The 72,089-nt window shown below is 39.0% G+C and overlaps 1 protein-coding gene across 1 annotated transcript; it reads left to right on the top strand.

Annotated features, from left to right (window-relative positions):
• Window positions 1-17,209: 17,209 nt before the first annotated feature.
• HAAO (3-hydroxyanthranilate 3,4-dioxygenase) lies at window positions 17,210-46,199 on the top strand (the record flags this gene model as incomplete). Its single annotated transcript, XM_081314263.1, has 10 exons — window positions 17,210-17,292; window positions 19,533-19,611; window positions 27,194-27,277; window positions 32,031-32,137; window positions 34,462-34,551; window positions 35,467-35,510; window positions 37,993-38,138; window positions 40,979-41,047; window positions 44,264-44,346; window positions 46,121-46,199. The coding sequence occupies 10 exons, from the start codon at window positions 17,210-17,212 to the stop codon at window positions 46,197-46,199; spliced, it is 864 nt and encodes a 287-aa protein (XP_081170389.1).
• Window positions 46,200-72,089: the final 25,890 nt, after the last annotated feature.

The following is a 72,089-nucleotide window of genomic DNA, read 5'->3' as shown; positions in this document are numbered from 1 at the left end:
AGGTAATATTTTAATCTATGTGTTACATCAGTTTGTTTGAACTTACAACTTTTTCATTTTGATTTTTCCGTGAAACAGCTTAAGGTTCCTAGTGGGAATCATCATGTAAATGTTCTAAGTAAATGAAAGGAATTGGTAGTTGGAGTGCAGGGAGGAAGAAGATGATAGTAGCAGCCATCTTGAATTTTTAAACACCCCCCCCTTCCCCAAAATCCCCAATGCCCTTGATGGTGTAGTGTCCATTTGAGATGTGCTAATGGTAAGCCACTGATAGCAAAGTTGATTTTCTTCTTTGCCCCCTCTAATGTCATAATTTTATCCTTCCAGTAGATACTAATTTCCATCTGTTTGTTCTCTTTCCTGTGCTGCTTGCTGAGACTGAGAGGAACTTTTTAAGAGCCACAGCAACTCTCTGAATTTAGCAGTAGGTCTCTCCATTAGATTTACCACAATAATGCCTTGGCTCTCTGCCAGCAGAGCTTTGAGCAGCTGTGCCCTGCCCTTAATCACCATGCTTTCTTTTCTTTCCTTATATCTTCAACATCTGCATCTGTAGCTTGCTTTATTTAGCTGTTTATTTAGATACAGAACCTGCTTTATCCTAAAAAGATGGGTTAGGCCAGGGGTAGGCAACCTTGGCTCTTTTATGACTCATGGACTTCAACTCCCAGTCAGCATAGCTGACTCAGGAATTCTGGGAGTTGAAGTCCATGAGTCATAAAAGAGCTGAGGTTGCCTACCCCTGGGGTAGGCAATCAAAAGGGGGGGGGTGTGCGCGCGCGTGTGTGCGCACATGCGCATGTGTAGGAGGTATAAATCCAAATAAATAAAAAACAAAGCAAAGTTTTGTCTAATGCTAAAAAGCTGCCTGCTCTAATGGCAGAAAGTGAAGAGGAACTAAAGAGCCTCTTGTTGCGAGTGAAGAAGGAGAGTGCAAAACTTGGGTTGAAACTAAACATTAAGAAAACCAAGATCATGGCATCCGGCCCTCTCAATTCCTGGCAAATAGATGGGGAAGAAATGGAGGTAGTGACAGATTTTATTTTCCTGGGCTCCAAGATCACTGCAGATGGGGACTGTAGCCAAGAAATTAAAAGACGCTTGCTCCTCGGGAGGAAAGCCATGGCAAATCAAGACAGCACACTAAAAAGCAGAGACATCACCCTGTCAACAAAAGTGCGTATAGTCAAGGCTATGGTCTTCCCAGTTGCAATGTATGGCAGTGAAAGCTGGACCATAAGAAAGGCTGAGCGCCAAAGAATTGAAGCCTTTGAACTATGGTGCTGGAGAAGACTCCTGCGAGTTCCTTGGACTGCAAGGTGATCAAACCGGTCAGTCCTAGAGGAGATCAACCCTGACTGCTCTTTAGAAGGCCAGATCCTGAAGCTAAAACTCAAATACTTTGGCCACCTAATGAGAAGGAAGGACTCACTGGAGAAGAGCCTAATGCTGGGAAAGATTGAGGGCAATAGAAGAAGGGGACGACAGAGAATGAGGTGGCTGGATGGAGTCACTGAAGCAGTAGGCGTGAGCTTAAATGGACTCCAGAAGATGGTAGAGGACAGGAAGGCCTGGAGGAACACTGTCCATAGGGTCGCGATGGGTCGGACATGACTTCGCAACTAACAACAACATAAAGCTGCCTGATTGTTTTATACAACTGATGGCCATACCAAATGTGTATAAAGATACTTAGAACAGACCAGGGCATTTTATGGTTCCCAGGCCACATTTGGCCCTTTGGCTGTCCCCGTCTAACCCGCATGAGGTCAATTGGAAGTTAGAAAATAAAATGTAAATAAGTGTGCCGCAGAGGGCGGGAGAAGAAGACAAGTATGCTTCTTTAGTTGGCTAAAGAGAAAGAGCTCCTCCCTCAACACGTGGGCACTGGTAGCAGATTATGTTCAGCCTATTGGTTCAGCTCTCCACAATAGTCTGTTTTTCATATGGCCCTTTAAGAAAATTAATTGCCCATCCCTGGTGTACAACATGAGTTGTTAATGATTATTATATCCAGGGCTTTTTTTTCTCATAGAACACTCAGAACGGAGTTCCGGCACTTTTTTTGGATGGAACCTTATAGGGTAGGCAAGGCAGGTTGTATGACATGTGTGAGTTCCGGCACCTTTTTCTTTTACAAAAAAAGCACTGATTATATCTGCAGCAGATATAATATGGTCCTAAGGGGAATCCTTCTTCAGGAACGACCCAGGGTCATCCCTTAATGTGGGAAGGGAATACTTAAGGTGGGAGTGCTAGTCCCCTGGCTTCCCCCCCCTCCCCCATTCTTTTCTGTTGAAAGGCAGATTAATAAAAGTCATGGAACCTGATCTGGATCCCCTCAAAAGCCTCAGTAGTAAGTAGTGTAACTCAGCCAACTTCCACATGCAACACTATCTTGCCTCAGGCCAAAGTCTTGGACTGGCCATGTCAGACCATGGCTGGAGATGTCTGCATGGAATTCTCCCTCTATATTTACAATCATAGAATTGTGGCATTGGAAGGGGACATTTAGGTTTTCAACCCCATTCCCGCCAAGCAGCACCCCACTTTGCCAGTTCCTTTTCTCCACTGTCCACCCTCATACCCAGTTGAAAATATTTACATTGCTTTGAATATTTATACTTCACCTATAGTTGTGTCGCCTGGTCCTTCAGCAATAGCTACATTTATCTGATAGGAATGCAAAATATCACTATCAAACAAAATAGGAGACAGAATATTTTTTCCTATACTTCATTTTTCTGCACACCAAGAGCTACTTTTAAGTGGGGGGAGCTGTTTCAAATATTTAGCTTTTGCCTCCCATACCTATATTTAATTACTGATTTTGCTGAAACTATAAACAAGCGCTTTTTGTGAAACATGTGATGATGCTACTTCTAGGCACACAGTGGCTTGCAATTCTTGTTCCTTCTTTTCCCAAACATTCTCCATAGTATACTGGAGAACTTATGGCACACGTCAAAGGTGACATCCCACAATGTTTTGGTTCATATGCCATTGTTTGCCAATACCCAACACCTATTCTTGAATGCGCACCCTGTTCTCACATGATGCAAGAATAAGGTGTGCTCTCACATTGCTTCCAGGTTCTGTGGAAATTGCATGGTCTCTGTAGCCTCCAAAAATTGTGCAAGAACAAGGCATAGTTTTGCACTGTTTTTGGAGGTTGCAGTTGTCACGGAAGAGCATTACGTGAAGCCACTTCAAGAATGAAGGCTCATGCAACCGAGAGCAGCCTTAGGTAGGCCACAGAGATCTGTCAACAGAAAGAGAACATCACCTGAAGATATGTGGTATGTGGCAGATCCCAGGGAACAGCACACGGCACCTTTTATAAGTGGCAGCAGTGGCGCTAAGGCTGACGTCAAGGCTCAGGCCCAGTGTAGGATCTGCTGTCGAGTGTTATTGTTCAGGATGGCCTAAATTGGGGGGGGGTCTTTTTAGTTTGTACATGTGTGTGTGTGTGGAGAGAGAGAGGGGGGGGAGGGTTAGAGTTAGACATTTTCAAAATTTTTGACACTCTAAGCCTAAAAGATTTGCCATAAGGGGTCTAAACAGTCTAGGGCAGTGGACTTGTCAACTGGAGAATTCTGGGAGTTGAAGTCCACACATCATAAAGTTGCTAAGGTTGAGAAACACTGTTGTAGACAGTTGTAGACTAAGATGGTTGGTGATGAAGCTGCTTACTTCCATAATATTCAGCAGAGGAAGTGACTTGCACTCTTTCACATATGATCTTAATTTAGAATATGCACATCTATGAGGAAGCTGAAGAAGGGGAGTGGCACCAGGAGGAACATTAACACTTTACAGATGAGAGTACTCTATCTAAATCTGCTATCTGCCATAGTTTCCTGTGCTCCGAGCAATTTTTCAGACATTTCATGTGCAAACGTTGTTTTCAATTAAACTGTATGACCAATTCCAGTTTTTCTTTTTAAGACTCAAATGATGAATTTCCAAAATGACAACTGGGGAGTTTTCCCCAAGCTCCAAAAGTTACAATTAGCATAATCTGAAAATCTGCTTTGCAAAACATTTTTCAATAAAGTTTGGATTATTTTGGTATGGAGGATTGCTGCTATTTTAGACAGTAATGGAAGAGTTAAACAAGGGGCCTGATTTAGCCACAGGAGATAGTGCAGAGTGCAATATTGCCATCTACTGCCTCTTTCTAGATGAAACTAGATTTCCAACCCTCTTTTTTAAACAGTTAACCTCCTATTAATGTACCTGTGGTACATTGGCACCTGGCAGGTGGTACGTGACCATCCTAGAAAAGTGGTAGTGGGGGAGGGGAATGAGCTGAACCGGTGGCAGCGCCGCGCAAGCCTGAGCGAGAGATGGCTGGAGCTGCAGGGCTGTCAGGGTTCAGCGGAAGCGCCAGGATCAGTGTCGCTTTCCAGCTGATCGGCGCTTCTTCGGGGCTGTCAGGGCTCAGTGGAAGCACCAGGATTAGCCCCAGACTCCAGCTGGAGCTCCGGACTGATCCTGTTGCTTCTGTTGAGCCCTGAAGAAGCACCAATCAGCTGGAAAGCAGCATTGCTCCTGGCACTTCTGCTGAGCCCAGAAACGCCGATCAGCTGGAATGTTGCAGCATCTCCAGGGTCTTGTGATTTACATTCAGATGCTTGGCAACTGATTCATATTGATGACGGTCACATTGTCCCAGGACTATGTGAAGTGACCAAAACCCACTGCAACCACCCAGCAGACGGGGGGGGGGAATAAAAACCAAACATCCCCACCCCACTCCTGCTACCAATTCTCAACTGAAATGCTCCTAACAATGAAAACCTCGGACAGGGGGAAGAGCGCCGCAGGGTGGGCAGGCAGGTGTCTTACTCGGCTGTGGCTTGGGGGGCACTTTTTCAGTGCCATTGTAACCTCGAACAGTCACTAAGCAAACTGTTGTAAGTTGAGGACTATCTGTACTTTATCACATTTTTCCTTTTTTTTGTCATCAAGTTTTTGACACCTTGCTAGGCGACTGGTAGTAATCGGATGTTGCCATATCCTAAAAGTGGCACAATGGGTGAAAAGGTTGAAAAGCCCTGACCTATACTAAATTAAACTTTAAATTTGGTCTATGTAAATTCCAGGCCAGCTTTGGCTCTGGATTTGCTTTTTTAAGCAAATGTTCCAAGCAAGAAAGAATCCAGATTAGGATTTGATGTTATAAAGCTGGAAGTGCTTTGTGATTTTTTTTTAAAGTGCTGAAGTGTATTGAGGTTGGAGATATGCTGTGCTTTTTCTCTGAAAACTATGTGGGAGTTAGGGCAAATGTAATTTGCTTTCTGCTAAACTGATTGTATATCTACATTTACTTTGTGAGTAACCCTTACTAAGACAAGACAGTTTTTCATGTCTTCATGGATATTATCTAGTTGTTCATGTAATCATACTTAGTTGCATGTGAGACCAGATTGCATGTAAAATTAAATCTATGGATTTATATCACTGTAATAGGGTTTCACTTTTTTTCACAGCTTCAGAAAGTAGTAATCAGGATTAAAGCAAGGTGTATAGGGAGGGTTTTCACTGGTATTTGATTTGGGAGGGGTAGTTTCATTGATAGACAGCTTCTTCCCATAGAACATGATAAAGAGAAAGTATTTTCATGAGAACCAGAACACATAAGGAAAAGGTTCAATTCCCCGTTTCTAGACCTCAATGAAAACAAATTACAATTGTAATGCTAGTACTGTACAATATATGCATGAAACACTTTCCCCCTTGAAAATATGCCCTTGAAAAGGAGTAGTGTTTTTTATAGTAGCTTTGGTGAACTGATAGTCTTATTGCGGGGTGCTCTTTTTGAGGATTCCTCTGAAGACTTAATCAGTGGTCTCTTAGCATACTATCTCTTCACTGTGATGTTTGGGGTCCTATATCACAAGTTCAGCAAACCCAAGGTTGTTCTAAAGCTGCTAGGATTTCTTCTGAGTAGATAGTAATAAGACTGGAAACACTATTAATATATGCATTACTCTCAAGACAGAATAGAGTTTGTGGAATGTTTCCCATCCCACCAGCTTAGCTTCAACAAGTTGCTGTATTGCCTCCAAACTGTGACCTCTAATCTGGGTCTTACTCAAGAGAATTTCTCCACCAAGCACTAGCTTACACTAAACCCCATGAGGGTTTGGCTCTGCATGGAAAACAAAGGGCGTAGCTTTCTTCAAAGGAAAAAATTAATCCAAGCCACTTCACCCAAGAGCTTATTGTTCTTCATTTTCTCATTTTAATATTGTTGCTGATTTTTTTGGAGCTTACTTGCTTTTTATCTTCCATGAAAATCAGTAAAGTAATATAATCTAAGATGACCCTCTAAGTTCTTCTTGCCTAACCCCAGCTCAACTTGGTGACTTTGGGAAAACATCTTTACACATAAAGCTCCAACCATGTATTAATTACTCTGCATAATTTTTAGCTTATCCCTTTATATTTTATTGCTTTTAGGTTTGGTATAGTTAACTGTGGTTTGGGAAACTTGTTTTGTGCACTGCCCTAATACTTTTGAAGGAGTAGCAGTAAAAAAAAACATTTGATATTGTTCATGTTTGAAAATTAACTATAGTAGAATCTTTTGCAAGATAACTGGCATTTTACCCAATGCTGCCCTTACGTTAAAATCTAATTGAGTATAGAGCTGCTTTAAGCCATGCATGAAAACAGGCATTTGGAAAACTATTATTTTAGTTATAGTTCTATACTTTTTTTAAAAAAAAGGAGGGGGAGAAATGAATTGGTTTCCATAGCATATGGGTGACAGGATATGTTTGTGAAAGATATGAAGGGTCTTGGTTCCAGAAAGACTGTGAATTTAAGAGCTTAAAAGATAGCCCATCCTATCCTTTTCTATAACTTGGAAGAAATTTTCAGTATATTTTGTTTTCCACAAAGGATATCATTATGCTGAAGAGAAGAAACTATCTCATAGGGTTTGTGGTGGTGAATATATCTTATTTATCTCCACCACATCCAGGGTGCAAAACGAATAATAGGAAAGTAGGTATATTCAACAAGTTGTATGCGTATAGTTGCACATATGTTCAGCACATAATTGGAAGCAGTTTTTTCTGCCTCTCCATCAGCATTTTGCAATCCAGTACATTTCATCCATGTGAAGATCTGTTTGTATTCACTCTAGCAAGACAAAAAAGTGCAATGTAAGCAAATAATAATAATCCACAATCATTTTGAGCCAAATCTGATTTGAAATATTTTTAAAAGCTAGAGATTGTTCTTTTCTTTGTCTTTTGATCGTTACTAAAAACATAGAATCATAGGGCTGGAAACTTCAGATGTCTTCTAGTCTAACCCCCTGCTCAAGACAGGAGAACTTATACCATCATGGTCAAATGGTTGTCCAGTCTATTTCTGAAAACCCCCCAGTGATGGAACACTCACAACCCTGGGAGGCAAGCTATTCCATTGATTAATTGTTCTATCAGGAAATTTCTACTTTTAGGTTGGACCTCTCTTTAACCTATTATTTATTGTCCTGCCCGCAGATGTTTTGGAGAATAAGTCAATCTTCTCCTCTCTGTGACAGCTCCTCAAGTACTGGAAGACAGTTATCATGTCTCTCCTAATTCTTCTCTTCAATAGCCTAGACATACCTACCGGTAGCTCCCTTAACTGTACATCATATGATTTAGCCTCCCATTGCTTACCATCATTGTTGCTCTTCTCTGCACTTGCTAGGGTGTCAGTATATTTTTGTATCGTGCTGACCAGCACTGCATGTAGTATTCCAAATGTGGCCTCACTGGTACAGTATAAAGTGGTATTGCCACTTCTCATGATCTTGATGTTATCCGTCTGGATATCAGAATTTGCACTGGCTTTTTTGGCAGCTGCAGCACTTTTTTTGGCTCATATTAAAGTGGTGGGTCCACTAGGATCTCTCTTAGTTACTACCTGCAAGGCAGGTACCACCTATTCTGTACCTGTGCATTTCGTTTTTCCTATCTAAGTGCAGGACCTTACTTTTCTCATCACTGAACAGCATCTTGTTGAATAGGGGTCAATGCTCAAATCTGTCAAGATCTTTCTGAATCTTAAGTCTATTTTAGCTGTTGCCACAGCTTGATATCAACTGCAAATTTGGTGAGTTCCCCTTCTATTCTCTCATCTAGATTATTTATGAAGTTATTGAAGAGCACTGGGCCCAAGATAGAAACCTTGAAGTACCCCACTGTGTGCTTTCCTCCATGTAAAATAGCATTGTTTTGTTTAAATCTCTTTTTCAAGGTACTGGCAGAAAATATGATCAATAAAAGCATATCTTTTACATTATAATGCGCAGAAAAGTTTCGTTATCTTACTGTTTAAACATTTAACTGCAGACAAAAAGATTTTCATCTCACTTCATTTTCAAGCTGGATTCATTATTCATTTGAATAATGCTAAATACAAGCAGAAATAAAACAAATACAATTCAAAATTATAAAGTTTTCAATCTTGTTTAGTTCTAACGGTTCATTTTTAAAACATTGGTTCTGGAAGATTTTTTTCCTCTTTTTCACACACAAGCATGCAGGCATATACAATCCCTGTGGTCCATCCAATTATTACTTTGGGATATTTTTTTCTCTAACCACTGGAACGCAGGCCTATTGTGTTTTTTTTTTGCTCTGAGGAACAAACATTGTAAATGCTTGGCAAGCAGCCTGTATTATTTTTAGAAACTTTGGAACAGTTTTCTCCTTGTTTTGGAGGTGGGTGGTGGTGGTGAATTTCGTATCCATCCATGTGATCACACTGCCATCTATTGTGCAGATTGTAGAAAGCAGACAATACAAATACAAATAATTGCCATGCTGAAACAGTTCCAACATTTATGGCAAAAGCCATACTTGCTTTGATGAATTATTAATATGTATATGGATAATAATGTAAGGAAAATTGATAAATCAATTTTGGTATCAGTGATTAATAAAGAATACAGACCAATTAATCCTGTGAATTCACTCTTGTGCATTTTCACTCTGCACATTCAATAGAACAAAGGAGAATGTTCCTCTCACCCTATTTGTGAGGTAAACATTAAACACCACTCTGTAAGTGCCCTGTAGTTCTTTTCTGTTCAAGTATCAAAACTGATACCCCTTTCCCCTGGGGTATTATTTAGGAGGAAAGAAAACACAGAACAATACCACTCTAACTTCTTCTGCAGTTGTTTTTACTGTTTTATTTCATCTATTCTTTTTTAAGAAAAATTGAGGTTGTGTTGCGGATGTCTTATAATATTGAAAAATTAGCAAAATGCCAAGGACAAAAGAAGCAAAACTTATACTTCTACTCCCATTTTGGAGCAATGTCATGAGTGCTATCCAATAACAATGGAACAAAATAGCACAAGACAAGAATAAACATATAAACATTCCAAATATTAAAATTTTATCATTAAGCTTTTCAAGAATTTCTATTGGGAAAACGAGGGGATTTGTGAACCCCCTTCAAATATCAGGAAGCTCACAACTTCCACACATGGTTTTCTAGAGCAGTGTTTCTCAACCTCAGCAACTTTAAAATGTGTGGACTCCCAGAATTCCCCAGCCAGAGTTGAAATTCACACTTCTTAAATACGTTGAGATTGAAAAACATTGTACTAGTGAATACTAGAAAATCTGAATTCAATCAAGAAATGGTGCACAAACTTTTATTTCATTTATTTTCCAATCGAGAAACATAATGGATAAGTGAAAGCAGAGAGCAGCACAATCTGCCTCTCCTTTTTAATCTTACGAATGTCAATATATATATTTCTAAGACCTCCTGAAGAATAGGCAAGCCTGACCTACCTAACACAGGTAGTTCTCAACTTACAACCACAACTGAGGACAAAATGTTTGTTGTTAAGGAGACATTTGTTAAGTGAGTTTTGCTCTGTTTAACGACCTTTCTGAGCTCAGCTGTTAAGTGAATCACTGCAGTTAATAAGTTAGTACCCCGGTTGTTAAGTGAATCCGCTTCCCCATTTATGGAACCATCTTCCGGTTGAGCTCCGGATGGCACCTGACCTTCGCTCCTTCCGGCGCAATCTAAAGACCTACCTGTTTGAACAAGCCGGCCTGGCCTGATGGGTGATGGGTTTGGGTTTTATTGCTTTTTATGTATTTTAACTTATTGTTATAGTTTTTGGGCATCTTGTTTAATCTCTTTTAATTTTTGTATTCTTGTCTTTTAACATGTATTGCCCTGTTCACCGCCCTGAGTCCTTCGGGAGAAGGGCGGTATACAAATAAAATTATTATTATTATTATTATTATTATTATTATTATTATTATTATTATTATTATTATTATTATTATTATTATTATTATTATTATTATTATTATTATTATTATTATTGGCTTTGCTTTCAGAAGTCACAAAAGGGGATCACATGACCTTGGGACACAGCAACAGTCATAAATATGAACCAGTTGCATAGCAAATGAATTTTGATCACATTACCATGGTGATAGTGCAAAGGTCGTGACTGTGAAAAAACGGTCACAAAAATGGCCGGTGGGCGCAGGGCAGTGCGGGCAAGGAGCCTTCCCACCGCGAGTCCCTCGCTCATGACTTCTTTCTTTCGCCGCGCCTGGGCAACGCCACAAGCCTCCGACGTGCCGAAACCTGTCCAAGAAAAAATGTCTGGAAATTCCCTCCAACCCCCTGCCCCCGAAGTTGGGCGGAGACGAATCGGAAGCACTTCCTGCCTCGTCGCTGTTTTCAGCCGGCCGAGCCCGGCCTGAGGATGCGAGCGGGGCGGAGGCGCAGCCCAAGAGATGGAGGGAAGGGCGGACCGGGAGATCGGTGGCAGAAAATGTGTTACCGTAGGAAGGAGGCATACAAAGAAGGGGGAAATTGGGAGGCAGGCAAAAAGAGTCGGCGGCACAGTTGACATTTCTCCCGTTTACTGCTTTTCCCACTCATTTCCCCGCGCGCTTCTGAGCTTCCTGGTATTGGAAGGAAGAGCGAGGCGCGTGAGAAGGAGTCGTTTGTGCAATTCTTCATTTTAAACCAGCGGTTTTTGACAGGAGTTGCATATGGGAAGGAGGTTGTGGCTTTTCTACTCGTGTGGAGCAATTCCGATAATGTAAACGTTATTGTTTCCCTGGTATCTGCAATTGTTGCATTTAATTTTGCCACTAACTTCTGTCTGAGAAAAATCAGAATTGTTTACGGTGACCAAAGGTCCTTTATTATAATGGGCAGCCCTTTATTTCGGAAAACCGCCCTTTAGATTTATTTATTTTTCAAACGCTCACTTTTGTCCTTAAGTTTGGTCATTTAACTTTTATCTTAAAAATAGTGCCACTTAATGCAGTCTTTTACATTCATGTGAAAAAAAATATAGGAAGTGAATTGCATTTTAAAAAATAAATTGATATGTAGTAAATCTGTGCACATTGTCTATTTACTAGAGGTAGTCCTCAATTTACAACAGTTCATTTAGTGACCATTTGAACTTACAACAGCACTGAAAATAGTGGCATGACTGTTTTTCACAGTTATGACAGTTGCAACATCCCCATAGTCACATGATCAAAATTCATATGCTTGGCAACTGACTCATATTTATGACAGTTGCCGTGTCCCAGGATCCTATCATCTCCTTTTTGACCTTCTGATGAGCAAAGTCAATGGGGAAGCCAGATTCACTTAACAACTGTGTTACTAATTTAACAACTGTAGTAATTCACAACTGTGGTAAGAAAGGTCATAAAATGGGGCAAAACCAGGGCTTTTTTTCTCCGGCACCTTTTTTGGATGGAACCTTGTAGGATAGGCAAGGCGGGTTGTATGACATGTGTGAGTTCCGGCACCTTTTTCTTTTACAAAAAAAGCACTGGGCAAAACTCAACTGTCTCACTTAGCAACAGAAACTTTGACCTCAATTGTGGTTGTAAGTCAAGGAATACCTGAAATCACTTTTTTAAAAAAGATTACACTATCTTCAGCTTTGTGTATAACAAAACATTCCTAGGGATGATTTCTGTTTTTAACGGATGGGACTTTTCTATCTTTGGATCCTTTAAATAAGCATTGTACATCTTATCATGTTTCTTTGTGGGTCCTCCAAGCTTTAAAGACTAAGAAATGAGGGCATCTAGGCCAGGCCTGTAAAGGGGAAAGAGCCATGTTAATAAATTTAAAATAATCAGGCCACAAAAGAAGAGCTGGTGCACTAATTAGCTATTACATGGTACAGGTAGTCCTCCACTTACAACTGGTTGTAAAAAGTTGCATCCCATGATCTTATTCTGGGAGCTTGGGAACTTTTTCATACTTATGACTGCACGTTCCCTGTGATCATGTGATGACTATTTGCAATCTCTGCCAATTTCTTGAGAAAGTCATTAGAGAAGGTGATTGCAAACTGCTGTCACTTGCCAAAATATTTGAGGAAGCAGTAGGTTTGGCAGTGATAGATTTATTGATTTTCCAAAAACACCAACAGTTTCACAAGACTGCTTGGTAGGTCACATGTTATTCAGGCTTGCTCTAATTTAATTTCTGACTGCATCCATGCAATTATTTTAATACACGTAATGTATCATTTAGATATCTTAATGTGAGACATGTACAGCTGGTAGTCCTTGATTTACAACTAAATTGACCCTGGAATTATGGTGTTCAGGCGTGGTGGTCAATAAGTGGGTGACTGACTGAGTTTGTAACCTTTTTTGTAATGGTTGTTAAGTGAGTGCTATGGTCATTAAGCAAATGAGGTGGTTATTAGTAAATGAGGTGGTTGGTAAGTACACCCATTTTCCCCAATGGGCATTTTTGGTCAGAAACCAGTAAAAACACTAAAAATCACAGTCACAGGTCTGTGGGAGGCTGCAAACAGCCCTAAATGCAAACTGGTTGCCAAGCACCCAAAATGCACTTACATGACCATGGGGAGGGGAGAAGTTGTAGTTGTTGAAACTTTGGAATCAAGTCATAAGTAGCTCTGGAGAGGTCCACTGTAACTTTGAATGATTGCTAAGCAACTGGTCATTAATCAAGGAAAACCTGTACTTGTATCAATATTTGGAGTGAATTGGTTAATCCTGAAAAAAAATCCACTTATATTAATACTTGTTGCTGAAAATGCCCTTTCATGGTGATAGTTGAAGGAAATGGTGTTAAGACCGTCAAGGCTCAGATGCTCTATGGATGAATATCCAAATATTTATTTTTTATTATTTTGTAAATATTTTTCCTATTGTTAAATGTGTTGTTTGAAGAGACACTTACCATATAAACATTTCTTCTTCATGGATAGACTACTTGTTTGGCTACTAAAATTGAATGGATCCAAAATCTACCTAAAGAGTAACAATTAAGTATTCTTTCTCAAATGTTGATCATAGACTTCTTCAGATTGTGTGAGAAACACTGGTGTTCTGTAGTATATAGCTTAACCATTACCTAACCTATGTTATTATTTTAAGCATACCTGTAACAATTGTAAAATGAACACACAAAGTCAATTCCAGAATTTTATTGGGGAAAATTTCAATATTCAATATTGGCTTAATTTCCCCATTGACACGTTCAACCTAAAATTGGAATCTAGCTATGAGATCCTATGTAATATCTTTTTAAAAAACAATTAGATGTACTATGAAATCAAACCACATGAATATTTTTGCTCCAGAATTATAAATATGAAATATGAATACTTACTGATTCTTAAATGCAGCTATTGTATTTATACTAATCAAGATTCACTAACAATAACTTGCAGTTTCATAAGCAGTTTTAAAGTTAGTGTTTCTGTATCCGTGAATTACTACAATTCTCATTACTTAAATTCGCCTCCACGTAGAATGAATCCGTGACAGTACGTAGCAAGCGAGATGCAGATAAATGCGCGGAAATATCCCAAAAGCGAATGGTCCCAAAAGACTTGTGCTCCAGGTGAGGCTCGAACTCACAACCTCGGCATTGCTCTGCTGTGTACTGCTGTATAAGTACCGCGCGCTAACCGATTGCGCCACTGGAGCCCTGACATCAACTCTTCCCGAACGCTTTATCAAGGGCTTAACTGCAGCAGACGCCATTTCAATACATTCTTTTACTTTTTCGTTTCTGTCAGTTTTTCTTTTTGCTCTGAATTTCCGAGCACGACTAAAGGGGCAGAAGCAACGAGTTCTATTTCTTGCCGACCGACCGGCCTTCTCCCTCTCCCCTTCCTCAGCCGTCGCGTTGTTTCAACGGCAACGGCTGTTACTAGGCCCTGGCGCGGCCGTGACGCTACGAGACTCCATTGCAGCGCGGGAGGGTTTTGAGCGTCAAGGTGGGATGGGGCCTGTAGTTCATCGCCATGCCCCCGTTAGAGAAGAAGAGCGGGAGGCGAAAGAGGCCATAAACAAAGGCACGCGGCCGGTGGGACGGGCGCTGAAGGAAAACCTGAGTAGAGGGTCGAGGAGACTCGCGTCTTTGGGGGAAACGGGCCGTGGCCGAGAAAGGCAAGGAAAAGAAAACTCCGCTGAGGAATGAGAGGAGTTGGTCTTCTCCCGATCTGGCCGGCACGTAATCCCTAGAGGCGCGCTGCCTTTTGCCCTGTCGGGCATCGACTGCCCTAGGTCCAGCGTCTTTGGATAGGTGCTTTAGGATCGTCCCCGGTCTGAGGACATTGTCGCAGACGTTTAAAGAAGTGGGAGCAAAGGAAAGGAGATTGAGCTTCCTCTCAGAGGAGAAATTTCTTTCAGTTGGAAAGTAACAATGAAAATTTTTGTCCCTCGAGATGCCCAAGAAATTAAAAAGCACATCTTTGCACCTCCCCAGGTGTGGCCCCTTATTTCTTTTAACAATATAAAACATAATACCAGCTGCTTTGTCAGATAAACAAGTATTGATAATTCAAACTGTTAGCAGATTATTCATTTTTTTTCAGATCCATAATTCAGCTTTTACAAAAGCACACAGCAAAAGGGGGACTCTTCCTTTGCTCACAGACAAAATTGCAGACATTCAAGCTCAAACAGCAGCCAGAAAAAGTTTACCAAGACCCTCCACCCTTTGGTTTTGAAGGGGGTTACTGAAGCACTAATGCTGATAATTTCTAGGGCAATCAGCCTAATTACTGTGCAATTATACCATTTACTGTCAACTCAAATAGCAAACTGCTCTGTGAATAGCAGTTTTACACTCAAAATTTACTGTATAAACAAAAATACTAAATTGTTAAAGCTTGATCTAAAAAGAATCTCCAGCTGAACAGTCATTGCTGCTGTAAGATCCATGGAGCAAATAATTGAAATCAGATATTGTCAATAATCAGTGGGGAAATAAAATCGGTTCTAAATTCTATTTTAGAATCATTTTGGTCTTATTAGATGTAAGTGGAACCACATGGAAATATCAGATTAAAATGGTAAATTTAAAAAATCCCAGACAGTAAAGGGAGTATGCTTCCATAATATTGCCAAGAAAATTGCACTGATTTAGTCATGGTTTGAGAATATATTTTATTACATATGTATTTATTGCTGCAGCACTAACATGTTTTATGTCTATGGAGATTGTCAGTTATTCAGGTCATAGTTGTCCCAAAGGTGCTTTTTCAGGAGGCAACTGGACTTGCTTGTTTTTCTTTGAATATGTTTCACTTCTCATACAAGAAGCTTCTTCAGCTCTGACTAGATGGTGGGGAATAGAAATATGAACGGATTTCCAGAAAATATTGCAGACTACAGGAACTGGGGAAAATATCCTGCAGCCAGAAGGTTCCACACACATTTGCACTACTCAGGTGACCCTGAGGACACATGAAATCCTCTAGATGACCCCAACGACTTGTAAAAGAATGCAAATGACCAGCTGTCTACAAGGAATATAAATCCTTCCATTCCCCACCATCTAGTCAGAGCTGAAGAACCTTCTTGAATGAGAAACGAAATGTCTTCAAAGAAAAACAAGAAAGTCCAATTGCCTCCTGAAAAAGCACCTTTGGGATACTAACATGTTTGCAGCTATCCAGATTTTCCCAAGAGATATTGGCCAAAGATAGTGTATGGGATAATCAGTAACTGTTCAATATGCACAATATGCCTATCTTTTCATTGTGAAATGCCATCTTGATCCCTTGTCTGTTCCTTCATAGAAAAACAATGGACAATTTTCTATGGATGGTACTTGATATTTGTTCTATAAACTTGCTTTACCTATCATATTTGAGTAACCTTACAACAAAAATGTGTAATAGCAGCATGTTCTGCAACTCAAACCTATCTATTTAACAATAACATAAATTGAAACAATAACAAAGTGAAACTCACTTTTTGATCTTTCTGCTATTTGGATTCATTAAATTAATTATAGAGGAGAAGGAATAAGGGAAGGAATAACCAGGAGTGTCAGGAAAAGACCAGTAGATGCTATAGGGATTCACTTGTCTATACAGTTATTGTGCATTTACAATCAAATGTGGCTGCAGTGTCAACAAAAGCAACCTTGAAACCTCAAAGCAAGCGGCTTGCTCAGTTGTAATAAAAACCTTTGTGCACACTCCAGGATGCTAGAGGATCCATCATGAGAAATCAAACTATTAATGATAATCATAATTAGTAGCTACCAATAATTTTATCCTCTGTTACTTGTTTAATTTCCTTTTAACTATCCAAGTTGGTGGCAATTACTGTAAATGTTCCCATAATCATGTTCCATAAAGTCAGTTGTAACAACTGACTTTAGGAAGCCTTCTTTACTTACACAGAACCTAAATCTGAAATGGTATGTATGACTTTTTTATCAGCAAAGATATATTATACACACAAATTCTAGAAAGCTAAATTTGATAAAAATAAAAACTGATTTTAGAAACTTTATATTGAAATGTTATGTTACACATTGGCCAGATATTAATAATGTAATTATGTGTGAGGGTGAATAGAGGACACAAAAATAATTCACTCTACCAATGCATTCTCTTTATTAAAATTGAACAAATTTCTGTGAGGAAGATATCTTAGACATACGGTACTTTTTCATGTGTGAGTTGATCATTGGCTAAACTCTGGAGATTGCCCTTCAGCTAAGTCATCAACTAAATAACCTTTTGGATCTTAAACACAGCTGAGGAAACTGCACTGTCATTCAGCCATCATTCCAATTATACAGAGACACTCACATACAATAGCATATAAAACGGTTGCTAGACCTCGTAAATTCGTGTACCAATTCCTTTGGTGTATATTGCTATAGAGTCATGGAGGACACACTTGTGAATGTGAAGAAATGGGTAGAAGAAAACAAAGATGCTTTTCTGCCTCCAGTATGCAATAAGCTTATGTAAGTGAGTGCCATTATTATTATTACTACTAATTTTTTTTCAAATATTTGTACAAGTCAAGGATAAAGTTGTTTCTAACAAAGCAATTGATGCTTGATTATAGTCTACTTTTGCTAAGCTAGCCTAAAGGTTGCTTTATATTTGGAAACTTATCAATAAATAAATGACAACTCTGGATTCTAAATTAAACAAAAATCCATAGAAGTACTGTTTTAGTCCAGAAGCTGTTGATATTTCTCATATCAAAATAGTCTATATATTGTACAGATAGTTTTAATTTATAAGTAAAGTATGCATGTATCTAGACTTACACATTCATTTATGATGATGCAAAAATTATTCTTAATTGAGGTTCTGGAGCAAAACTGCCCTTACATACTTGTGTCCTGAAATTGCACATACTTAGGTTTCATGTATTGTATATACAATATGTTAGTGTCTTTCTCACTTCCCATTTGCCAGTTCCTAGGTCTGTCGATATACGTGTATGTTTACAGTAATTCTTTAGCTCCAAATCTAAGTTTTCTGTAACTGTTTTTCAACTATTTGCTAGAAAGGTTATAATCTAGAGTGGAGTATGGAGAAGATGATAAGCTGGTGTTTGAAAGATACAAAAACAAATAGGAAATATCTGAAAGCAAAAGCCTTGAGTTACAAGCTTCTCCTGCCTAAAACTCATATGCTATCTTCTTTTTTTCTACTCATGGACAGCTTATATATTTTACTTATTTTAAACAATAAAAACGAGAACATCCTGTATAAAAATACAATTCATGTACTCATCAACCTGTGTTACATTTATTGTCATATGAAGTTATCAGTTAAATCAGTTTATTTAATGGGAAAAAGAAGTAAGAAATGTATAAATTAATATAAGGTAAAGGTTCCCCCGCACATGCGTGCTAGTCGTTTCCGACTCTAGGGGCCGGTGCTCATCTCCATTTCAAAGCCGAAGAGCCAGCGCTTGTCCAAGGACGTCTCCGTGGTCATGTGGCCGGCATGACTAGACGCCAAAGGTGCACGGAACGCTGTTACCTTCCCACCGTAGTGGTTCCTATTTTTCTACTTGCATTTTTATGTGCTTTCGAACTGCTAGATGGGCAGAAGCTGGGACGAGTAACAGGTGCTCACTCTGCTACGCGGCACTCGGGATTCGACCAGCCAAACTGCCGACCATCTGATCGACAAGCTCAGCGTCCTAACCCACTGAGCTACTGTGTCCCTATAAATATATATTGTCTAAAGATCTAATCAATCAAACAATGATTTTTTTCAGAACAAATGCAAAACAACTTCTATTTTTAAGGGAATCACTAAAGCAAACACATGTTCACATCTTATGTTGCAATGTTATATTCTGATAATAAGCATGTATCATTTCCTTAAAAAGATATACAGTATAAGTTCCAACAAACACAAAATAATACTTTTTGTTGAATTAATGGAATTTTCAAGAAATAAAAGTTGCCATAATAACATTTACTACAGTTCCTCAGTCTTGGGCTGACAGTAACTGCTGTTTGGTTTGGACAACATAGTTAACTGTAGTTAATCAAAAACAGACACATAAGCTTCCAAGTCCCTACATTTATGCCAAAAAAGTTAGTGGCAAAAAAATGCATAAACTAGAGGAAGCATAGGAATGTTACAGCAAAAACCTATATATTTTGCATTGTATCTGAATGAGCCTCCAATGGGAATTCAGTTTAGGTTGAATTTTACTTGTAGATTATATGATTACTTCATTATCTTCACTTACCTGCCTCTGTTCTTTCAATAAGGGTAATACCCCATTAATGCTCAATAAACTAATACAAAAGAAAGAAAACATGGTAGGGTAGATCTGAAGATGGCTTTCTCCCCAAGGAACTTAAAAGCAAAAATTAAATATGGCAAGTATCACATATTGCAATCATTGTTTTCTTCCTTCAAGTTGTCCATGAAAATAAACTTCAGGGTGGAAGTTACTTCTGATTTGAATGGAGCAATGCACCATTAGCAAAACAAAACAAAACCCCCCCACATCCTTCAATTTTCTGAACAGTTTTTAAATACTTTTATCCTTTTATGCCTTAATTTTTCAGTGTTTTATACGGTCACTGCTGTCTATGGTTATTAACATTAAAACAAAATACTTTTACTGTTATATGTCACTTTTTTCTATGCTATGAGAAAGGGACAGCAATGAAACTGAATAAAGTATTTAAAAAGTTGACGCTTAAAAAATACTGTTCTGCAGGCATCACCGACAGCTCAATATAATGTTTGTTGGTGGACCAAACCAACGGAAAGATTACCATATTGAAGAAGGAGAAGAGGTAATGGTTTGGATTTATCTCTTAGTTGTGCGTAATTTTTAAAGCTTAATGTTCTTCCTTGTAAGATTAGAAAAAAGTTTGCTTTTTCATTGGAAAAATATAAATTAAAAAGTTCTGCAATATGACGTACACAACTTGACTAAAATAATTACAAACATTTCACATTAAAGAAACAGAATAAGCAAATTATTTACTTTCCACAATGGAGATTTTATCTAGAGTGGTCTGAAAGATTGGAGAGACAAAGGCAATGAGAGCAGTAGACAACTATTGCTAATGAGGGTTTAAAACAAAAAACTTCCAAGATACCATATAGCAGTGCCCCCCCCCAACCTTTTGGGCATGAGGGACTCGTTTCATGAAGAGGATTTTTGGTAGCCTGGAGGAGCTATGGTTTCGTAGGCTGCCTGCATCCCACGCATGGGGGCTTTGCTTGTCTGCGCAGCCCAGTTTCTGGCATGCCACAACCCAATGCCAGCCCATGGACCGGGAGTTGGGGACCCCTGCCATATAGCTTTCCTATCTTATCAAAACCATTGTGAGATAGGTAGAATAAAATACTGCTTAATACTAAGTAACGGGACTTTTAAAGATGTATCTTTTATGTCCCTGATTTTAAGCATATTTTTTTCCATTACAGAAGCAGTAGCATATGTGTTGTTTTATTTAAATTTGTCACAGTAGGCACGCTAGTAGATCTGGGTAGTTTACAAAGTCAAACAACAAAAAACATAGTTAAAAACACAATGAGATAAGGAATATACATACATACATACATACATAACCAGTACATACATACTTACATAACAGGGATTCTGGGCTAAAGAATAGCAAACAATTGCAATTAGGGCCACACAAATTAACCCCAGGCCCGAATCCAAAGCCAAGTCTTGAGGGCTTTTTGGAATCCCAGGAAAGTGAGTTGCCATCCATATATCTGGGAGGGGGAGGATGATATTCTAAAGGGTGGGGGACATGACAGAGCAGACACGGTTCCTTAGTCCTGTCAAATGACAAAATTTAATAGAGCGGACCAGGAATACAACCACTTTGCTAAAAGATATCTGTTCATTTTGCAGCTTGCTTTTTTTTTCTGTACAAGGTGCCATGGGGCAAATCTCATGAAATGGTGATCCTGTGGCATATTGATGCCTTCTTTAAAGACTGATTTTTTCCTGTTGTTTTTTTTTCCTCTTCACGCAAGAGAGAAAATTCTGGAGAAATTTCACTGGGAAATATAGCATTCTTTCTTTAGTCTCTTCAATTCACTTGGGCACCATGTTCAAAATGTTCAGTTCAGCAGAGCCATTCTTCAAATGACTCAGAATTTTTTAAAAAAAAATCACTTGCAGTTTTGCATGCTTGCTCTTTTGCATGTTATTCTTTTCATTGCTCTTGTAAGCTTATTTCACCATAATCCCACATGCTGCCAGCAGCTTCACTTTATTTATTATCTCTTGCAGCAGCTCAATCAGGCAGTTTATAGCGCAACAATCTTTGGGAATAAAGAAAAGAATGTAGTGGTACCAGCATGCTCTCTCGCTCTAAATCTAGTAAATAACTTCCTATCATCTCATGTACATGTACTTTCTAAATATGTACTTTAAATGTTTATTTTATCATCAGTCATACAGTGCTTGTCCAGAAAGTATATGAAATATAAAATAGGGTTAAAATTTAGTTAAAAAATTAGTTAGAATGCATATAATATAAATATCCCAAGATTAAGCACATAAAATAACATAATGGCAGACATAATTTCTGTTGTATTCATCAAGAGCTCTCAGATGCTAAGATGTATTAAAAGGCTTAGGCCTTCAGAAAATGTTTGGCTTCAGGGACAAAACCCACAAAGGTTTCCCATCTTGATTGATCAGGTTTCTTTGATATTGTGATAAAAAATTCTATGTGCTATCTCCCCTTGTCAAATCATCATAATTGTTACCTCAATTTGAATAAGGTAATCAGACCATCTTTCTCTTATGACTAATTCTAAATATACTGGAATTTGGTGTGTGTATAAGGTTCAGTCATATCACCCGTTCAGTATGCTGTAATAACAGTCCACATTATGTTTGAAGTGTGGAAATGAGGTCCATGTTTATCACTTCTAAATGAAGATGATGTAGATTGCAAGTCTTGTTTGTGGATCTTTGGTCATTCGGGTTTTTCCCCGCGTAGAATTGAAGGTGTAGGAGCATAGAATTGAAGATGTAGAATTGAAGATGTAGAATAGCGTAGAATTGAAGGTGTAGGAGCAACATACAAACACCCGCGAAACCCTCAGAAAACAAGTCTTGTTTATATATATACTGATAGTACCATAATGATTGGTTCCAATTCCTGCCAGTTTTAAAAAGCTATTCTGATTAAACATGCAGATTTGTCAAGAAACATCATTTAAAAAGTAACTTTTTCTTTACAGAATGCTGATATATGAGCTAGATGACAGAAACTTGACCAAAATAATCTATAGATCTGCCCTTGAAATTATATTCTATTTCTGTCAAAAGAAAGAAATTCAGCTGTCTGGGTTTAATTATTTAATTATTAATTATTTAATAATAATGTCCGTTTAATTATTCCACTGTAATAATATAGATTTCCATGGCAGTTTAAAATGTGAATGTCTTCTGGAAAAAACTTGGGGGATCTAGATTCCATTATCTGATGACTCTGGAAATGGTTGACACAGATGGAATTCTTTAATCTGAAACAAGATATTGAAGATGCTAAAGTCAAAAAGGGCACTTGAGCTATTCTCACAAATAAGAAATAATACTTTTGGAATTATTACTTTTGCTGGTATTGCTTCAGCAATTAAAACAATAAAAGCATGAAGTTAGATGCTTGGAGGTAATGCATAGGATCAAATTCATGACTATTGACATGAGAGGCAACCCATTGCAGAAGCAAATTGCTGCTTTTGGCCAGAAGAACTGTCTTGCCTGCATTTGTCCCTTCCTTCACCACTATTCTCCCTCTTCAGTGGTTGGGCAGCAATAGATAACAGTATTCGCTTGCAAACTGCCTCACCTAATTTGCTGGCAAAAGTGATTCCTTAAATCAAGTTGTCATTAGGCAAGGCATAGAATAAAAGGAAGCAGCTCATCATACACTGCATACAAAGACTTCTGGCTGCTGTTCATTAGCCCATTGACAGCAATAAGTATCTTCTTCATTTTTAAAGAAATAATAAAACAAATGGATAATAGCCACCAGTAATATTTAGATTTGCTTGTTTTAGAATACAGAATTCAGAGTCAAGCAGAAATGAGAACTATTGCTTGCATATCTTGCTTATATGCTTATCACAAAAATCTGAATGGTTATTAAAGAATAAGTAGTGATAGATTAGGTCATCTTTCCCCAATTTGGTATGACTCAGCTACATTATATGCCATCTTGCCAATTAGTGAGATGGGAATTACGAAATACTATATATAAACCAATACATCTGCAGGAGTCCAAATATATAGATAGTCCTCGATTTATAACTGTTCATTTAGCAATGTTTCAAAGTTATGATGGCCTCAGAAAAGTGACTTATGACCCATCCTTGATGTTTTGATTATTGCACTACCCCCGTAGTAACATGTTTGCAACTTAGGCATTTGGCAACCAGCTCACATTTACTACAATTGCAGAGTCTTGCAGTCACAATTTTCTACTTTCCCAGTTGACTTCCATCAAATAAAAGTCAATTGGAGAAGGATTCACTTAATCGCAATAGTAAAAATGGTCTTACAGTTGGGTCCAGGCACATGATTACTCACTTAGCAACTGCATGTCTTAGCAACCAATATTTCAGTCCCAATTGTGCTCATAAGTCAAGAACTACCTGTATAGAAGATCCACTGTAGCCAGATCCAGCAGGTGACTGCTATGTTCATCATGTCTGTGCATTAAGTACATCTTTATCCAGAAATCTCCAATCATTAAAGATTAAACAATGTTATTTTTATTTGTGTCAGACAGATTATTATAATGGATGGGTTGCCAAAAGTCTGTGGTAGCATTTGTTATTCATTCTTCTGTTATTCATTCATTCATTCTTAATAATTGAAGCTACTTACTTGAATAGCTGAAGCTCAGCAAAACACTTGCCAAATCAGATTTAGTAATTCAATATGTTATCCTGACTAGCCAGATGGTTAGTTATTTTTTAAGCCATAAATAAATAAACAGAAAAAAGCACTTAGTATTTCTAAAACATGATTTGCCTGCAATTTTTTGTGTATCCCTTAGATGTCAGTATATTTCTTTCCATTCCTTGAACTCTTAAAAACATAATTCAGTGCAATAATGAAATATAAGACTGAAATTGAATGTTAAATTAAACATTTACAACAAAGACAGAACGTTATACAGGGATTAAATTAGTATAAAGGACATAAACATCTAGGCTAATTAAATTTCATCACAAATAGGTCAATCCTCATGAAATCTTCATAAGCAGAAAAAAATAGATTCGTTAAGTTCAAAGTATGTTTACTTTCTCCAAAGCAGATATGAGAAGCCAACTCTTACAGCACTTCTATATAACAAAATGACCAGAATCCTGTTCATGTACAAAGCCATTTTATTTATTTATTCACTATTTTTTTATTTCTTAGATTTTTATCTCACCTTTATTGTTCTTTATAAATAACTCAAGATAGCAAATTTACCTAATATTCCTTCCTCCTCCTATTTTGATCACAACAACCCAGTAAACTGAAAGACAGTAAATGGATCAAAGGCATCCAGTGGCTTTCATGCCTAAAGCAGAACTAGAATTCACAGTCTCCTGGTTTCTAAGCCAACACCCTAGAAACTAAACCGTATACTTTCCCCCCCCCCAACAGATTACATACTACCTTATTAAAAGCCTTTGTACATTTTCATCCAATTCCCCTTTTTAATGACCTACCAATCTATACAATTCATCTACATGTCTAATCTTTCACCGTTTATTTACAAGTTGCTCACTCACTGTGTTTTCCCTATCAAACTATCATACAATCTATGTAACATTTGATATAGTTTAGTTTTTTGGTCAACAACACAGCATCATCTGCATCCAAAAGTACATGTGTATTCATTTCTCTAGCTAATACACCCCTAATGCCATAAGCATCTCTGATACATTTATCCATAAATGCATTCAACATCCAAGGGACATCATCCCACTTACTTATACAAGAAGAGATATACATGCCCACTTGGTTCCTCCTACTTTTATTTAGGAACCGATAGTCTAGATTTTAGCTTCCTTCAGTTTTTTTGGTTTAAAATGAGAGTCTGGAATAGTACATTGACATAACTATAAAGTCCTCTACCTTATGATATAAAGCTAGTATTCAATGATCGTTAAAATTAAAGTGCAATGCAATAAAGTATAAAACTATAGAAAACCATTAACTACAGTAATAAAAAGCACCAAATAACAAATAGCTCACCTCAACAAATTTAGAGGAACCATTTTAAAATATTCGTGCAAACAGGTTTATACTAGACAGTAACATTTTAAAACACTGCTGCCAGACATACCCATTTTAGGTTGTTGTACAATTGGGTCACCATAAGAAAAAAAGTTCCTCTTTCCTTGTAATCCGTATTAATAAATCCTTCCTTTATAGACCATTTTTCCTCCAGTTATCTCTATGTTAATGTTAAGTTTTCCTCTAAATTGGTTATCTAATTTGCCATTTTGATTAAATGAGTTGTTTTACTATACTTAATTGTACCCATTTTAGTTTTAAACAAGCATTCAGAAAAATGGTGGATGAATTGACAGTGATTTAAAACTTTGCATTCTCTTGAATTTATGAATAGCATAATTGGATTTGAATTATGATTATTAATTCCTCTGGTCTTGTTGCAACAGAAATATAAACATGATTAAAATACAGTAATAAGTTAAGGTAAAGGTAAAGGTTCCCCCGCACATGCGTGCTAGTCGTTTCCAACTCTAGGGGCCGGTGCTCATCTCCGTTTCAAAGCCGAAGAGCTAGCGCTTGTCTGAGGACGTCTCCGTGGTCATGTGGCCGGCATGACTAGATGCCAAAGGTGCACGGTATGCTGTTACCTTCCCACCGTAGTGGTCCCTATTTTTCTACTTGCATTTTTACGTGCTTTCGAATTGCTAGGTTGGCAGAAGCTGGGACGACTAACAGGCGCTCACTCTGTTACGCAGCACTCGGGATTCGACCCGCCAAACTGCCGACCATCTGATCGATAAGCTCAGCGTCCTAACCCACTGAGCCACCGCGTCCCTAAGTTACACTGCTATAATTCTATGACTTGAAAGTTAATCACCTTGAATACAAAATATATGGACTTATAATGTGTACAGTATTATTATCTACAATATGTAATAAAATAAGACAAAACATTCACTACCAAACATAAAGGAAGCTTGAGCATTGTCCAAGGGTTGCTTCCTTAAATGAAATGAATTTGCACCAAAAATTCACCTAGAGTTTGACATTTTGACATAAAAATGGAAGATATGGCAGGCCAGTTTTCGTTTGGAAACATATTGAACCTCCTCATTTATTTATTTATTTATTGTTGGAAAGGACAAATGTATTTACATTGCAAATTTAAAACTGAGCCCAAAAACCTTACCCTGAATAGTAAACAAGAATTTTAGTCTGACCCTCTTCTGATTCCAAATTAAACTGATTATTTTAGAAACAGTGATTCAACTATGCATAAAACATTAAAACATAAAAAAGCATTAGCATAGATATATTCTAGTTTGTTATTTATACTCAGCTTTTCATTCATCATGGCATCTCCCACCTGAAGATACAGAAGAACTATGAAACATATTCTTAAAAGGAGTTATTTGAGTAGAATAATTTGGTTACTGCTCCTGCCACTCTTTCTATGCATCAGTGAAGTTGTGTTCCTTCAGCTGGTTATAAATAAATACAGTCTCAATAATTTATTCAGTGAAAAAGCAAACATGTATGCAAAATTTATATCAAACTATTAAAAATGACTTCATATATATAGTACAAATCCTATATATTGCATTTTGCATGAAGACAAAAGCTAAAAGAACAAGTTTCTTCTGATTCCATATATTTATAGAATAATATGTACATTATATGGTACTTTACTTATCTAATCCCATAGTCCCCACTTTCCCTTTGGATCATCTTCATGTTGGAAAAAAAATAGAATTGAACCCTGCATGGGTTTTTTGAGGGAAGACCCATCTTGCAGTTGCTTCCGGAAAGAGCACAATCTACTTGGACTATATAAACTGCAGGGCTGCACATTTTGCTAAAGAAGCTTGATAAAGCATCCACTGTTAAAAATGATTCCTGAGGCATTAGATTATGTCACACCAACACTATGTCACACCAACAAATTGAGAAAAGCTCAGAATGGGCTTATTGTGATATTATACAGAATGCTATATAGAACATTAAGGTGAACCAGGTTCATAGTATGAATAATATTTCCAGGAGCCATAAAGTTTGTTTTAGCCATAAGAGCTCCAGATATGACTGTGCATGAATTTAGGCTACAATATATTAAAACACTGCCATGTTTTTAATCTAACTTTTTCTTCCTTCCCTCACAGTTGTTTTACCAGGTTCAGGGAGACATGTGCCTGAAGATAATAGAAAATGGAAAACACAAGGATATCTACATTAAAGAAGGAGAGGTAAAGATAAATTTGTGTATAAACTAGCAAGCAAATCTCAGAGTGTAATTCTAGTATTTCTCTGTTTTGGTATATATTATTTTCATGTAGTAATGTATTTAATAATTACATGAGACAGTTCAGTATATTTTCCATTTTCCACTTTGGTAGCGCATCATGCAAAAAAATTTTTTGAAAAACTCTGAAGTGTTAAAGTCTATATTATTATTGTTATCATCATTATTGTGAAACTACATCACAATATAATTTTAATTAGCTATTCTAAGAACTTTTTGACAAGTGCCATTAAAAAGATAGCAGAAGGGCTGAAGATAGTAAAGCTAGAATCAGTACTTGGACCATTCAGAATCATTACATGAGCCCTGAGGAGACATTTTCAAGAAAAAAAATGTTTCCAAGATTTTCAAAAAAGGATTGGAAAACTATTTGTTCAGGATACTATAAGGTCTCCTGCCTTGGATAGGGGTTCTACTAGAAGACTGTCACCTTCTAGCCCTATGATTCTATGATTCTGACTCTGAAGGTCGGCCAAAGCCTCTCACCTCAACAATCAGGGAAGAAAAGAACTAAAATTTAAACCCCTGGTGAAAACATATATATATATTTCTAATGCATGTTCTTCAGTAGGCAGATGTGCATGTATGTGTGAAATTTATCTAGCCATGTCATGTCTGTGAAACTTCTCCTGTAAGAAACTTCAGAACACAGATTGAATGTCTGGAGATTTGGGAGAGGCTGGGAGAAGAATGTAATGGAGAACAAACCTAAATAATCAAGAAATAGTAGGCAAGCCCATTGGCAGCATAACTCATAAAAAGCAATTTAGCATTTCAAATTATTCAGAGAGACTCAGTCCCAATGAATTCACTATAAAAGAGAGTGGGGAATTTTACAGTTTCCAAGTTTCTGTATTTGACTGTTTCCAGGTTTCTGTTTCTGTATTTACTCCAGGCTATCTTTAAAGAGTACAGGGACGTGGTGGCTCAGTGGGTTAGGACGCTGAGCTTGTCGATCAGAAGGTCGGCAGTTTGGCAGGTTGAATCCCGAGTGCCGCGTAGCAGAGTGAGTGCCTGTTACTCATCCCAGCTTCTGCCAACCTAGCAGTTCAAAAGCACATAAAAATGCAAGTAGAAAAATAGGGACCACTACGGTGGGAAGGTAACAGCGTTCCGTGCGCCTTTGGTGTCTAGTTATGCGGGCCACATGACCACGGAGACGTCCTCGGACAAGCGCTGGCTCTTCGGCTTTGAAACGGAGATGAGCATTGGCCCCTAGAGTCAGAAACGACTAGCACGCATGTGCAGGGGAACCTTTACCTTTACCTTTACCTTTAAAGAAATCTGTATAATTTTTCTTCTTTGATATGGTTCAACTGCTTGTGGCTTTATGGGAGAGTTGAGATTTATTGCCATGTCTGGTATGTAAATTCTCACATCAGGTATCCTTCAGTCTGTATCTGTGGATTAATTTCTTTTTCCTATGTAAATAATTTGGACATGGTGTTTTCTGTCCATTATCACACAGTTTTCCAGGTGCTTATACGTTGATCTCATTATGATTTGCTCTACGGCTTCCTAATTATTGATGTCAGTCTAATATGACTCTAGGTCCTCAGATTCCCATCCCACTCTTCTTTGATTATATTTTATGTCCTCCAATCATCTGGGCTTTACTTCATCAATTGCAAAGATAATGTATAAGGTTCACCCATAATTCCCATAATACCCTAAGATGCAAATCTTTTGAATATATCCAAAGAAACCTTTTTTTCTATTCTTAGTTTATTCTGACCCTTTGTTTTCCATAGACCCTGTCTACAATGCTGGGCTATCCTTTATGTATACTTTCAGGAGGAGCTAACTCTTTCGATCTTTTACATTTTCCTTTTTTATTTCACATCTTCACGAAACATTTTTAGTTTATTTGTTGGCTTAAAGTTTCTTCCATTTTCTTTTCTTATTGGAATTTTTACAATATTTCAACAAGCATTTTCATTTGATTTAATGCTGGATGTTGGATAGTTTATTAGGCTACTTTACAGGAGCATTTCCACTTACTTCTAAAGGTACAAGTTTTATTTGAGGTGGTTACTTCAGAGATTTAGTCCTCTGAAGGACTAAAATACTGAGTCTCCTCAGTATTAATGTTAAAGCCTTCCCAAGCAGTGGCATTTTACTAGTATTTATGAACTACAACTAATTTCATGACAATAGCCTGTCAACTACATAATTCAATATGATTCTAGAAACCCACTAATATAATTTTCAAGGCCTGTTATTCCCCTGCAGTGTTATCTTCTTGCCCTTCTTCTTCCATGGCGAACAGGATGAATGGGAATAACTGTTGAGCAACCATGGGGTTAATTTTTTATTCTTTGGCAATATCATTTGCCCCACTTGGATTAGTAGTAAGAAATAAGTCTTAAAATTGTTCTGTCGTGATTGTAAACTATAGATCTGCCAGATACCTTTTATAAAAGCTTAGGGGTGAGGTCAATAGACTCTTTCTCCTGTTCCTCGTGAGTTGTAAATTGCCACCATCTTACTTTATCTTCTTCCAAAGGACAGGTATTCAAAGATCTAACCTCCTTTCTGCTGTTCAGCAGTATCTCTATTTGTGCTCTCTGAGATTGGTGGTTTTCTTGCAGATGTTTCATTACCAAACTAGGTAACATCATCAGTGCTAGAAGGGAGTGGGATTTGCTCTCTGTTTACATACAAGTGGCTTGCCTTCTTAGTGTGCTCCTTGATCACACTGTTGTTTACTATTAGCTTGTTAGTCTGTTTTGGTAGTTCCTTGATTGGGGTATTGTTTACTTCTTGATTGTTCTGCTCATATGGGGGTTGATTGTGTGAGGAGGTGTTTTGGGCTTTTTGATTATCTCTTTTGAATGGTATGCAGATGTTGTTTATTCTATGTGCCTGTTGATAGCCAGTTTGTCTGAGTGCCAGGGCTCCAGGAATTCTTTGGAATTTTTGGACTTGGCTTGATCTACATCTCACAGTTGAAAATATGGCTGAGTCTGTCCATGTGTTGTGAATTTGAGGAGTTTTCATCATGTCTTCTGACTGCGAGTTGGTATTCATGGATGCTCTCTGCTAGTCTTCTACCTGTTTGTCCTATATAGTGACTGTTACATTCCTTACACTCTATGTTGTATCTAACTCCTGGTTTTTTCTTCTGGGGCTGCTGGGCCTTTTGGTTTACTTAGGATGTTTTGGAGGGCTTTAGTGATGCCACTATGGTGATGCCGCATGGTTGTAATAGTCTGTTGTTGGTTTCTGAGATGTTTTTGATGTATGGCAATGTTATCCTTTTCACAGCTTGTGTCAGTTGAGTGGTCAGGCACTTTTTGATAAAGTTGTGTGGATATCCATTTTGTTGGAACACTTTGTATACATGCTTTGTTTCCATTTGTTCAGGGCTGCTGCAGAGTATTTATGGTTGTCTAAATAGTGTTCTTACACAGCTTCTCTTGTGGGAGGTTGGGTTGTTACTTTTGTAATGGAGCACTTGGTGGTGTGGGGAGGTTTTTTGATACCCTTGTGTTTCTAATTTGCTATCACTGCCTCCACTGATGAGGTTATCTAGTTAGGAGAGTGTGTTATTGTTTTCTTCTTCCCTTGGGAGAAAATAGTTTCTCTACTTCTCTAACCAGAAGCTCAAAGCCAATATTCTCTGCAATATAATTTCCTGAGTTCCTGCTTGGCAGAATATATTTTATATCTTTTGTTCTTAATTATTACTCTTTGGCAACTCTTTGTTACTTTGATTATTTTTCTTACATAGAGTTTCTTCTACTGTTAGCTTTTGCTGCAGTGTCTCTTTTGCTTGCCCTAATAAATCTTTTATTTTCTCATAAACTGCGCTCTTCCAATTCTCAGTTTTTTCTTGGAGCATTGCTACAAGTTTGGAGTTTTTGTAATATATGTCAGGTTATTTTCATGAACGAACAGAAACATGTCAAAAGCACTGCAAGTCACAATTATAGAGCCATGTTTTGTTTATCTTCACTTCTATGTCTTAAGGCACTATCATTAGGAAAAAAAAACATTTGTTTATTCTTGTTCCTTTCTTAGGCCTTCAGATTAAGCTAATATCCATTTTCCTTTGGAAGGAAAATTTGATAGAGATTCGACTTTTTTCACTAAAAACTTTAAAATGTAGCTCACTTGCTAAGTTTTCTTTCTCATAACTAACTTATATTCTTCCTAAATTCTCTGTACAAGGTCTGCTTGCTCAGCAGGAAGCAGCGATTCGGTCCTACACAGTGGGCAATCAACAGCATCAACACATACTTCTTTGAGCCGGCAATTATTCAAGAGGTGAACTTTTCATTTTGCACAGCTGAGCATATCTCACAGAAAGCGTGGTGCCTCCTTCTCATCCTCATTAGCCTTTCAGGCTAGACCATACTAGGAAATGAATGCTAATACTGTTTTTTATTATAATTTTACAACAGGTTTGAATATATCCTCCCCTTCCCCTTTATCTTCATGAGAATTAGAGAGGAGGGTCTTGTCTGCTCCAGACTTTGATTTCTTTTATCTGACGGTTATCTTGGTAGGGGGTCTTCCTGCAGTTCCTCAAGGTTGTTCTTTCTTCCCATTACATTTCCTCCCATTGCTAAACTCCTATTCAATCACTCAAGACATTCAAGGAAAAGTCAGAATGAGAGAACAAAGACCCAACTGAAATATCAGAGAAGATGTCCTGCTGTTGCTATATGTTTCAACTTTAATTTTGTTCTTAGGTCTTTCTTTTACCAGCCAGGATTCCACATTCTCCACAAAGATATGCAAACTCTGTGGGACTGGTTGTTGAAAGGAGAAGATTAGAAACAGAAACTGATGGACTGAGGTGATATGTCGTTTTGTTATAAATCTGATTGTGTCATTATACGTCATTCTTACAGGTGCTAGAGTTGAAAAATAATCTAAAACCTTTATCTCCACTAATAAATTGTATGAGCATGTGGTCAGTTCTATCGATGGGAGATGCTGTCACTTCTCTATAGAGTGTTGGGTGACTAGAACCAAACTTTATGTATTATGTGTTTAATTCAACTGAAGAATTAAGCATACAAGCTCTGCTTGGTTACTCATGCCCTGGTTTGAATGTGGATTATTGCAACATGAGGTGTATGGGGCTACCTTTGAAAAATATTTGGAAGCTTGCAGTTGCATGAGCGATCTTGGACGAAGAATGGTGTATGTGACACCTTTGCTGTGTGAGCTGCATTGGGTGCCAGTTGGCTTCTGGATCCAATTCAAGGTGTTGGTTATGATTTTTAAAACCTTACCCAGCATGAAGCCAGGCTACCTGTGGTACTGTCTACCCCCCCATCACCTCAGCCTGTCCCCCCAGGTCAGACACAGAAGGTATGTTGTAGACCCTGTCAGTTAAAGAATTCTGACTGGTGGGGTCCAAAAAGTCATTGTTGTCTGCTGTTGCCCCTGCCCTTTGGATATTCTCCCCCCAAGGACAAAGCAGGCCCCCAATATCATGACATTTCAAAAATATCTAAAGAACTGGCTCTGCCATCTTGCTTGGTGTTTGCAGAAGAGCACAGCTGTGAGGTTGGTTAGCACTTTGAAATCCCACCCCCCTTTTAATTAACTTTTAACATCACATTTTCTTACCCCACTGTAAATTTTCAGTTTAAATTTATATTCAGTTATGTTTTTAACATTTTACAAGTTTTTTACATTTTATTTATCCATCCCAGAGTCCAGGAAGATAGGCGATTTCTAAATATGACAAATAAATGTAAATAAATAAAGATGTTCTGTATGCAGTCAGACCTCTGAAAACCATGATGTATTAGTGGATCAGGGTCCAGTGTTGTGTGCAATTGAATGGAACATATTTGGATGTTGGGAGTTTATTCTCTTTCTCAAACTACAAGCATTCAGGCTTTGATGGGCCTTACAGGGCTTAAAATATTCAGAAACCCAATACTGGAAAAAATGGCATATTTCTCTCTCTATGTAGTTTTTAATCAAAGCTGAGTTAAAGGAAGTTATATGTGGTGGAAGAAAACTTAATCTAATCAAGTCCTTTTGATTTTAATGCAACTGGAGGGAGAAGGATTCATAATCTTCTTCCATCTGCCACTTCCTTGGGGGAAATTATAGCACTTCCTATCATGAGAAGAAAAATATATATTCATTCTTGAGATTATAGATTTGCTACCATATAATTGTGGTTATCTAATGAGTTAAATAGGGATGCGGTGGCTCAGTGGGTTAGGATGCTGAGCTTGTCGATCAGAAGGTCAGCAGTTTGGCGGGTTGAATCCTGAGTGCTGCGTAACAGAGTGAGTGCCTGTTACTCGTCCCAGCTTCTGCCAACCTAGCAGTTCGAAAGCACATAAAAATGCAAGTAGAAAAATAGGGACCACTACGGTGGGAAGGTAACAGCATTCCGTGCGCTTTTGTCGTCTAGTCCTGCTAGCCAAATGACCACGGAGACGTCCTCGGGCAAACGCTGGCTCTTCGGCTTTGAAACGGAGATGAGCATCGGCCCCTAGACTTGGAAACAACTAGCACGCATGTGCGGGGGAACCTTTACCTTTACCTAATGAGTTAAATATACTCTTTCTAATTTAAGGGGCTGGAGATTAAAACATATGAAGAACAGTTACAGGAATTTGGTACGGCTAGTATATAGAAGGACTAGAGGGTGACATGATAACAGTCTTGCAATATTTGAGGTGAAGAAGCAATGGATGGAAACTAACTAAGTAGAGGAGCAACGTAGAACTAAGGAGAAATTTCCTGACAGTAAGAATAATCAACCAGTGGAATGGCTTGTCTTCAGAAGTTGTAGAAGCTCCATCACTAGAGGTTTTCAAGAAAAGACTGGATAGCCATTTGTCTAAAATGACATAGGGTCTCTTGCTTGAGTAGAGGATTGGACTAGAAGACTTCCAGGTCCCTTCCAACTCTGTTATTCTATTAGTTTGTTACAAACTTCTGTTCTGTTAATCTCATTTGATAACACATAGCCAGTTTTCCATCCTTTCAGGCTTGTCTGAATAAATTAAAAGCATTATACACTCATTTTTTCAGGTTCATGACATATCACATTATTTAAAAAAACAAATTGTCTTCTCTTTCTATATGAAAAATATCACATATTTATTAAGAAATCTACATGATATATTTTCTTTCTTTTCCCAGATATTATGTTGGAGAATCAACAGATGTTCTTTTTGAAAGATGGTTTTACTGTGAGGATCTTGGTATACAACTTATTCCAATAATTCAAGAGTAAGTCTAATTCAGATTGAGCTTGATTCCTGGGACTGTCTGGGAAGATCTAGGTGGGTTTCTTGGCCACTACAGAAAGGGTTGGCCATTATTTTCACCCTCCTGGGATGTTTTTCTTGAAATTTCTCTGAAAACTTTGGTGTTCAAGTTCTAATCAGGTTTCTCCTTGTATAAACTTTTTGAGATCATCTGTCGCATAGCTGGGACAGTTTCATTATACAGAATTAACAGTTGGGCTTGATTTACAGCATTACTATATACTGGAACTATCCTTATAATAATATCGACAGTTTTTCGGTAGTTTGCTGTTTCAGGATTATTAGAAGGAGGTGGATGAAATTTTATTTCTCAATGATCTTGTCTAATTGTGCTCTGTATGACCACAGGTAGTGTGTATGAACCATTTATTTTGTTCCTAATTGTTTATTCAGTGCTACCCCCTTTTTCCATATGCCTCATTTTAATTCTAAAGCCACACTAGTAAAATACCTGGACTATATCATCATATAATACCAGTATTGAGAGCTGTTCCTTAGATGATCTACATGACACTAGAAATGGTCTAGAAGATGATATCCATAACCTTGAAAGAATCCTGAGTTTTGCCAAATTACAATAAACTTAATGGGCAAAAGACCAGGAGGAGCAATACCAAAGTACCCTGCAGAGGACTGAGCTTGCCCATTGGATACAAAAATTGACTTACTGGGGAAATTGGAAAGAATGCAGAGAAATATTAATATGAAGCATCTTGGAAATGAGTATGACAAACTTTCTTCAACCTTGAATATAAATATCCTGTAATAATTTCATCCATCAAAGGGATTTATTTCACTGTTAGTTCAATGGTTTCCCTCTATACAATCTGAAGTGAGAGAAGATGGATTTTAGAATTCTTAACCTTTTTTATTTCAGATTTTTCAGTTCAATACAGCATCAAACCGGAAAGCCTAATCCAGGTGATGTAAAATGACTTTGGAACTAAAATAATTTTTCATCCAGCAAACGATAATCATTTTAAAGCTTAACTAATTTTATTTTTCTTGCATTCCTATCCTTTACTTTCTTTTAATATTCCTCTAAATGAAATTAATATTGCATGCGAAAAGTTGCCTTTTTTTCTCTATTCAAATATGTGCCAGAGAAAGGGAGAATAATTATTTTCCAAGCTAAACTCAGCAGGCAGATTGAGATCTCCAGTTGTCCCAAGCCACAGTCACCATTATGTCCGAGTCCCAGACAGCAGGGGAATCCTCCACATTTGCAAAAACAGTGATTATACCATTCCTGCAAAAATCTACTTTGATTCCTCTATCCATTACCAGAGCATATTTAGCAATCTAAATTATTTTAGATTGTGAATGTGTTGTAAGTGATTTTTCCCAAATTAATCATTTTATTACAAAATACAAATAATACATTGTAGAATACAAATAAAACTAAGTACATAAAATGAATTTTGTAGGGCATAAGGCTTTTGCAGAATCCCCACCCCATCCCACCCCTGGAATAAATAAAAACTTGAAATAGTAAAATAGTAAAAATGAGAGGTGTACCTAGCAGCAGATTGTTGATCTTTATGAGATTTACATTGTGATGCGACTTACATGTGTAAACTGGCTTTTGCTTTACTTCCATAAGTTTTCAGTCACTAACCTTCATTTAAAATACTATATAAGAGGTTATCATAGGAAAAACAAGTTGCAGCAATTAGGCAGTGTTATTACACCATAATAGCAGAAACTTCACAATAGGCTGAAAACAAATGTTTTCAGTCCCCTACCCCGCAGCCCCGCCCCACCCAGCCAATTATGCTGCTGAAGTTAGAAGGGGATTTTGTTAATGAACATTTGGGATGCTACTGAAATGCTCAATATTTTTCTGCATCACGTTTGAGCTGTTACTGGAAAAAAAACCCTCCAAGGACATATTATGAAAGCACTCCCTTGGCTTTTGAGGAGTAAAAAGTGGATGGGAACTGGGATTTTATCTTTGCTCTTAACAGAATGTTGCAGTTAATTTCACAAGGCATAGACCTGAAAAATTCAGAAGAGAATGTAAAATGCCCGCTGATCTTTCAGACAGTTTGAATACAAACAGAAGATATAGTACGTTGCATTTAGAAGCGTGAATAATTCTGTTCCACAAAGAGAAATGAGCCTCCAAAATGTTGCTGAGTGGTATGACAGAATATGGAAACGGTCTGTGCTAGGAAGCATGATAACTTAAAATGTTTGAAAGGGGGAGTTCCTCCAACAAACTGAATAATGGATAAATGGATAGGACATCTTTTATAAATATACAAGTCACAAGAGTGTGGACAGTTTTCTTTATTCTCATCAAGTTGGTGAAACCAGTTAAAAGCAAAAACTTATTTATATTGGTTGGGGCTCAGCTCTGTTATAAATTGGTTCATAAAATTCCTGAAAATTTAAGATTGGCTCTTCCAGGCTGGTATGAATCGGCTCCAACACACAATTGATAACAGTCCTCTCCAAGTAGCATATAAACGGTCTAAATAACAGAAATAAGACTCGCTATGTTTAACATTAAGCATAAATAACAAATTACATTGAATTATCTATTGTTGTTTTTTATTTGCACTTAAAAAAATAATTTGTGTGAAGCAGTATTTAGAGCAACAAGTCTTGGAAAATAATATTTAATTTTTTCAACCCATTCAGATTCCAAGAGCTGCGCTATGTAATAAAAGAATCACATACCTAGAAAAATCATGGAATGTAAGAGCTGGAAAATTTGGAGATTGTCTATAGAGTCCAACTCCCTGTCCTGTGCTGGAACCCACTATTACACCATTTCACACACACACACACACACACACACACGATTACTCAGTCTCTGTTTAAATACTAGGGAGAGGAAGGGCTCACCAAAGGCAATTTGCTTCATTGCTGAACAGCTCCTATTGTTAGGAAATTATTTCTGTTGTCAAGTTGAAGTTGAAATCAGCTTCTCCATAATGTATAGATGTTTCTTACATTCTGGAAAGACACTTAATAATTCTACTCTGTTGTGTATTCAATCCCCTGCTTTGTCAGATATTCAGAATTAAGCATTTGTGACTGATAGTTGTTCATCGGAATATATATGCAGTGAAGGGGAACCTACCACCTCTCATACTAGATACTATCAAACTACTTTCAATGAAGGATCCTTGGTGCTCTCTGAGCTGGGTTCAAGTCTTGCACAGATGATATTACCTATTTTGGGTAATAAAACATCTGCAAGAAAACAACCCAGCTCAGAGAGCACCAAGGACCCCTCATTTCAACTCTGAGCTACAAATATTCTCTTTTATTGGTACTACTTTCAATGTTACAATTTTCTCTTAATAGGTTTGAATCATGTAAAATAAAAACTACAATATAGAACACTTTTTTTCAATAACTTTGTTCTCTTCTGTCTTTGATTTGTTTGTAGATGAAATCTTAAGACCAATTCCTTTCCCACTAAATGATGTCACAGTCATGAATCCTTTTTCTTTGCAAGATTGGCTGAATGATTTCCAAGAAAATATAGCTCTGAAGCAATCCTTGAGTCTTTTTGGAGACAACTTTGAAACAGAGGTTAAAAAATCATTTTTTTAAAATTCTGAATAAGAAGGATCAAATACGATACTCTTATAACTGAAGAAATTATATCTAGTTGGGAGATTTATTTTGACCGAGACATTTTGCTTTGCTTTGCTTCTCCTTCTCTCTCTCTCTCTCTCTCTCTCTCTCTCTCTCTCTCTCTCTCTCTCTCTCTCTCTCTCTCTCTCTCTCTCTCTCTCACACACACACACACACACACACAATCTTATGCCTAGGTGCATAATATCTACAATTTTGCAGGTAGATATTACCTGTAGATTTTGATACTCATGGTAAAAAATTATTTCCCAGAAGAAAATTTTATCTTCCCATGACACTTGACATTATGTCTTCTTATGCCTAATTAAACTATAAATACTAACCCTTATGTGCAATCTAATCTCCAGACTCACCTACTGACCCTCCTCTTCCATTACCCTATTATTAAGTAAACCAGACAGGAAACATGGCTCTATTTGACTTTATTGTAAAGCTACATTAACAGAATCTTGCAAGTCACCATCACCTTTACAGCCTGATAATTTAGGGAATGTCCCACCTGAACCTTTTGCTTTATCAACTTTGCAGTTGTGAGCTATGCTGACTCTTATCTGCTGTTCCCCAGGCAGCATCTCTTTGCCTGGTTTTCCAAAGGCATTGTCACATACCATTACATCTATATAAAGATAGAAACGGGTAAATCCATTTACTGTTGATTGCTAATTCCCTAATCCCAATAACAAAAACAGTCTCAAAGAAAAAAATATATTCTACTGCACTGAAAACAGTCAGAAATCACTGGGGTTTCCCCCCCCCCAGGAATTAGTGCCAGTTAGTACACTGGCTACTGCATTTGAACTCAGTTCTGCTTCTGAGTGTTCTTTAAAGGTAGCCCAAGGGAAAGCAGATTGTAGTATCTAAATAGGTAGTAATGTGTTGCTGTAATGAGATGCTCTTGTATCTGGTAAAGTTGCAAACTATGTACTGTATTAACCAAAGCTGGGCAAAAGTGTCTCTAACCACAGCTTTTACCTTCTGTGCCAACAGGAGCTATGTAGTAAGAAAGATGCCCAGACTGTAAACTTGCTCCTTCAGAGTATTTGCCAATCCAGAAACAACACTATTTCAATAGAAAGCCTTGATAGGGTTCAGCCTTAGTCTGTTCTGCCTCATCCAGACCCTGAGAGCCTCAAGGCACTGGATAAAACATCACTTGCATCTCCCTAAAGCCCAAGGTGGCAACATAAAGTCGAGTATCATCAGTATTATGGATGATTTTTTCCCCCTTCCATTAAATCATGTCCAATTCTCAGGGGCTGCCTGGACAAGTCCCTTTAGTTTTATTGGCAAGACTTTTCAGAACTGGATTTTCATTGCCTATTTTCTAGGGCTGAGAGAAAGTGACTGGCCCAAGGTCATCCAACCAGCTTTGAGCCTAACATGGGATTAGAACTCATGGTCTCCTAGTATCTAGCCTAATGCCTTAACCCTTACACAAAACTGCCTTTCTAGTCTGGATGATACCACACCCCAAATATTTTTGTAGTATTGTACTTTCCTATATAATTTTTGTAAATACATTTCATGAACATTCATTCAATAGTTTTTATAGCCTCTTCAGATGAAAAGACTGTGAGCAAAATAGTCACATTTTAAAAGCAACAATAGTAATAAATCAAATTACAGAAACATCAGTAGTAACAAATCAAATAGTAAATCAACTCTTTCCCATGTGGGATGCTAATAAAACTTAGCTAGGGGTTGAAAGGTCAGTAAAATAAAATTTTATTTCAAGATTTTCTAAAAACTAGGAGGAAGGAGTTTTACAACCATTGAAGTCAAGTCAAAATAAAATCCATAGATCTATTATCTGGCCACAGTTTTGGTTTGGAAAAAAAATCTACATGTAAAATAATTTTAGTTTCAAAGAATTGAAACATAATCTCTCTTAAGGAAAGGTACAATTACAATGGAGTTGTTGCGTGTTTTAGATCTCCAACTCCTAATGCTGTGTTTGGTATGTTTTCATCTTATTACTGTTTGTACTAAAACAGTATCAGGTGTGACTTCAGATCCACCAAAGAGGCAAGTTACGGTATGTTCTTTGTTAGTCTTACAGTGATGGTCCTGGAAATTTTCCATTGTGCCAGGCACACCTGTGCTGAAAACCTCCTTGTTGCAGCAAAAGAATTAAAGAAATGAAACAATGGAAAATAACCAATGATTACATCAACCTCTTCAAGGGGAAGTGGTGTCCATTCACCTTTAAACAAATATGAAGCCATATTTGGGAATTCCCAAACTTAAAACTGTCTAAATCAGGATCTTCTATTCTGAACAAACTCTCTTAGCTAATAAAGCTGTGAAGGTCACTTGGAAATATTTTGCAGGAAACCAAGTCTTTTGCCATGAACTGGGTGCTATTTTCAGCCTACATGCACACTGGGAGTGATAAAACTCCTCACAGTAAGCATAGTTACTGGGAAGTGAAACGGTGTGAAAACCATTATTGCAAAAAGAAATGCTGCAGAAGTTAATCCTTTGAATTTTTGAAAGGAGGATATTTTGGATATAATAGGTTGAGTTCATAACTCAAGAATAGTCTAGAATGATCTCTGATGAGGCTGCTAGTTAAACTGTGCATTAACTGGACCAAGAGAGGTGTGTTACAAGGGTATGTGGTATATTTCTTTTTACTTTCTGCTATAAGATGAAACAGTTTCTTATATTTATATATTGCTATTCCATTAAAATAAAGTAGATACACTAATAAAGTAGATACACTAACCCTAACCTTAAAATAAAAAGAACATATTTTCTTGGTTGTCTCTTAGGTTATACTATTTGGACCAGGAATATCTGAAGAGGGAGGAAAGAATGCAGATATATGGATATGGCAGATGGTATATCACATATGTTTTATTTCTTACTTGTTATTTATTTTATTTTTTTATTTTAATCCCATTTATATCCCGCCCTTCTCCGAAGACTCAGGGTGGCTTACAATTTAAGCACAAACCAATGTGCTTAGCAATAGCCTTCATTCTATGTATATGCCTGCTTATTAGGGCTTTCACACACACCCCCAAGCGGCATTATTACAAAGTCAGCTTAATTGCCCCCAACAGTCTGGGTCCTCATTTTACCTACCTCGGAAGGATGGAAGGCTGAGTCAACCTTGAGCCTGGTGGGATGCGAACCTGCACTAATTGCAGGCAGCTGGTGTTACTTAAGGAGGCATTAGCCCACTGCTCCACCAAGGAGCAGTGTACAGTATTGTATAAAAAACCAAACAGACCTCCAGAACCAACACATGCATTGTTCTTATTGATCTTTCCTTTACAATACAAAGTAATGGAGGATCACTAGAAAAAAAAATCCCTCTTCATAGTGGCCCTTCCACCTGAGCAATCCATATATCCTAGAGAAACCCCTATATTTATTTTCCCTTTAATTAAATTATAGCTTTTGTTTTATCATTAGGATCTGAACCCTTGGTCAGCAGTCTATTTACTGCTGCAAAGTTTACTTTCCTCTTTAAAAAAACGTTTTAAAACATTTCTGAGAATTAACTAGAAACTAAGGATGTTTCCTCAATTTAAAAAAGGGATTTTTTGTATCCACCCATTGCTGAGTCAGCAGAAAACTGGACTGACATGAATTTTGTTGCACATTTTACTCATTGCTACCCTTATTCTGTGGCCTGACTTTCATAGTTTTTGACCATTCTTGGTCACACATCTAAGAAGGAAGAGAGAGGGGCAACATTAGACAGGAGCAGTCAGCCACATTCCCAACTTCTGCCCTATTGCATCCTTGATAATGATCTATTGGGGAAAGTTTTTTTAAGATTGTTTTGAACTCAGCTTTCCCCACTCCATCAAATTTCATCCAGTTCAGTTCCAGGTTTAAAGAACTTTCTAGTCCTATCTTATATATCATGTCTTTCCAATCTTCCACTGGAGGTGGAAGGTAACATACTGTAAGCATGCGTACCGAGCGTGGTTTCTAGAATTTATTCCATCCCCTTAATAGTAGCTCTACTTTGGGTTATGTGATCTGAAGGAAGCAGAGGCTTAAGAATAGAACAAAGGGAAGCATTCTGGCCATAATGGGGACACTGGGGAGATTTTTTTTCCAGATTCCCTGCCCCCATTCCCTGGCCAGACATAGCCTTTTTTTTAATGTGAATATCCTATTGTTGGATTCTCTTGCCACACTAGATTTGATCCTATTCTGTTCTGCTTCCAGAGAGTTATCCTGTTAACAAATGGAGCAGCAGATGGAAGAATTCTGAGCATATCTACATAATTTCTTTCCAAATTCTGTTGTGTTGTAAAGAATTAAAATAGCTTTCCCCCCCCCCAAAAAGTGGGAGCCCCTGAGTGGTTACTCATTTGCAGCCCTTGGCCACTGTTTTGAGTTTTACCACTCACAGAGCAAAACTTATTCCTCTCCTTTCCTTCTCCCAGTAACCTTTTGCATTCTGATGTGCAATAAAGAGTAGGTATACTTGCTTGATTAGTCTACCTTTGGGTAAGTACATAGGCATACCCCTTCCACATACCCTAATTTTGAATGAGACCCTTAAACCCAGAAAAGTCACTCTTGTTTTTCCTAAGGAAAAAAATCTCTATAAATAGTAACAGTAATAATAACAAAGGGACGCGGTGGCTCAGTGGGTTAGGATGCTGAGCTTGTCGATCAGAAGGTCGGCAGTTTGGCGGGTCGAATCCCAAGTGCCACGTAGCAGAGTGAGCACCTGTTACTCGTCCCAGCTTCTGCCAACCTAACAGTTTGAAAGCACGTAAAAATGCAAGTAGAAAAATAGGGACCACTATGGTGGGAAGGTAACAGCGTTCCGTGCACCTTTGGCGTCTAGTCATGCCGGCCACATAACCACGAAGACGTCCTCGGACAAGCGCTGGCTCTTCGGCTTTGAAATGGAGTTGAGCACCGGCCCCTAGAGTTGGAAACGACTAGCACGCATGTGCGGGGGAACCTTTACCTTACTTTATAATAATAACAATAAAGTCAGAAGCCAGAAAACCTGGCAAAAAAAATGCAAATAGAGGAGTTTTCTAGAAAAGTTACTGCAAAAACTAAATTCATCCATGAATAGACCCATAGCACTCTAAAGTACTTGAGTTCCCCTGCTTGATGATCACTTTGGAATTTGAACCAGAAACTTACAAGTGGCTAAAAGACTTTTTGAGAAACCAAAATAGGAAAAAAAAATAGGAAGCCTAAAGGCTGACTGCCCTGAGTATGCAATCAGTTCTCTCCTTTTGAAGAAATGCAATTACCCTGCAAAAAGTAGGAAGTTAGCCCAGCGGTCTCTTTCTGAATGCTTGCCAGGGACCTGAGCATCTACTGTTGATGAGCCTGCTTCCCTTCAGGAAAGCTCTCTTCAGGCCAGACTTCTTTTAGTTCTTGCAGAAGTGAATTAGCTTGACATGACATCTCTCTGATGAGACAGAGATGGCCTTTTCCCACATTAATGGTTCCCTCTTAGTAATGTCTGTAGCATCTCTGTGGGATTAGAGAACTAGTCTTTTAGTTCTGAAAAGCTTTTCAAATATCGGATGAGAAAAGTAGAAAAAGAAATTGGGGGAAGGGAGTAATCCCTTCTATTTTCAGGCAGACCAACCAATCTGTGTACTGCAGACTTAGTTTAGTGAATCGACTGGCTTGATTATTCCTGCTTGTTTTTCTTCAGATTAATAGGCATATCTTTTTTGCTAGTTTTCAAATTTTAAAATTATGAGAGCATCCTAAAGGGGAAGGAAGGTATTTAATGTTACAGATGACTGACAAAAATATACTAATAAATTTACTAGCATTTTCCCCAACTTTTTATCCACATTATTGTAAGCAGTAGACATTGGGAAAGAAATGAGTATGTGTCTATGTTGCCAAAGCAGCCAGCTTAATTGTGTATCTACCATTAGCCTACTGTCATTGATGAAGTAGAGCAAAGATGAATAAGAGACAGGCAAGGTTTGTTTATGCAGATATACTGTTGAATTTTTAAATTTACATTTTAAACTACATTTTCCTCTCCATTTTAAATCCAGAAAGAATTAAAACTGCCTCTTTTCCGCATTTCACCATTTTAGGAAGGTGCATCTTTTGTTACTATTGATAGAAAAATCCTGACATTAAGGGCTGGAGACAGCCTTCTTGTGCCAATGCAAACTAAGTAAGTAAAATATTATCATCTATCCACTGTTGCCCATATTTGACTAATTCACTTTTATACTCTCATCAATGCCTGCATCATTGTCCTTTCCATTTTCTATTTATGTAAGATTAAAATGAACAGAGTCTTCAGGTGCAGACTTACATGTTTCTAATATATAAAGTTCTGTAGATTATCACTCTATCCAGTATAGCAGCAGGAATTTCAACAATCTTCCAAGCTGAGATCTTCAGCAAAGTAATGTGCTGAAGTAATGCTCTGTCCCAACACAAGCAAGGCTACTGTACCTCTATGCTGATTAACATGCCCCATATCTGATCAATGTGAAGGCAAAGACAAGCTCCTTTCATTTTATCTGCTTTCCTTCCCTTAACTTCTTGTACTAGTAGCTCCCTGAATCCTAGTCTCACCAACAAGCATTACTGCTTCTGCCGTTGCCTTGCCAGTTTAACTACTCACAATAAATTAATCTCCCAATAAAGCATTGCTATGATACAATGCTCCAAAGAGTTCCTTAAGACATTCACTTATGTGCTAGATTTGGCAGCACAACTCACCAATGCCCAATTCAACGATTTAGAAAAGGGAGGGAAGATAATTCTGGTAATAAGCAAAAAGGACTTAGAGGTCTTGGGGCCCCAGTAAATGTCAAGGGTTACTAGTCTCTAATGCTTCACTTGATCTGGTCTACATAATTTCTTTGCAGGACTGCAGAATTTGCGGCTTTCTGGATATAGATGATCTATAGTTCACAGCCTAACCATTTAGCATGACCAAAGGCAAAAGTTGCCAGAAGTTAGTTTAGCAAAATCTATTGGAATAAATTGGTTATTTTTCCCCCCCTGAAGCTGAATAATTATTTAGAAAGGGCTTGATAGCACACAATCTGATTCTTGACATGCCTCCTCCTTGGTTTTATATATATGTGTGTATATATATATATATATATATATATATATATATATATATATATATATATATATATATATATATATATTCCACTGAATAAGCTTTGATGTTGGTAGAAGCAATTGCAGGGATAGAAAATTAACATTGAGATCACAGTTAAGTTAAACTAAGTTAACTTAAATCTAAATCTAGCTAAATATTTAATTCAGCCAAGCTTCCTGGTGGGATCCATTCATCTTTGGTAAGGCAATTTACTCTAACTGTTTCAATGCAATGTTTCCATATCTTTTGGCAACTTTCTTGTAATTAAAGTAATGATATTTTCCCAGAGCACCCAAATTATTTGGTTTTATTGCTTCAATTACTTGTAATTAAATTTGGAGGTGGAGGGGGAGCAGATTGGAGCTACACTATAAAATTTGTAGCATCCTCAAAATAATACTAACGTTCTTATTAACTGATAATAATTCTTGGAGTTGTACTGAAAAAAAATTACATGGGGGGTAGGCAGCCTTGGCTCTCTTATGACTCATGGACTTCAGCTCCCAAAATTCCTGAGCCAGCATGGCTGGCTCAGGAATTCTGGGGGTTGAAGTCCATGAGACATAAAAGAGCCAAGGTTGCCTACCCCTGGGTTAGGTGCATCAGTATTTTAGGAGATTCAGATTTTACACTTGTTAGAGCAACCTTCCCAACCTTGTACATCCAATCACCATCTATATTGTGATTCTCAGAATTCTCAGCTAGGCGCTAGGAGGGAGCTAGGTACTTGGAAAAGGTACTATGCTATGGCTTATAATTAAAATTCTGACAGCAGATGCCATGCATCAATCTTTACTTTTTCTTTGGGACGTTTTTTTTAAAGGTTTCACTGGAAGAGAGATGAAGGATCCATTGCTCTTTCTGTTGTTCAGAATCCAGAGAGGAAAAGACCCTATGTCTGACTTTGGTATCTATATCCTGCTGTCAAGAATTATTAATAAATTCTTTTTAAATGCAAAAAGTGTCAATGTTCTGCTTGTTTTTAGAACTTTGAAAATATATTGTGAATGTATTACCTGGAACTGAGTGCAACTTGAGTTGTATGTTTGTAGAAATGCTGCCTAATCTACAAGGCAAAAGGTTCATAAATATGTAAGGACATAACTATGAATAATTAGCAATTATGAGGGTTATACATTATGCACAGGACCAGATGTTCATTCCCAGTGTCAGCATCTTAAACAGGAAGGAGTGCTAGGATGCTATCTCTCACTTCTAGCCTCCTTACTGAGGTGTGGTTGGTTACTAGATGTAGTTTATGTTCTATTCCAGCAAAGCCTTTCTTTCGTATCCTGGCTTTTGCAGCTGCTTGCATCCAAAAAAAATGTGCTTTGCAGATCAGAGGTACAGACTTTTTAAAATGTGCCAAGTCCACATTGGAATTCCTTGCCATTACAGGGGTATAAAGAGAATATTTTCACCATTGGTGGTATTTGCCTTATTTAAACCTTGGAAAGAAATGGGAAATTCAGACCACTCTTTTGAATAACTGTGTGAATCATGAACGGTGCTGTTCTAAGAGACATTCATGCCCACTTATTTGGGAAGCTATGGTTGCATGTTATCGCCAACATTAGTTGGAGAAGCTTTGTTCTTTCATAAGAACAGTACAGTGATTTCTATCAGTGGACAGAATGCTGAGATCTTCCTTGACAGTGCAAGAAATGTAGCATTCATAAAATAAGTTTGATTTAACACAAAAAAAGTGAGCACTGAGGTACAGTTACCTCAATGAGTCACCAAATAAGTCTCTGCCCGCTAGAGTTACCTCTGTAAAATGGGCATCATACAACATGAATGAATGAATGAATAAATGAATGAAGGAATGCATGAATGCATGAATGAATGCATGAATGAATGAATGAATGAATGAGTGAATGAATGAATGAATGAATGAATGAATGAATGAATTCATAAAATTGTTGGAACCAGATCCAATTTACGAAGTTATGTAAGCAATAATACAATTCAGGAGACAAAATAGCATCTTTCACTTGCTGTGGGCTATATTTCATAACAATGGTTTAAACTGATCCCAGAGGAAAAGAAGCCCAGGAATCATTCCAAGATGTCTCTATCCCCATTTATCCCTAATAGTGTATATTCTCAGTATTAAATTGGCGCACGGAACGCTGTTACCTTCCCACCGTAGTGCTCCCTATTTTTCTACTTGCATTTTTACGTGCTTTCGAACTGCTAGGTTGGCAGAAGCTAGGATGAATAACAGGCGCTCACTCTGTTACGCAGCACTCGGGATTCGACCCGCCAAACTGCCGACCTTCTGATCGACAAGCTCAGTGTCCTAACCCACTGAGCCACCGCGTCCCCTTAGACAAAGAGGCTGGATGTTAAAAACTAATTGCTCAGGGACATGTAATTGGAAGGAATCAGTGGAGGGAATAGAATAGACATAAATAAATGTGAAGAATTTGTGGGGAAAGCTACAGGGCTTTTTAGTAGAAGCCTGCAAGGAATTCAGAACTGAGTCCCTCTGGAAAGGAGAATTCTTTTCCTGAAAAATTTAAAAAAAAATATCTGGGTTTTGGAAAGGGGACAAAAAGATTGTAGATGGAGTGTGTGCTGTGTGAAAAAAAGATGGCAGTTGCAATCTTTGTTTGGGTGTCCCATAGGCGTGATGCACACTAAAAAGGATTGTGGTTTTCAGCAGATAATTATAATTGCCATTTTGATTTTTTCCCCTTACTCCAAGAACGTCTCTGTTGCAGAGTTAAGGGTGTAAGGCATTTTCTGGGGCATAAATGACTGCCTGGGGGAGAAAGCAGAAGAAGGTTAACCTGGAAGCCATGGGTAAGAAAAGGAAGGGAAAAGCAGGGGGGAGGCATGATTTGCCTATAGTAAAGAAGCAGCTTAATGGGATAAAGAGATAGGAACCAGATACTTAGAGACCCAGAAAAATTTCTTGAGAGAAAGGGACAAAGAGACTGAAATTGCAAGTTAAGGGAGTAAAGAAAGACTAACACTGCCCACAAGTTAGACCTAAAAGGGAAAACAGGAACAACAACTCAGTGGTTACAAGGTGAGGAGACCTACTGATGGTATCATGGGATTTAGTTCAATTGTCAGTCTCAGCCAGTGGCAAGTTTCAATATCACACCTGGTGTGTGTTGGCTGGGAGTTGACTGTATTTATTTATTTTTTTTAAATTCCATTTATATCCCACCCTTCTCCAAAGACTCAGGGCGGCTTACAAGTTTAGCAGTAGCCTTCATTCTATGTATATGCCTGCTTATTAGGGCTTTCACACACACACACACCCCAAGCGGCATTATTACAAAGTCAGCTTATTGCCCCCAACAATCTGGGTCCTCATTTTACCTACCTCGTAAGGATGGAAGGCTGAGTCAACCTTGAGCCTGGTGGGATGCGAACCTGCACTAATTGCAGGCAGCTGGTGTTACTTAAGGAGGCATTAGCCCACTGCTCCACCAAGGCTCCTTTACAAAGCCAAAGAGGAAAAGGAAGAAGAAATTGGATAATAATAATAATAATAATAATAATAATAATAATAATAATAATAATAATAATAATAATAATAATAATAATAACAACAACAAGAAGAAGAAGAAGAAGAAGAAGAAGAAGAAGAAGAAGAAGAAGAAGAAGAAGAAGAAGAAGAAGAAGAAGAAGAAGAAGTTGGAAGGGACCTTGGAGGTCATCTAGTCCAACCCCCTGCTCAGGCAGGAAACCCTATACCAGGGGTGTCAAACTCAATTTCATTGAGGGCCGCATCAGCATTGCGGTTGCCCTCAGGGGGCCGGGTGGGTATGGCCAGGGTGGGCGTGGCCTACTGGGTGGGCGTGGCTAGAGTGCGTATGGCCTACTGGGTGGGCGTGGCCAGCTCTACATCGTTCGCATCAAGGGTACCTATGGGGGCCTGGGCAGGAGTGGGACAGATCTGAGGGTCTCTGGCAGGAGGAGGGTCTCTGGGCCAGGGCCAAAGCAGTGGGGGCCGTTCCCTCACTGTTTCCAGGATGGCTTCGCGGGCCACATGAAACCGCTTCATGGGCCAGATCCGGCCCCCGGGCCTTGTGTTTGACATGTCTGCCCTATACCATTTCAGGCAAATGGCTGTCCAGTCTCTTCTTAAAAACCTCCAGTGTTGGAGCATTCACCACCTCTGGTTAATTGTTCTAACTGTCAGGAAGTTTCTCCTTAGTTCTAGGTTGCTTCTCTCCTTGACTAGTTTCCATCCATTGCTTCTTGTCCTGCTTTTAGGTGCTTTGGAGAATAGCTTGACTCCCTCTTCTTTGTGGCAGCCCCTGAGATATTAGAACACTGCTATCATGTCACCCCTCACTCTTCTCTTCGTTAAACTACACATACCCAATTCCAGCAACCGTTCCCTATATGTTTCAGCCTCCAGTCCCCCAATCATCTTTGTTGCTCTTCTCTGTACCCTTTCTAGAGTCTCGACATCTTTTTTACATCGTGGTGACCAAAACTGGATGCAGTATTCCAGGTGTGGCCTTACCAAAGCATTGTAAAGTGGTACTAGTACTTCACCTGATCTTGATTCTATCCCTCTGTTAATGCAGCCTAGCACTGTGTTGGCTTTTTTGGCAGCTACAGCACACTGCTGGCTCATATTGAAGTGATTGTCTACTAGGACTCCGAGATCCCTCTCACAGTTACTACTGTTGAGCAAGGTACCACCTATACTATACCTGTGCATTTGATTTTTCCTGCCTAAATGTAGAACCTTACTTTTTTCACCATTGAATTTCATTTTGTTAGATAGTGCCCAGTGTTCGGGTCTGTCCAGATCCTTCTGTATCTTAAGCCTATCTTCTGGAGTATTGGCTATTCCAGCCAGCTTGGTGTCATCTGCAAATTTGATGAGTTGCCCATCTATCCCCTCATCCAAATCGTTGATGAAGATGTTGAAGAGCACTGGGCCCAGAACAGAGCCCTGGGGCACCCCACTACACATTTCCTTCCATGTAGATGCAGTTCCATTGAGGACAACACGCTGAGTACGGCCTGTCAGCCAGCTACGAATCCATCTGGTGGTGATGCTATCTAACCCACATTTTTCTATCTTATCAAGTAGTAGGTTGTGATCTACTTTATCAAATGCCTTACTGAAGTCCAAGTAAATTATATCTACAGCATTCCTCTGGTCCACTAATTTTGTCACTTGGTCAAAGAATGTAATAAGATTTGTCTGGCATGATCTGTTTTTGACAAACCCATGTTGACTTTTAGTGATGACTTTGTTTGCATCAAGGTGTTCACTGATTTGTTGTTTGATTATCTTTTCCAGAATCTTCCCAGGTATTGAGGTCATGCTGATAGGTCTGTAGTTTCCTGGATCTATTTTTTTCCCTATTTGAAGATGGGAACTACATCAGCTCTCTTCCAGTCCTCTGGTAGTTCTCCAGTGCTCCAGGATCTTTGAAAAATATAGTTCAGTGGTTCTGAAATCACGTCTGCCATTTCCTTGAGACCTTTGGGGTGTAATCCATCTGGTCCTGGTGATTTGAACTCGTCTAGGCTGGACAGGTGTTCACTTACCATTTTTTTGCCTATCTTAACTTGCATTTCTATTCTGTTTTTTATGGCACTGGTTTTGGTAGGTTGGACTGTTTTTTTCCGTTTGTGTAAAGACAGATGCAAAAAACGAGTTAAACAGTTCTGCTTTCTCCCTATTGCTTGTCACCTTCTTGCCACTTTCCCCCACTAATGGACCAATCATTTCCTTAACTTTTTTCTTGTTTTTTATATGTTGAAAGAAGCATTTTTTGTTATTTTTGACTTTGGTCGCAAGCCTTAGTTCATTTTGAGCCTTAGCTTTCCTCACTTCATCTTTGCAGGCACGGGCTGTTTGCTGATATTCTGCCTTAGTTATGTGCCCCTCTTTCCACTTCTTATACTTGTCCTTTTTATCTTTCAGTTTATCAGAGAGTTCTTTATGCTGGTTTCTTTTGAGAGCTGTTATTTTTCTTCTTTGTTGGTATTGTACTAGACTGGGCCTTCATTATCTCACTTTTCAAAATTTTCCAAGCTTCTTGAGTTGTTTTCCCCTTTAGGATTCTCATCCATGGAATTCTTCCCAAGGTCTCTCTAAGTTTATTGAAATTAGCTCTTTTAAAGTCCAAGACTCAAGTTTGGCTGTGTTCTATTGCTTGTGCCTCCATAATGTTGAATTCCAATATTGCATGATCACTTCCCCCCAAGGTTCCTGTGGCTTTGACATTTTCTATCATTTCATCTCTGTTTGTGAGAATTAAATCCAATATGGCTAATCCCCTAGTTCCCTTCTCTACTTTTTGGGAGAGAAAGTTGTCTGCTAGGTTTGTCAGGAATCTGTTTGATCTTCCACTTGGTGCAGAGTTTGTCTCCCAGTTAATATCAGAGTAATTAAAGTCCCCCATTACTATTGTGATGTGCTTCTTACATACCTTTGTTAGCTGACTAGCAAAAAGTCCATCTATTTCCTCTGCTTGGTTGGGCGGCCTATAGTATACACCTATGGCAATGTCATTTTTCCCCCTGTTATATTGACCCAAATGCATTCAAGTTTACAGTTTTCATCATTGTTGTGCTCTATTTCTGTAGAGATAAAGTTATTTCTTATAATTCCACCTCCTCTTTTGTTTAGTCTGTTTCTTTTAAATAGTTTAAATCCCTCTAGCTGTGTGTTCCATTTGTAGGTTTCGTCCCACCATGTTTCCATAATGGCAACAATATCATATCCGCCCTCATTTACCTGAATTTCTAGTTCACCCTGCTTACTGTTCATACTCTGTGCATTAGTGTATAGTCATTTGAGTCCTTTATGACTGACCCTGTGTTTACTCGCTGCATAACTTGTGTGGTGCCTGGCTTCCCCTATTTTCTTAGATTGCCGGGGACAGTGATGATCTGTATCAATTAACTCATTTGGATGACCCAACAAAGAGGAGGCTCAGAAGAAATAAATCAAGGAGCTAAGAGTGAGGCCAGGCCCATGTGTTTAAAATAAACTACTTTTCCATGGATAAGGGTGAAGTTTCATTCCCCAAGCTTGTGGGTTGGTTTCCGAATGTTTTGTTACCAGGCTAGGTAACATCTTCAGCTGAGTTTAGGGGATGGATTTGAGAAAGAGAGACTGCCTTTCCATGGGTGTGAGAAAGAGAGACTGATATTACTGACCAAGCTGCTCAAGAGCAAGGGATTCACTGCCATTGAGTTCAATAGCTTAACAGCATTAATGTCAAGTTTCCGATGGAATGAGCTTTTCAAAGGACTCTGAGGCATTGTTTACCTTAAAAATCTTTTATCAGCCCTATAACATCAGCAATCCTTGCTAGAAAAAGCTGGAGTCTGAATTCCCCACTCCCTTAGCACAATATGTTAAGTTCAATTCTCCTCCTTTTCATTGCTGTCATAAATCACATTCTCCAATTAATTTGAAGGGTCAGTTTTCCCTTCTGTTAGACAACCCACCAAATTCTTATCTTCTCTTATTTCATAACGGCCTTGAGAGACATTCTTCCTCCTCCCTCCCAGCAATAACTAATTCTAGCTTTAACAGTAACACAAAAGTTTAACATATGAAATAGCTGCTCCTTCATCTTTTGTCAAAGCAAGAACATTCAATGTTAGCAGCATTGATAATTAATATTACCATTCTACCTGTGTACTAATAGGATAAAAGTGTCTGTATATCTACTGTATATGGTTACTGGTTATTTTACTGGAGTAAAAGTTTCTACAAAGATCTGTGAATGGAGGGGAAAATCTTCCGTGCTGGTTGGAGAGAAAGCAGCAGGCATGTTATATTGTGAAGTTAATAGGATAGATGTTGAAGGAATTTCAAGGAATCCACTTATTTTCAGCTAATCTGAAAGCAACAAAACAAAAGAATGCTACATATGAACTAAAATTTTACATTAGCAACATTTCTGTGCCTGATTTTTGTGAAAGTGTATTAATAATCATCAACCATCAGAATGTGTTGTTTTAAAGAAAGGGCCATGCATATACTTTTTAATCTCACACAACTAACAAGTTTTTTCCATCCAATAATTCAAAATATGTCATTAAGTTACATGTCTACTAATTAATGGGATAATTTAACAAGGAACCATTCTTATAGTTTACTCAAAAGTTGGAATTCTGTCTATTAGTAGCCACAATTTATGGGGTTTCCCCAGGATTTGAATTAATCTTCATTAATTAGAATTTCTTTTTAATTCTAATTAGAATTTATTTCCAGCTAGTTGCTTTATAGCCAATCACTTTTCACCAAAACATCTAGGAAACTATAGAATCTCTTATCTGGGTAGGCATAATAATGTATGTTTTTTTTATAATTATATACTGTTATTTATTTGAAACTGAAGACTGAGGCAGGGTATCCGCATGATTTCCAGCTTCCCGAAAAGTAAGATTTTTTTCAGTTGAATTTAAAGACAGATGGGTCGTGTAAGAAGTAAGTCTTCTAACAAGTAATCCTTCTAACCAAGGTCTAGAATTGGAAGCAACCAAATTCGCCCCCATTTTGCTATTTTCCATAATATAAAGAAGAATGAAATGCATAGATTGATTGGGATTTCTCGAAAGACTGTAGAGCAGGAATCATACCACTTAGTACAATGTGAACTCAAGCAGTTTGGTAAGGTTTGAGGTCAAGATACTGTGCAAACCAAGCAAATGTGTTGACTGAGTTTCTAGGTTTAAAGATAAAATTCATGAATGTGCAACTAGGTTACAAAAATGTAGAAAGGTATTAAATAAACAAATAAAACCTTTATTGACAAAGTACAACATGTGTACATTGAGATTAGCTGAGCCTCCCCCCCGTGCTCTCTCCCCCCAACACACAGTGACAACAAACCCTCCATCCTACCACACCATGTGAAGCAACTACACCACACACCGGCCTCCCAAGTCAATTCTGCATAAGTTCACAGAGATTATATCCCATTTAAAAGCCTAACAGCCCACGGATAAAAGCTATTTTTCAGCCTGTTGGTACGGCTGGCTATACTCCTATATCTCCTACCGGATGGTAGGAGAGTAAAGAGATACTGTCCAGGGTGTGAGTCATCCCTGAGAATCTTCCTCACTCTTCCAAGGCAACGAGCCCTGGCGATGTCATCCAGTGGTGTCAGGGGACAGCCCACAATGTCTTGTGCTGTGCTCACTACCCTCTGTATTCTTTATGTCTTTATGATTTTAATTCTTTGCACTTTCCCTTCCCCAATGTTCTTATTTCTTAATATTTTTTTATATTTCTTCTTTTAAGGTACATTTTTTTAAAACAAAAGTTGTAAATGCTACCACTCATACAATTAAGTTAGAGAACCAAGGGAAAAAAACTTTAGCATAGTTTTTTCCTGATGTGATCCCCTGTTTAACATCAATATTTTTTCATGGCTGTTGGCAAAATTCCCTTGTTCCAGTATTTTACTATAGCTAAATTGTAAGTAATTTGCACAACAGAGTAAAAAATGCTAAACAGAAATCCCCTGTTTGGCTTCCACACACTTGTTTTCTTCTAGTTCCTTTGTATGGACAGAGAAGTGAGGATTTGTGTGACATTGGTACCAGATGTTCTACTTATGTTCTGCTGCCACTTCTTTTTTGAGATAAGGCAAGAATCTTAATATCCTCATGAAGTTATCTGTGAAGATGCCAACTACCTATACTTGGATATTATATATTATAATATTAATTCCATTCATACTTGGGGGGAGAACCGGTAGTAAACCGGTAGTAAAGCAGATGTTTATGTAAAAGAGATAATTCTACATTTCAAGTTTAAATATGCATTCCACCAGATAGGCACTTCTGTAAGATAAATGTTCAGGTTTTTAATCTGGTTAGACTGTACTAGCAATGTCAGATTTCATATTATAGATTGACAGACTTCAGAATAGTTCAAAAGATTCAGTTCTGGGAATTTGCATTTTCTTTAGTAAAAGGCAAAAGATTTATACGATCTGAAGAGAAACCAGAGTATTGGAATTTGCATTTTCAAAGGAAAAGGAGCTCACAGACCTTCATGAGTTCTGCAAGAAAATAACAAAGACTGCATTCTATTTTTTAAAAAGCCTAAATTAACACCTTGGAAAATAAGTTGTGAATAAAAACAATGGAGTTGGTGCAAATGCTGAAAGCTGAGAGAGTGAGGGCAGATTGCATACAGTTGATCAATGTGACATGAGGGCTGTCACTATTTGTCTGTCTTGGCAGAAAATGTACATCAGCAGATGCAATGTATTTGCTAGAAATGACATAGTCATCAGCTATCATGACTAAGCTTTATGACAGTAAATTCCTTTTACAACTAAAAAAAATCTAGGAAGTACAGAGGAATACTCATTTCAACATAACTAGTCCATAAGAGAACCATCAAATTTTTTGACAGTGCACAGCTTGGTTCAATAATGCAGTGTCTCTGTGGAAATCTGCACTGGCAATTTATAACATCATCCAATCATCATGTTGGGTAATGTTATAATAAAAAACCCTGTTTGCTCTAGTGATATATTGCCATAACTATGGCCAATAAGCTACTACTGTGGAAATTATCTGTTGCTGTTTTTTTTGTCCTTTGGCAAGGAACAGATAAATAAGGCATTTAATACAATGAATTAATATATTTTCAAGGATCAGGAAAATTAGATAGAAGCAGTGTCTTAGACGGAACAAGAATCTGAAGTAGAGATGTAAAATTATTGCTTTTGTAATACTTTGTTAATGTAAATTAAAAATAATGAAGGTGACTAGACCTGAGTAATCTTAACCATAGCAAAAGAGTCTTTCAGAGACTCTTCTTCCTGTCCAAGAAAGGAATTCCAAAGCACAATGCTGGTTTACAGATTTAGGAAAAGCATCAGAATGCAAGGGAGAAGCAACTGCAAGCAGTTTGATTCAAGACATGTAAACAGGGCAAGTTGAAGTTTGGATCTTAAATCTCCTTTTTTCCTTTCTGGGCACCCTAATTGGTGAGAGTATGGAATTTTTAGTGGAAGGACTGGTGGATATTGTTTTTGTAATAAATCAGTCTGCTTTGAAAAAAATCTGAATTTAACTAATCTAGTCTCACAAATCTTTCTTGTGTGTTAATTTTCCATCTACATTGGAGAAATATTTCTACGCTGTAGATATTGCCACAATTTATTTTACTGTAAGAAACAGCACTATGGTCTTTTTTTAGGACTTTTGGTTTCACAAGGTGACTTATCTGTGCAGGAAATATAAGAATATATTACAATCCACATTACTCCCCCTCCTTACTTTCCAGCTTCAGTGAAAATCATGTTTTCATTTCAGATCCCTGTTGTAGAATTTTGTGAAGAATTTTGAGAAAATGTGTAGTGCTTAGTATAAGTATTTTCTCTAATGTGGCCTTGCTGTTAATTGAACTTTGTGAAAAATATGCTTCAAATGTTATTAAAATGTATATTTTACAAAAGAACGAACATTTTCATTGTTAACTTCTTGATGAATTTTTAATTGAGTCAGTATAATGTGATGCAATTTCTAAATGTTTGAAAAAGTGCCATAATAATTTTTCTTGCTGTAGAAATGAAATTTGATGTACTGGAATACAATCTTATCTATATAGGTATATCGACACATATGCACATAAACATAACATGCATGGATCTGACTTAAAATTTGTCTTCTATCATGTAATTGGCCTATTCCTTACACAGCTTTGAATACATTACATAAGCTTCACAACCACAGAAATGTTTGCCTATTTTAAGGCTGTCTTGAAGTTGTTCATTAAAGAAGTTTTTTTTCCCCAATATCTTTCAATGTAGCACAGATTAGCAAATGTTCCCCTTTAAAAGAATAGTGTAACTGGAAAAGCTCTGTTTTGTAAGATGGCATAAGTTGTTTTTTAAAATAAATAAATGAACAAATAAATAAAGTATAATATCAGGATTCAATGCTAGATACCAACTGCTTAGCTCTGGTAAAATGGATTTTATTGTTTCAATGCAAGGGCACCTGTGACAGGGATGGGGGATTGGAATTTAAAAAGGCAAATAAATGGTTGCATCCACAGAATCAGACCCTGTTCCCCCTGATGTCCCTGATTCAGCTACCAAACTTGAGAGAAAGAATATAGAGAGGAAACCAATTTTTTCCTGGGAGATCTTGTGGCTACTTTCCTTGCACTATTGCAAAGTCCATATTACATAAATCACGATTATTGCAGCACTTAACCTCATAGCGTTCATCTTCTACAGCATTATATAGGTTGAGATCACACTTTGCTTCCGTCTTTAACCTGCAGGCTAAAATTCTGTCAACAGCTTCATCTCCTAAAACAAAGAATGCAGAGAAATAAAATAATAAAAAAAAATTTTTAAATAAAATCCACAAAATGCCATACTTTCCGTATGTAGCTAAGCAGTCAATCTGTCAAGCTTCTCTCTACAAAAGTAGAACTGGAAGAAGTACAGATAAGGAGACAAGAATGAAAATCGTTGCTATATAGATTTGGGGGGGGGGGAAGGAAGCCACTGTGAAAGATATCCAGCAACTACTGTACATCAAATGCCAATGCTATTCATGCTGAAATCAAGATTCAGTGTCTTGTACCCTTTTATTCCAAATGGTGCAGTAGACTTGATGCATATCTCACTTGGTTTCTACCTGTCCTTTTTATGATTATAGATAAAACAGGTTTCAGGCTGTTTCAGTGGCGTAGCGTGGGGGGTGCAGGGGGGGCCGGCCGCACCGGGCGCAACATCTGGGGGGGCGCGCTCGGCGACGAATTCCTAATTTGCATTTAGAGGTGCAGATTGGCACACGCAACTTTCCTTTTCAATCTGGATCCTAGTTTTTGGTCTTGGGGCTTTGCATGAAGGGTGACGGTCCTTTGCTGTTCCCGCTTGGAGCACTTTAGCATTGCTCGGCGGTGCCCCAGTCGCCCCCTCCCCGCAGCGCTTCAGCGGAGGAGTTAAGCGCAGAGTTTTTGCGCCTAGAGAGGAGAAAGGGGGGCTGGGAATCCAGCTTCCTGCCCCTCCATCTCCCCTTCCTGGTCTCTCGACGCCTCTTACGCCAGGGCTGCGGAGGTTCCCCTGGTGGGGGAGGGGCGCCAGGTGGGCAAGGAGGCTCCGAGAGGGGGAGGGCAATCAGGAGGGGGGAATCCCCGGGGGGGAAGGGGAGGAGGGATTCCTGTGGCGGGGGAGGGGCGCCAGGTGGGCAAGGACGCCGCGAGAGGGGGAGGGAATAGGAGGGGCGGGAAGGGGAGGAGGGATTCCTGGGAGAGCCAGGTGGGTTTCCCCCAGTTGCGCCCCCTCCCCTTCCGAGTCTCCGCCTTTCCTTGCGAGTTTTTCTGCTCCGTGGGAAGCGCTGTGCCTTCGCTTCTCCTCCTCCTGGGTTGCGGCTTCCACGAACGGCTCTCCGATCCCCTTCAGATCCTTCCCCCAAGACCCCCTCCTGCCCCGCAGCCCCACCTCTTGGCGCAGCCCGGCTCCCCGCCTGGGAGATCCTGGTGTTTCCCGGAAGGTTGGGCACCCCCGTTCCCATGTTCGGAGGAAATAAAATAATTTTAGGTCAAGTGACAGGTCTGGGAGCTCTAATTGCCTCCACTTCTCTGAGATCGTTCTCAAAACAACTCAAATGCAACTGATTGATGTTGAAAGGACAGTGGGAGATCCAGGGAAGAAAGGAGGAATTTGTTTTATGACTTTTACAAGCAAAATGTTAGAACTGGATTTCCCACTTCTGTACCCACATGGCTTTTCAGTACCGTATTCTCTTGGAGGAAAAAATAAACCCAGGAGTTTCTCTTGTTGACTATCAGAGTGGGGCAGTTGACAGATACAGAAATGAGCAGGCACTGTGTAACTTACTGTAAATAAGAAGCTGTTTGAGGCTTTATAGAAGTAAAATAGAATATAGATTATTAACAAAGTGCTTTGACATTTTAACTTTGCTGTTGGTTCACCTGTTAACTACTTTGCCTCTCTATCTACCAAGTAGATTAAGGTCAAATTGGTTGTAAATAGAAGTAGAACTTCATAAATTTTGGGCCTACTTCGTAAGGGAAGGAAAGTAATATTGCTCCAATATATTTATGAATATTCAAGTGGAGGGGAATAATATATGTAAATCTGGTTTTGTCTTATTGATGCACATATTTTCCTTCTATTTGAATGTTCTGTATATCCTCCGCTGCGCCGCCCGCCTCCTGGCACGGCCTCGGGTCCCGGCGCTTCTGCCGCACGTGAGGGAGGGGATGCCGGACCTTCCCCCTTTTCCCGGGGGAGGTGTGGGTGGGGGGTGCGGCGGACGCCCAGGATGCGGGGCTCCCTGCGGCAGACTCGAGTGCTAAAATCCACGGGTTAGGGGGCGCAAATTACTTGCCTTGCCCCGGGTGCTGACAACCCACGCTACGCCACTGGGCTGTTTGCTTTTGATCTTTCCAGGACAAAATGTCACATCTATGTTTCTTGTTAATCATTGAAAGATGGAGTGAGTGTTCTTTCTTTCTTCTGCAGTTTCTTCCATGGCTGATATAAATTTAACTGTTTCTGGTGGGAGACTCTGTAGATTAGACTGGGATGGAATGGAGCAAGTTACAGTGAAAAGAGAGGAAACCATGGCTGACACGATATCAGATCCCTTTCTAAACACATAGAGTATTTTTCATTTACTCTGTATTGATTCGGCAACTTTATGCTTCGGTTTAACAAATGAGATAAGGAAGGGACAGTCTACTGAAATTTCTTTCAGTCTAAAGTAGTCCTGTGTTTATAGTTTCCTTTTGATGTCTCTGATTCCTGTTAAGGCAGATGTGCTCAAGATGATTGTGTTTCTTTCAAGAATGGCAATAGAATGGAAGATAAGCTGCCTCAATCAGCATCTTCTCTGCACTATAGCAAACATGATGTTTCTGAATTATTGTATTTAAAACGTCAGCCTATCTTCCGCCTAGTACACTGTCTATGGAACCTATTACAAATGGGCAATTCTAATGTTTGATAAGAGTTGCACATTGTAATGTACAATAAGGGTGAGAAATAGAAGAACAAATGGCAGCCTATATCATTATGTCCCCTCCCTTTAGGCCATCTTTCCTGAATCCAGTATCCTCCATCAGTGAGATTACAACTGCCAGGACTTATAGTTGTGCATTCTGGAAGTTATTGTCCCAATAACTTTGAAGGCTTCCAAATTTCAGAGGCTGCTTTAGGTGAATGGCTAGGCAATAGGTGACCTACCTACAGCTTGAACAAAAGTACTTGTCCAGGGCAGAGAAAAAAATTATATTATATTTGGCATTGTACTGTAGAATGACACAAAAGTCTGAAAAGACTGAAGATTGTGAAACTCTGCGGTTGTCTGCCAATTTCATTGAATAAGCTTCTGTCATGGTGAACGTTGCTTCCATGTTGTTCCTGTGGAAGTCTGGAACTTTGTCAGTGCCCACGTCTCCAGTTAATTAACAACAGTCTTTTTGATGTATCTTTTCCTTCATATTATTAAAACTAAAGAGGGAGAACAAAGCAAAAACCTAGTAATCCCCACTGTAAGAATGCGTCAAGAAAAAAAGATCAATTTTAGCAAATCTAATTTTTATCCTTGAACTTAGCACTGTTTTTGTACCTTTATAAATGATGGTGGTAGTACAGATTCCTTTACGGTTAGTTCTGCAGTTCTTCATATCACAGACTTTCAATTTGTTAGGTATGCATTGGGCACATACAAGGGCATCTGCTTTGAAAGAGAAGTTTTGTGTATTGTAATTATATCACATTAGATAATTGTGTTCAGATTTTATAGCTTGTAGGACACTGTATGTCCAGAAACAAAGAAATCCTTTATATCAGGAGTGGCATAAGTTTAATGTGCATTTACAACATGCTGAAGCTATTCAGACAACTGATTTGCCTGCTAACAGAATGTGCTGAACAACCAAATAGCACTGTTCTAGAGGTATGCAAGGTAGCTGTGATTTTATTCATTGAGTTCTGATCCAATCTGATCCAATCAAGTCACCTTGATTCATTGTGCAGACATCCCTTTAGCTGAAGCTGTTTGGAATTGCCCAAGGAAGTCTTAAAACAATGTAAAATAAATTTAATAAACAAAGTGAAATAATGTGACCATTTCTGTTGACCATTAGAAGCAGCGATGAGGTGCAGGCTTGAAGGGGTAGATTACACAAAACTTTGACGTTTGCACAGGTCTGCTGGATTTACACAATAAAGTGTTAAAAATAAACTAACCAAAATGAAAAAATAACATCTGGTGCAAGCCATCAGGGTTGCAACTGCATTCGTGAAGTGTGTGCTGTAAACATATCTATTGACTATTTCATAAATAGTCCAGCTTTTATACAAAAAGCGCATTCATTGGTTTCAGACTAGTTGGCAATGGGACAAAGAAGAAGGATATGGGTATCTGTATAAAATTAAAAAGGGACGCGGTGGCTCAGTGGGTTAGGACGCTGAGCTTGTCAATCAGAAGGTCGGCAGTTTGGCGGGTCGAATCCTGAGTGCCGCGTAGCAGAGTGAGCACCTGTTACTCGTCCCAGCTTCTGCCAACCTAGCAGTTCAAAAGCACGTAAAAATGCAAGTAGAAAAATGGGGACCACTATGGTGGGAAGGTAACAGCGTTCCGTGCGCCTTTGGCGTCTAGTCATGCCGGCCACATGACCACGGAGTCGTCCTCGGACAAACACTGGCTCTTCGGCTTTGAAACAGAGATGAGCACCAGCCCCTAGAGTCGGAAATGACTAGCACGCATGTGCGGGGGTACCTTTACCTTTACCTATAAAATTAGTGGGCTGAGAAATGAAATGAAGGACAAATCTCACATACTTTCTGTTTCACCAGGAGGAAAGACTGTTACAACTTTTTGTTTCAATTACAAGTAGAGGGCCATACAGAGGTTTTAGTGCAAGTGAACTGGGAGAAGGGAGAGCACATGGAGGGAGAAAGACTGGCCTTGTATTGTAAGCAGTCTTTTATAATGTCAATCTTTCCCTTTAACTAAAACATGTAAAAACGTTTCTCTATACCTCTAATAACTCTGTGCCACTGGTATTCTGGGGCTTTCAGACAAGTAGAATTTTACATCACCTTTCTAACACTACGCAGCTTTTGCCCTTTCTCTGTGACAGACACAAAAAAACCACATCACTTACAGGGGAAAAAATAGGAAGGAGGGAGAAAAGCAGTTGCATTCAAAGTCAACAACTTTTAACATGAAAAGGTCACGTTAGGTTTCACATTTCCAGTTTGAAATTCACCACGTATCATATGCTCACCAAACGATCTGATACATCAACTGATTAAATCCCTCTTAGGTAAAAATGTAGATCATTTCAAATAGTTTTAGATGGCTTCGTACTTTAAAGCTCCTTTCACCAAAACTAAACACCAACCAAAAGAAAACCCCATATTTAGCAGGCTTAATGTCCCCTGTATGGTGTATGAATCTTGCAAATGTCATTCAATTCTGTCTCAAATAATAGTAAAAGTATTATAGGTATTGCTTATATACATTCTGAAGTAAGATTCAGAACTGAGGTGAAGTGTGCCAGCCTAAATGGTTCAAGTCAGAAACGTGTCCTATCTATGCTCCCCAGATCTCACAACTAAAATTATATTACTGAAGCACCTAATAGATCATAGAAGGACACCAGAGACAGGTGAGAATAGCACTCATATTTCCTCTTTCATTTCCTTAGTGGCATACATAGGACTCTGCTGGAAAACCATCCCATCAGTTAGCTCCAAGCTAAACTTTCATTCGAATTGCTTAAAACTCACCAGCATCTGTGAGACAGGAAAAGATCAAGAGGGCAAGGATCAGGATCTGACTTATAGGGGACATCTTGCATTCAGAAGAATTTTCTAATACAACTGACTTTTTGCTTCCTTAAGAGAGTAACATGGGTCAGTGGCCAGAGAACAATGGATAAATTGATTCGTTTTATTTCTTTAATAATGCCCACATACAATCACTTTGGAATATCTGGTTCTCATCAAATGGTTCATGACCATGTAAACTGCCCACTCATACCTAAGATCATAATCAAAGCTTGATTGAAACAGTGAATTGGCAGAGAGACAAATTCTTGAAGGTATTCAAATCCAGAGCTTCAAAGGACTTCAAAATCTGAATTATGGATTTTCTAAACCAAGGAAAGCAGCTGCAGTCTATGTTTGATGTCTATGTCAATTGCATGTAATGTTTAAACAATGCTCAAATAATAATCCATGCATTTCTTTAATCTTCTCACTATGTACCAAATACATGAACAGTGGAATATTCTGCTGGTTTTTCCCCCTCTTGTTTCTTGTTCTGCACTCTATAATTTGATGTCATTCCCTCTTGTTCTCTCACATAGACAACATAGCAACTGAACATGTAGAATCCTCATCAAAACTGTCTATTATGAAGGTTTATAATGTAAATCATAATCATTATCTGATGAATATTCTCTTATTCATGCCCTATGCATCCCATAGGTCTAGGCTGAAAGGAATTGAAAGAGTAAAGTTGACTTGCATAGCAAGAGTCTTTGGGCTCACTTTTAATGTCTGTAGAGATTCTCAGTCATCTATGTAATGTATTGGGCCTTTTACTTGAACTGTTTTCACAGTTAAACCTATTGGCCACCGCCTAGTGGCCAACCGTATAAGTAGCTGCGCAGAAGCCTCTGATTCAGCTCTGTTCCTGTTACTTCAATAAAGCAATGTTCCTGTTTGAACCCTTTCATCTCGCCTCCTGCTTCCAAAGAACCCACTACACAACACTGGTGACAAAAGTGGGATCCTGCTTCTTTGGAAGAGCTGAAAGTCACTAGGGGGTGAGGCCAACAAAGCGCCTGGCAGGGAATGTGTTCCCCCCCAGTCGGCCTAACAAGCCACACTAGTGACCACCCTGCCCTGCAGACCAGTCCCAGGGCCTACGGAAGAAGCAGGATGAGGCAACGAGAGGCCCAAGCCGCAAAGACTTCCTGAAGATGGTGAAAGTCAGAAAGCTTGAGGAGTTTGATGTTACTCACACAGAGAGATGGGCATCCTACATCTCAAGAGTTGAAAACTACCTCCACGCCAACCAAGTTACCGAAGATGGCCTGAAGGCCGCAACACTCCTCTGTGTTTGCGGGCCTGCAACCTTCAATATCACGGAGAACTTGGTCGCACTGGCGCATCTGGAGTCCATTACTTATGTGGACCTGAAGAAACGGCTCGGCGACCATTTCCTGCCCAAATTGTCGGTGATAGCATGGAGGCACACCTTTGAACAATGAGTTCAACAACCAGGAGAGACAGCAACGGAATTCATCATGGCGTTGAGACAAGCTTCATGCCTGTGCCAATTTTTGGACTTAGAAGAAAGGCTTCAAGACCGACTTGTCTGTGGACTTCGGAGCAGAGAGTTACAACAGAAACCTTTTGCAAAAGAGACTCTCTCACACCAGGAAACCTTAAAAGAAATCATGGCGGATGAAGCCGTCGGCAGAGCCATGAAGGCCATGCAGCCTGCCAAAAGCACTCAGCACGAGGAAGCCGTCCACCATAAGGACGCTGAACTTCCAGAAGACGTCAACTTTGACCATGAAGTTGGCAAGATTCAACGGCACCATGACAAGGGACCAAAGACTCCTTACAAGGCAGCTCCTTTCCCCTGGTGTCTGGGCTGTGGTGGCTGCCACCAATGAGCGGACTGCAGGTTCTGGACAGCCACATGTTGGGCCTGTGGGAAGACCAGCCACATCACATCAGTCTGCAGAGGTCACCAGAAGGACCGCCATTCGAACATTCTGATCAGGAGAGGTACTGGGGCCCCAGGGCAGCTTAGTGTAGGGTTTTGCTCCAGCCATCGGAGCATTTGCCTCACAGGAGCTCGCCATCCCCTTAAGCCCAAACTGCAACTTCAAGTCGAGCTGCAAGGCACTCCTTGCAGGATGGAACTGGACACTGACTCATCTGTGTCCATCATTTTCCTAGAGACCTTCCGTTTCATCTGCAACTGCAGCAAGAGGTGGGCCAAGCTTAGGCCATCTGACATCATCTGACATCATCCTGACTGACTTCCAAAACTCCTGTGTTGCCATCAAAGGTAAGGCCACCTTGGCTGTCAAGTTCAAGGGGTTTTTGAGGGCCCTGGATGTGATTGTGGTGGAGGGCAGAAAATGAGCTTAATAGGGCTTGATTGGTTTTTTTATTGAAAAGTTTTATAAAAGTTACAATATAACTGCTCGACACCCTCTCAGGGTTGGCGGTGGAGTTCCCCAGGCTTATAGTCCTGGGTGACTTCAACCTGCCATCACTGGGGGGGTCGTCGGAGTTAGCTCGGGAGTTCATGGCTTCCATGACAGCCATGGGCCTGACCCAGGTTATTGAGGGCCCTACTCACGAGGGGGATCATACTCTCGACCTGGTGTTCTGGACAGTGGTTGGATGATCTGGGAGGGGGTTCTCCATCCATCACCCCTCTGTCATGGTCAGATCATCACCTCCTGAGGCTGGTTTTCCGTCATGCCATCCCCCGCCGACCAGGTGGTTCCGCCCCAGGTGCCTAATGGACCCGGACCGGTTCCAGAGGGCGCTTGGGCCGATACCTATCACCCTTACCCACAGCCCAGTCGATGCTCTGGTGGAGGCCTGGGAAACAGCTGCCACCAGGGCACTCGACTGCGTTGTACCCATGCGACCTCTGACTCGGCGCAGATCCCGTTGGGCCCCATGGTTCTCTGTGGAGCTCCGGGAGATGAAGCATCGGAGACGAGGTCTAGAGAGCGGTTGGAGATCCAGCCGATCCGAATCCGACCGATTGCAGTTAAGAACCTTTATAAGGTCTTATCTTGCGGCGATAAGGACGGCGAAGTCCAACTACTTTGCCGCCCTTGTCGCGTCCGCAGATAATCGCCCGGCCACCCTGTTTAGGGTGACTCGCTCCCTCCTTAACCAGGAGGTGAGAGAGGATCCCTTGCAGGGATGAGCCGAGGAGTTTAGTCATCATCTGGCGGACAAAATCGCTCGGATCCGGACCGGTCTGGACTCTGACTGGGCAGAGTCTGATGTGGAGGAATCAGGCGGTCTTGAGCATGTTATCTGGACTGAGTTCGACCCTGTTTCCCCTGATGATGTGGACAGGATCATGGGGAGACTGAGCACCACCACCTGTTTGTTGGATCCGTGCCCCTCCTGGCTAGCTTATGCGGCTCGGGAGGGAACACGAGGCTGGTTCCATGCAGTAATAACTGCTTCTTTGAAGGAGGGTGTCTTCCCTGCCGCCTTGAAGGAGGCGGTGGTGAGACCCCTCCTCAAGAAGCCTGCTTTGGACCCGGCTGTTTTAAACAACTATCGTCCAGTCTCCAACCTTCGCTTTCTGGCGAAGGTTGTTGAGAGTGTGGTGGCGCATCAGCTCCCTCTGTTCCTGGAGGAAACTGATTATCTGGACCCGTACCAATCGGGCTTCAGGCCTGGACACAGCACGGAGACGGCATTGGTCGCGCTGGTGAATGATCTCTGGAGGGCTAGGGACAGGGGTTGCTCCTCTGTCCTGGTCCTATTAGATCTCTCAGCGGCTTTCGATACCATCGACCATGGTATCCTGCTGCGGCGTCTCAGGGGGTTGGGAGTGGGAGGCACCGTTCTACGGTGGTTCTCCTCCTACCTCCAGGGCCGCTCGCAGTCGGTGTTGACAGGAGGGCAGAGATCCGCCCCGAGGTATCTCATTTGTGGAGTTCCTCAGGGGTCGGTTCTCTCGCCTCTCCTGTTCAACATCTACATGAAGCCGCTGGGCGAGATCATTCGTGGTTTTGGGGTGGGGTATCACCAGTACGCTGATGATACCCAACTCTTTCTTTCCACCCCGAACCAACCCAGTGATGCCCTCTCTGTGATGTCCCGGTGCCTGGAGGCGGTTCAAGTCTGGATGGGGAGAAACAGGCTTCGTCTCAATCCCGCCAAGACTGAGTGGCTGTGCATATCGGCGTCTCGGGTTAACCAAGTTATTCCACCTCTAACGGGGGGTGAGGTGTTACCCCCCGTTGATAGGGCTCGCAACTTGGGCGTCCTCCTGGATTCATGGCTCAATTTTGAAGATCACATAGGAGCTGTGACCAGGGGGGCTTTTGCACAGGTTCGCCTGGTGCGCCAGTTGCGTCCCTATCTGGACCGAGACGCCCTACGCACAGTCACTCATGCGCTTGTGACCTCCCGTTTGGACTACTGTAACGCTCTCTACATGGGGCTGCCCTTGAAGACCACTTGGAGGCTTCAACTGGTGCAGAATGCGGCCGCGCGAGTTGTAATGGGGGTCTCCCGATACTCCCATGTAACACCTCTACTCCGCGAGCTGCATTGGCTTCTGGTTGCCCTCCGGGTGAAATTCAAGGTGCTGGTTATCACCTATAAAGCCCTACATGGCCTGGGTCCGGGTTATTTGAGGGAACACCTGCTGCTGGCATCAAATGCCCTTCGCCCAGTGCGCTCCCACAGGGAGGGTCTGCTCAGGGTTCCGCCGGTGAGAGATTGCCGGCGGGTGACACCCAGGGATAGGGCCTTCTCAGTGGGAGCGCCTGTCCTCTGGAACCAGCTGCCGGTGGAGCTGAGGACTGCCCCCGACCTCCGATCATTCCGCCGGGGCCTGAAGACCTGGCTCTTTGAGCTCCCGGGCCCAGGCTGAGGAGAAAATTTTTAACTGGGGTTTTTTAAGAGTACAGGGTGAATTTAATATTTTTTAACTTGGTTTTTAACTTTGGTATGTTTTGATTTTTAATTCCCTGTAAACCGCCCTGAGTCCTCAGGGAAAGGGCGGTATACAAATGTAATAAAATAAATAAATAAACCCCAAAACCAACCCACCCTAACCCCCCCTCCGTCCCCCACTTCCCAGAGCTGAGTACAGGGTTACAAATATAATAATCATAATCTAACTAACAATAACCAACTATATAAATAACCAAGTCCATAATGCGCTTTAACTCCCCTTTAACATAAATATAAACAGATTAAAAGTAAGCATAATAATAATAAAAACATAAACAAATTAATATCCTAATTATTAAACAATACAATATCCAAGTTGTTAAACAATACTAATACTAAAAATAATAATAATATCATATAATTAAAACTAATAAAAATTCCACTATAATAAACTATTAATAATAATAATACTCTAAAATTTACTCATAGGCTAAATGGAACTTTTTAGTCCCATATTTATTCTGAATATAATCTATCCATCTTCTCCAAACCGAAATGTATCTTTCTTGTGAATGATCCTTCAAATAAGCAGAAATCTTAGCCATTTCTGCTAAATTTGACACTTTAAGCATCCATTCTTCTATAGTAGGCAAGCAATCCTTCTTCCAATATTGCCCTACCAATAACCTTGCAGCTGTTATCAAATTCAACATCAAGTTAGTTTCTTTAGTATCACAATCTGTAATAACACCCAATAAAAATAATTGTGGAGTAAACTTTATCTTTCTCTTGAAAATCTTTTGAATGTTCCACCAAATCTTAATCCAAAAAGCTTTTATATTTCTACAAGTCCACCAGATATGAAAATAAGTAGCATCCAAACTGCCACATCTCCAACATTTGGGCTGTAAATTAGGATACATACAAGACAACTTTTTAGGATCCAGATGCCATCTATAAAACACCTCAGCACCCCCAAAATTCTATGTGGTCTCTGTAGGGCCTTCCAGGACCTCCCTTTCTACCTTGAGACATCCTGGTCTCCTTACCTGGGAGGTTGTCCACTTAAGCATCTATAAGATCACTCAACAACCACTGGGAGTGCTGGGATTGCAGTTGTTGAGCAAAATGGTCACATGACATCTTGCTTAACCACTGCTTTGCTCAACAACAATGTTTGGTCTCAGTTGTAGCCATAAATTGAGACTACCTGCATAGCTTTAATATATTCCATATTCTTGAATGATTGACATAGTCAAAGGCCTAGTTAAAATCAATCAAACAAAGTTGAAGCTCATTTTGGTATTTTCTTGCTCTGTTATTAATTGGTAATTATATGATTTTGTTTTCCTCTGCCATTCATTTCACATTCATTTGGTATTTCTCTTTTTATGTATGTCTTTGTTTTTCATCATAAAAATTTAAGTGAAATGTTGCTTGCATAAGGATAATTGGTAATTATGCAGTATCTTGCATTTCTCATGGGTAAAGTTATACACTGATCACCAACATGTAGATCAAAATTTATTGCTCTACTGTGTATATATATATATATATATATATATATATATATATATATATATATATATATATATATATATATATATATATATATATATATATATATATATATATATATATATATATATATATATATATATATATATATATATATATATATATATATATATATATATATATATATATATATATATATATATATATATATATATATATATATATATATATATATATACTGGAGCAGTGGGCTAATGCCTCCTTAAGTAACACCAGCTGCCTGCAATTAGTGCAGGTTCGCATCCCACCAGGCTCAAGGTTGACTCAGCCTTCCATCCTTCCGAGGTAGGTAAAATGAGGTCCCAGATTGTTGGGGGCAATTAAGCTGACTTTGTAATAATGCCGCTTGGGGTGTGTGTGAAAGCCCTAATAAGCAGGCATATACATGGAATGAAGGCTACTGCTAAGTTTGTAAGCCGCCCTGAGTCTTTGGAGAAGGGCGGGATATAAATGGAATTAAAATAAAAAAATAAAAAATAACGATTTTAATTGCCAATCATTCCCTACCAATCTAAGTAATTCCTTATAAGAAATCCTATCCAAATTCACACCCATAGATACACCCTCTATCACGTGTCCAGGAATCCCCCAGATTGGTATTTTATAATTTAACTTATAATAATACTTTTTCCAGACACGCAATAAAGCACTTCTCAAAATATGAGATTTAAAAGCCTTGTCAACTTTTTTATCATAAATTAAGTATGCATGCCACCCATATAATAAGTCCCATCCCTCAAGATGAAGTATACTTTCATTTGTTAAATTAAGCCAATCACTAACCAGTGTTAAAACCACCGCATCATAATATAATTTCAAATTAGGCGCCTTAAGTCCTCCTCTTTCCCGTGCGTCTTGTAAGATCTTAAGTTTAACTCTTGGTTTTTCCCCCGCCCAAATAAATGTATTAATACCCTTCTGCCATTCATCAAAACTGGCATCTTTTTTCAAAATAAGTATCATTTGAAACAAGAAGAGAAACTTTGGTAGAACAGCTGCAATTTTCCCCAACAAAGATAATTGTAATTTTTTCCAATTGTTTAAGTCCTTTTGTACTTTTAACCATAATGTCTCATAATTATTCTTATACAATTTTACATTAGAAGCTGTAATATATACTCCCAGATATTTAACCTTTTACACTATTTCAAAACCTGTCAATTTAACTAACATTTCCTTTTCCTTCATAGTCATGTTTTTAGATAATATTTTAATCTTGTTATTATTTACCTTAAAACCAGAAACTTCCCCATACTGAGTTATAACTTCCATCAAGTCTATAACCGATTGAATCGGTTGAGATAATGTCACAACCAAGTCATCCGCAAAAGCTCTCAACCTATAATCATTCTGTTTTATTTTTATTCCTTTTATTATTTAATTTAATTTTAATTTAATAATATTTCTATACCGCCCTTCTCCCTGAGGACTCAGGGCGGTTCACAGGGCAAAAGTAGAATACAAAATACAAACATTAAAAAGAGATTAAATAATTGCCCAAGTTTAAAACAATTACTATTCAATTATAAAACCCCAAAGATAAAATTAAGAATACAAAAAATAAAAAACCCCACCAATCCCCATCAGGCTAGGCCGGCTTGTACAAACAAAAACGTCTTGAGATCGCGACGAAAGGAGCGAAGATCGGGCGCCATCCGGAGCTCTACCGGTAACTGATTCCACAGCTCCGGAGCGCTTATAGTTGATTCAAGAATTTTGATCAGTAAAATCTCCAATGTTAAAACAAACAACAATGGTGATAGTGGACATCCCTGTCTTGTACCTTTTTCAATTTTAAATGTCTCTGTTAAACCCCCATTAATTATGATTTGTGCCGATTGTTGATGATATATAGCCCTAAGAGAATATAAAAATTTATCCCCAAAATTCATTTTATCAACAACTTTCAATAAAAATTGCTAATTCAACTGATCAAAAGCTTTTTCAGCATCCAAAAATATCAATGCCGCGGGGACTTGGTTGTTCTTATCCAAATACTCAATTAAATTAACAATTTGTCTTACATTATATTTCATATATCTTCCAGTTATAAATCCAGACTGATCACTATGAATCATTTGCTTCAAAACTTGCATTAATCTATTTGCCAATATTTTTGAAAAAATCTTATAATCTGTATTCAAAAGCGATATAGGCCTATAATTCTTAGGCTGGGTAAGGTCTTGGTCCTCCTTTGGAATCAGCAATATAAAAGCCCTTCTCCAAAACGGAGGCACTTCTCCTGCAATCTGGATATTATTAAAAAGTTCCTTTAATGGTTCTACCATCTCTGCAAATAATATTTTATAATAAATTGCTTATAATCCATCTGTACCAGGAGCCTTATCCACTTTTAGCTGCTTAATTGCTAAAATAATTTCCTCAGAAGTAATTAAACAATTCATCTCCTTTCGTTGTTCGTTTGAAAGTCTAGGGAAATGTGCTGCCTGTAGGTACTTATCTATATCTAAAGCCTGTATATTTTCAATAGCATATAATTTTGTATAAAAATCTAAAAAACTCTTTTTAATCAACTTTTGTTGATATACCTCTTTACCT

The sequence above is a fragment of the Vipera berus genome (genome assembly GCF_964194415.1).
Source record: "Vipera berus genome assembly, chromosome: 1".
NCBI lineage: Eukaryota > Metazoa > Chordata > Lepidosauria > Squamata > Viperidae > Vipera > Vipera berus.
The sequence above is the reverse complement of the archived record's forward strand: the minus strand, read 5'-3'. Positions and strand labels throughout refer to the sequence as shown.